Below are 72,089 nucleotides of genomic sequence, written 5' to 3' on the forward strand. Positions count from 1 at the left end.
CATCTCAGAAACATCTCCAGAATCCGACCGTTTCTCACATTTGAAACCTGTAAAATGCTAACTGTTGCTCTGATTCACTCTCGAATAGACTACTGTAACTCTCTACTAACCGGTCTTCCACTCACCAAACTCTCTCCTCTCCAATCGATTCTTAATGCAGCAGCCAGGCTCGTCTTTCAGACTAAACGCTACACGGAGGCCTCCAGTCTGTGCCAATCACTGCACTGGCTGCCAGTCTCCTTTCGAATACAGTTTAAAATAATAACCCTCATCCATAAAGCTCTGTATAATGCTGCACCCCCCTACCTCTCCTCTCTTATCTCAGTCTATCGCCCAACCCGTGCTCTTAGATCCGCCAGTGATCTTAGATCAACCTCTACCCTAGTGCGGACCTCCCACTCGCGTCTCCAAGACTTCTCTAGAGCTGCACCAATTCTATGGAATGCTCTGCCCCGGACTATCAGACTAATGCCTAACCTCCAAAGTTTCAAACGTGCTCTTAAAACCCATTTCTTTAGGCAAGCCTATAACACTCATTAACTGCATGAAGTTTTAACTCTTCTACTAACCCGTCCTGTGTCGTCCTCCCATCTGTTATCCAGCAACCAACAGGCACCAGACTTCTCTGCAGTCCCATTCACCCTGGACCTGGTATATAAGATGACGGCTGAGTGGTTCAAGCGACAGCAATTCCATTTATTATATTTTGTTCTATTCCCTAAGAAGAATGGCTTGACCATTAAATATTCTTTTACCTCGTGTTACCCCATCATCTTCATAAACCGTAAGCTCTGGCGAGCAGGGACCTCACTCCTGTTGTTCCATACAAATGTTGTGCTCTGTCATTGTTCTGTCCTCTGCAGAAATCCAGCTGCTTAGGTTTCCGTCTGCAGTGTAAGGTTGGTAACAGCGCCATCTACTGGTGGTCTAGCACATTTCCTAGTTTGTAGTTTTCAATGCACTATGGGAAATCTTCTAAGCATTATGGGAAATCTCCTGAGGCATTGTGGGATTGCTTATTACTGTAGTGTGTAATAACAGCAGCCATCTTTCCTCATGTCTGTCAGTGTGAGGAGCCACTTCACATAACTTGTTTGTACCTCAAGTTCATTACAAACAGCCTGTTCCAGCATAGTTGGTGAGCACATTCTCCATGTATATGCTGACATGCCTGTAGCTTTAGTATGAGTGATGTATTACCTCATGTTGTTGTGAATGACAGATTTTGTATTCCATGTACCATATCATTTGATGTATTCTGAATATCACTGTTATTCATCCCATAGTTTCACCTTTTCCTGTCTGCTATCAATAAAGAGAAGATTTACAGTTTTTCTACAGTCTTTTCTTAAGAGGACAGGGAGGTTTAGCTACATGTCAGATTACACCCCGTGCTAACGTGTAAGAGGACAGTATAGTCATGTTATATTATATTTGTATTTGTTTCCTATGATTTGTAAAGCGCTACGTAATATGATGGCGCTTTATAAATAAAGATTATTATTATTATGTGAGCCAAAATTCTTCACCATTCCATTCCTTACCATCTAACAGACTGATGACATGCTTAATGTCCCTAAGCAATCCTGGTAGTGCAGTGACCACTGGTTGCAAATGGACATCCACCCACACACCCAAGTGTTCACCAATAGACCCAATACCCGCAACTATTGGTCTAAATGGGGGGGGGGGTTTATTGGAATATCGGGACCACCGGGCACTGCACTACCAGGCAATCAGCAATTCTCTTGTCAATGGCTCCCAAGCCAAGAAGAAAAACACTTGCTAGGATCATTTTTTAGTTTTACATATGTGGTCTCATCTTGTAAAATTTCTATGTTTTGTTTTTTATATAGTCCTGCATTAAGAACCACAGAACCTCCCCGTTTCAATTTCGTTGAATTTGGAAAAGACTCTCCTAGACGGACAAACAGCTCCGTGATCAGTGGCAGAGGATAGCAATTCTTAACGGTGACCTTGTTAAGACCGCGATAGTCTATACAAGGGCGGAGAGAGCCATCCTTCTTGGTGACAAAAAAGAAACCTGCGGCAGCTGGAGAGGGGGATTTGCATATGAAGTCTCCTGGTAGATTCTCCTTGATATACTCAGACATGGCGGCAGTCTCAGGTACCGAGAGCGGGCACACCCGACCCCGTGGAGGAGAAGATCGGGGCAGCAGGTCAATGGGAAAATCGTAGGGACGATGTGGAGGAAGAGTCTCAGCCTGTTTCTTGGAGAACACATCTGCGAAGTCCAAGTATGGGGCGGGAAGCCCCTCCAAAGGCTTGGGAGACAAGGTAGAAGTCCTGACAGGTAGCAGATGAGGGATATCCATACAGTGTGAGGAACAACCCAGGCCCCAACGGAGAATCTCCCCAGAAGACCAGTCCATCACAGGGGCATGATGCTGCAACCAGGGGAGACCCAACAGGAGAGTGAAAGTGCTTTGGGGTAGCACAAACAAAGAAATTCTCTCTTTATGTAAGGCACCAACTTGCAGGAGCAGGGGTTCATCATTCCAGGGAAGTTCAGAGGCCAGGGTGCGGAGCTGAACTGCATACTCTCCCACATATGAGTTGCCTTGGCGCAGGTTCAACAATGCAGTCTCAGCAGAGGAGGCTCGTGCAAGTTCTTCGTACACAGACCGGGTCGTCTCTGTTCAACAGACGGGTGGCCCAGGCCAGGGCTTTCCCGGAGAGGAGACTGACTGATCTCTCCAAGACAAATTGAGAAGGCATTAGTTCTATGTGCAGGGAGCACTGGGTTATAAAGCCCCTGCAAAACTTGGGATCTCCATCATTTTTGGCGGGCATAGACAAATCATTCAGCCGCAGGAAGACAGACCAGGGTGGTAGAAGTCGCAGGAGCAGTCTCAGGAACCTGTTGCTGATACTGGGTGGCTAGCAGCTGTTGCAGTTTGCCGGTGACTTGACCCAGCTTTTCACGTTGAGCGGCAATCTGCCGGGATTGCTGAACCAAGATGGAGGCAAGATTAGGCCGACCAGGAAATGGAACCTCGGCGGGACCCATGGCCGGATCTAAGTGGCACCTGGTCTTCACCAGAGCCTGCCACAAAGCGGGATGGTCTTGCTGCGGCAGGGTACCACCAGGTCATTCCACAGACATGACTAGCCTGCGGTGGCAGCCAAGGTCGAGGTACCTTAGCAGGAGACAGTCTCCTGGTCAGATTCAGGCACAGGGTCAGGGCAGGCGGCAGAGATGCAAGGTCTAGTCCAATCCGGGGTCAGCAACGGGAGGTCCAGGGGGAGGCAGATTTAAATCCTGGGAAATGCCCGGCGCCAATTAATGGTACGCTGGCCCTTTAAATTTTCTGAAGCTGGTGTGCGTCCTAGGCATTGGGGACGCACGTGCACCAACCGCGGATGGGGATCCGGAATGGGGACAGGTGAGTCCAGAGCAGTAGTGGGGGCACACAGAGGGACATGGGTGTGCCCACGATCGGAGACAGGGATTGCGGTAGTACCTGTGACAATTTTTTATGTTGTGTGTACTGTATTTTGAGTGTGTTGTGTGTACATTTGTATGTTGTGTGTACTATATTTTGTGTATGTTGTGTGTACATTTGTATGTTGTGTGTACTGTATTTTGTGTGTGCAGGGCCGGATTAAGGTTGGTGGGGGCCCCTGGGCACAAAATATGGTGGAGGCCCCCACTGAATGTAGCATACATGCACATCCTCCTGCTCAAAAATATTACAGCTCCATACAGCCGCCCCAGCCCCCCAGTAATACATCTGTATACAGCCGCCGCACTCCCACATAATACATCTGTATACAGCCGCCGCACCCCCACGTAATATATCTGTATACAGCTGCCGCACCCCCACGTAATACATCTGTATACAGCTGCCGCACCCCCACGTATTACATCTGTATACAGCTGCCGCACCCCCACGTAATACATCTCCATACAGCCGCCGCACCTCACACGTAATACATCTGTATACAGCTGCTGCACCCCCATGTAATACATCTCCATACAGCCGCCGCACCTCACACGTAATACATCTGTATACAGCTGCCGCACCCCCACGTAATACATCTGTATACAGCTGCCGCACCCCCACGTAATACATCTGTATACAGCTGCCGCACCCCCACGTATTACATCTGTATACAGCTGCCGCACCCCCACGTAATACACCTCCATACAGCCACCGCACCTCACACGTAATACATCTGTATACAGCTGCTGCACCCCCACGTAATACATCTGTATACAGCTGCTGCACCCCCATGTAATACATCTGTATACAGCTGCCGCACCCCCACGTAATACATCTCCATACAGCCACCGCACTAATACATCTGTATACATTCGCCGCACCCCCAGGTAATACATCTGTATACAGCTGCCGCACCCCCACTAATACATCTACATACAGCCAACAAAACCCTTTCAGAAAAACATACAGACAGAGACCCCTAGACTGACAGAGACCCCCCAGCCCAGACAGATCAGACCCCCCCCCCCCCAGCCCAGACAGATTAGACCCCCCAGCCCAGACAGATCAAACCCCCTCTCACAGACTGACCCCACAGCAAAGACAGATCAGACCCCCCTCACAGAGAGAGACCCCACAGCCCACACCGATCAGCCCCCCTCACAGACAGAGACCCCCATGCCAGACAGATCAGACCCCCCTCACAGACAAAGACCCCCAGCCCAGACAGATCAGACCCCCCCTCAAAGACAGAGACCCCCAGCCCAGACAGATCAAACCCCACCTCACAGAGAGAGACCCCACAGCCCACACCGATCAGCCCCCCTCACAGACAGAGACCCCCATGCCAGACAGATCAGACCCCCCTCACAGACAGAGCCCAGACAGATCAGACCCCCCCTCAAAGACAGAGACCCCCAGCCCAGACAGATCAAACCCCACCTCACAGAGACCCCCAACCCAGACAGATCAGCCCACCCCCTCATAGACAGAGACCCCCAGCCCAGACAGATCAGACCCCCCTCACAGACAGAGACCCCCAGCCCAGACAGATCAGCCCCCCCCCTCACAGACAGAGACCCCCAGCCCAGACAGATCTAACCCCACCTCACAGAGACCCCCAGCCCAGACATCTCGACCCCCATCCCAGACAGAGACCCCCAGCCCAGACATATCGACCCCCATCCTAGACAGGCTTCTCATATAAAACAAAGGATACTCTGTGTGCTTCAGGAAACTGCTGATCCATGTCAGCATGACACGTGCAGATAAGCCGGCAGCAGGTCACGTGAGAATTGATCTTACGTATTATCATGACAACAGATGCAACAAGTAACATCCAAACCCCCTGCCATTTGATTGACCATTTCAAGAAATACTACCAGGCTGGTGCTGTATTCCTGAGGACCACTCTCCATGACCACTCCAGGACCAGATTCTGAATCTGCTGTTGTCTGTTTAGGCCCGTTGCCTGCTACCTGTAGGACTGTCCTCCGGTCCCAATACCAAACACCGTGACATCAGCGTGCCCTAGGCCGCAACCGCCAGCCACTCCGGTAGTCTAGGCCCCGGCTGCCTCTAGGTCCCAAGAAAAAGCTAGGCCCCGGTGGGGGAAGTTGCACATGGATGGACAATAGCTATGACTGGGCTGTTACTAAAAAGACTATAATCCTCTATAGTATGTAAATGACCAGAGGAAAAAAAAATATATTACTGGGCGTTTGTTATACAGCTTCAAATATAATGAAGTATTTTTCTTGGGGAACTTCAATTACCCTGATATAAAAATATGTAGGTCCTACAAAGGCAGAAACAAAACCCACTACTGGGCCTTATCTTACCAATAGACCCAACAGGGTATCAAAATTACAGACTGAGGGTCACCTAACTAACAGTGACCATAAGGTCTTTCATTTTGAATACTCTCCTCGCGCTGAATCTACTGTAGTGTCACTGTGGGCTGCATGTCTCTGGCTGAGATGATAAAGCTACTTGCGAAATACGTGTCGGGGTGTACAGCGTGTGCCTGTCTAACTGGTATAGGTAATTATATTTCAGTGCTAACTCCATATGAGGTACTATGTGTTCCCTTATTGGTTGGGATTTCTATGCAAGGCTCTGAGTGTGACTTTGTCCTATATACCGAATCTTACTCCCCCAATTGGCTTTTGATTGTATATGTATTTTGGCGCTCTCTGTTTTTATACTTTTATTGCTACCTTTTTGTTGCCCTGTATTTGTGTATTCAATAAAAATTATTTGTTTGGCATCCATTTGACTTAGTCTTTTTAGAGCATTTAACACTTTGGTTGTAGCATCACTGCAGTGCATCGCTCCAGCCAGAGACTGCTTACAGCTATCTGGGAATCACCCACCAGGCACTGGAGCCGGGAGAAATGGGAGCGGCCGCGGCAGCACGGCTCGCCACTGCGCATCTAGCTGTCACTGCCTGGCTGGGAGTGATGCGCTGCGCATTGCTCCCTGTTCCAGACAGAGTCAGCACAGTACCTGGGAGCGTGGTGCCCAATGGCTAAGAACAGCGCTTAAACAATGTCTGACTGACATTGTCATTTGGTGGAGGCCCACCCAGAAAGCAAGATGGCCGCCTATAATCCAGCCCTGTGTGTGTGTTGTGTGTACATTTGTATGTTGTGTGTAGTGTATGTGAATATACTGTATGAACTGCATAAATGTGCATTAAGTGTATATATTTATAGATCTGTACACATACATATAGTGTGATATTTCATTGTGTTGTTTTTTTCCTTTTTCTGTTTATTGGAATATGTAGAAAAAAACACATCAGGCTGTTTTCACCAGCGGGTGTGTACTGAGAAGCGGGTACTAGTGATTATGGGGGCAATGCACAGGACTGCTGCTGTGGTCCTGCTGGTCACTGTGTATATGTAAATCAGTACATTTAAGTTTTATTTCATGTAAATTAGGGATATCTGTAAAGAGTATATGAAAGATTTAAAGGGGGAGAACATTATATATGTAACTTCATTTTATATATGAAATTGATGTTTCTGATGTGTTTCATGTCACATTTGCGCAAAAGGTTGACTTTATGCACCATTATTTTCAGCAATGAGTGACCCGTTATTCCATTGATGTGGATCATAAATCGTCTTCTGGAGATCTTGTAAGGGATTGTCAGACATCTCATACACTGAACTGTTACTCGTTCGAGTATTAGCGTACGCGAAGCGGCTCGGTGCTCGGACGAGTATTTCGCCCGCTCGAGAACTGCTCGAGTCAATGCGAATTGTCTTCTGATAAGTTGGCAGATGTATGGAAACATCTGCAATGTGTTCTCCAGTGAAGAACACATTGCAGATGTTTCCATACATCTGCTAACTTATCAGAAGACATTATTTCTCAATAAAAGGACACATTGAAAAATGCTCGAGTCTCCCATTGACTTCAATGGGGCTCGTTATTCGAAACGAGCAGTCGAGCATCGGCAAAAGTTCGTCTCGAATAACGAGCACTCGAGCATTTTAGTGCTCGCTCATCTCTACATGTGAGTTATAAGAGGGCTAGAACACTAAGCAAATACCTTTTGAACAAATTTTGGTGCAATGACAGATATGTGTATAGAAGGGGGGCTCCATTCAGGTGTCTACTATGTGGTCCATCCTAGCCCTTGGCCTTGGTAATGATGTAATGTTTGTTGAAGGAACACAGCTGAAATAACAATTCAGATAGAAAATTAGTTGGTGATTTTGGTGATGATTTTCTTCTACTATGGTAAAACCATTTTTGTTGATAATTCTCTCCCCACAGATCAGTTATGGAGCGATGGAGCCTATATTTAACGACAAGCTCCGGTTCCCTTATGTCTATCGCACAGTCCCTGAGGAGTCCGCGCAGAATGAAGCCCTGGTTCTTCTTCTGAAGCATTTTGGCTGGAGCTGGGTGGGGATGGTGATAGCAGATGACGAGAGCAGCCGACGAGCCAGCATGGAGCTCTACAACGTCATCACACGGAGCGGCGTCTGTGTGGCTTTCCGAGATTTCGTGAAAGATTTTGATTCTTATTTTACATCGAATACATTATATCACACGCAGAAGACGGATTGTGATGTGATCATATTTATTGGTAACTCGTACGGCTTACGGTCATTGTTCTTTATGTTGAATGATATTAACAATCCGAGGAAAGTTATTATCGTAATCTCACTCATCTTTCCAGAAGATTTAATGTTTATGATCACAATGCACGGATCTCTGCAGCTCACCCTCCAAAAAGGAAGAATTCCCGCATTTCAAAAATATTTAAACACAGCCGGTCCCCTAAAATACCCGAACATGACGATACTCTATGATGTGTGGGAGGTCTATCTGTCTTGTTGCGTTGGACATTGTAAACGTTCAGTGAAACCATGTGGTAAAAGAGACGTCCTCGGAAGGTTGTATCACTCTCTCTTTGAGGTAGACAATTTCCGTCACACCTTCCGAATTTATTCTGCAGTGTATATTGTGGCTTACGCCCTACATGATCTAATAGATTTATACAAAGAGCAAGAACGACCTGAATTATCTAGAACCCAAATCTCAACGAATGCCTGGAAGGTGAGATCTCCGGATGCTTCACATTTCAAAAATTCACTGAGATTATAGTGTATAATAGTAACTGATGGAGATAAAATGTTGATTGTTGAATTATGTCCCACTCTCCAAAAAATACTACCGTATATACTCGAGTATATGTCGACCCAAGTGTAATCCGAGGCCCCTAATTTTGCCACAAATAACTGGGAAAACTTATTGGGGCTCATTTACTTACCCGGTCCTGTTGCGATCCAGTGGCGCGTTTTCCGACGAGGATTCGGGTCTATCAGCGATTGACTAAGGTCGCGCGCCCGATGTCCACTAGGTGTCGCTGCTGCGCCGGAGTCCACCAGCCTATACCGAGGTTTTTCCGAATCTGTCTGTGTTTTTCGACAGCAACGCCCCACAATTTCCTTTGCATGCATGCCGGCGCCGATGCGACACAATCTGATCACGTGCGTCAAACACCTGGGGCAATTTGGCGCAAACCGGTCATTTTCGGTCACCCGACGAAAATTAGCGATTTGGGCCCTTAGTAAATGTGCCCCATTGACTTGAGGATAAGTCACAGCCTCCCCGAGTAATTAAATTCCTAGCAGCAGAGCCTCTAGTAATGTAATGCCTTGCAGCCAGCCCCCACTTATGATATGCCCTGTAGCAGATCTCCTAGTAATGAAATGCCCTGTAGCAGAGCCCCTAGTAATAAAATTCTCTGCAGCAGAGCCCCTAGTAATGAAATTCCCAGCAGCAGAGCCCCTAGTACTGAAATGCTCTGTAGCAGAGCCCCTCGTAATGAAATCCCCTGCAACAGAGCCCCACACTTATGAAATGCCCTGTAGCAAGCCCCCCACTTATAAAATGCCCTGCAGTGAGCCCCCCATCAATGAAATGCCCTTCAGCGAGCTGCTCCTGTTGATGAATAACCCTGCAGCCACTGCGTGTATAAAAAAAAATACTATACTCACCTTCCAGCGATGCCCGATGCTCCCTGCAGCTCCTCTTCCTTCTGCTCTTCATCAGTAACAAAGCGGACAGCGAGGAGTCCCAGCACTCTACCTGCCGGCGCACAGTATGACGTCAGCAGTGGCGACACCACCACATCACAGTGTGCACTGGGGGCAGAGCACGCGTCTCTCCCAGCTTTGTTACAGATGAAGAGCTGAAGGAAGAGGAGCTGCAGGGACCATCGGGGTGCCGGAAGATGACTATGGAAGATTCTTTTTAAGCTATCTTGTATAACCCGAGGTATTGTTTTTTAGCACATTTTTGCTGAAAATGTTGAAAAACTCTGCTTGTGCACAAGTATATTGGGTAAATCGGAATATTATGTATATCCTGGTTGAGCTAACCCCTTTCAAACCTTTTAGCCCCATAACACTGCAGCAATTTTTGCTTGTACTTTTGTTTTTCCTTAAATTTTTTTCCAGTTTACCCTAAATGTGTTACTTCAATGCATTTACAGAGCTGTTTGAGGCTTTTTATCTGTGGGATGAAATGTATTTCCTTATATTCCATGCAGTGTCTTCTAAGCCAGTCTGTTATCTTTATTTTATCCCATTTTATTTTTAATGTTTTGCTTTTATGTATGTCTGTTTATTTCACCATTTTCTGTAACCTAGAAGCATTGCACTTCTGTATATTAAATTGTCCTATAATAAGCTCTACACATCCCCAGTACTTTTGGAGAGTTGGATTCCCGCTAAGCTGTGAGTGTCTGTGTAGCTATAAGCTGTATGTGTCCAGGTACGGCACATAGAGGAGTCTGTATCTGGGGGTATGTGGGCAGTCCTGGTGCAGACATCTCTTTACCCCATAATTTCAGTTGGTGGCAGCTCTGTGTAGTAGCCTTCCATAGGCAGGTAAGTGGCAGGGGGATACAAAGGGGCACATTTACTTACCCGATCCAGCGAGATCCCCGAAAGTGCAGTGTCCGACAATAATGCACTGTGCGGCGATCGCCCGATATCCTGCATGTGTTGCTTCCCCGCTCAGGTCTGACAGAGTTCACCTTCTTCTTCCTGGTGCATGCAAGTGCTTGATCTTGTGACACAATTTGAAAGTAAATCCTGCATTCAGTCAGAAGCAATCGGATCGTCCGACAGCCCCCCACACCCCCCACTGATATGTGTCGCATGGAAATCCCAGCGCAGACACCTGTTATATACCTGTCCAAGCCGTGTAATCCCCAAAAATGGAGAAACTGCAAACCTTGACCCTTAGTAAATGAGCCCCACAATGTTCATAGTATCATAGTATATAAGGCTAGAAAAAGACGCAAGTCCATCAAGTCCAACCTTTAGGAATTAAATAAATGTTTTATCTCCATAACCCGTGATATTTTTTCTCTCCAGAAAGGCATCCAGGCCTCTCCTGAACATGTACATAGAGTCCGTCATAACAACCTCCTGCGGCAGAGAGTTCCATAGTCTCACTGCTCTTACAGTAAAGAGGATGTCCCCTGTCTATGGTGATGGTAGAACCTCCTCTCCTCTAGGTGTAGAGGATACCCCCTGTCTATGGTGATGATAGAACCTCCTCTCCTCTAGGTGTAGAGGATGCCCCCTGTCTATGGTGATGGTAGACCCTCCTCTCCTCTAGGTGTAGAGGATGCCCCCTGTCTATGGTGATGGTAGTACCTCCTCTCCTCTAGGTGTAGAGGATGCCCCCTGTCTATGGTGATGGAAGAACCTCCTCTCCTCTAGGTGTAGAGGATGCCCCCTGTCTATGGTGATGGTAGAACCTCCTCTCCTCTAGGTCTAGAGGATGCCCCCTGTCTATGATGATGGTAGAACCTCCTCTAGGTGTAGAGGATGTCCCCTGTCTATGGTGATGGTAGAATCATCTCTCCTCTAGGTCTAGAGGATGCCCCCTGTCTATGGTGATGGTAGAACCTCCTCTCCTCTAGGTGTAGAGGATGTCCCCTGTCTATGGTGATGGTAGAACCTCCTCTCCTCTAGGTGTAGAGGATGCCCCCTGTCTATGGTGATGGTAGAACCTCCTCTCCTCTAAGTGTAGAGGATGTCCCCTGTCTATTGCGATAGTAGAACCTTCTCTCCTCTAGGTGTAGAGGATGCTCCCTGTCTATGGTGATGGTAGAACCTTCTTTCCTCTAGGTGTAGAGGATGCCCCCTGTCTGTGGTGATGGTAGAATCATCTCTCCTCTAGATGTAGAGGATACCCCCTGTCTATGGTGATGGTAGAACCTCCTCTCCTCTAGGTGTAGAGGATGTCCCCTATCTATGGTGATGATAGAACCTCCTCTCCTCTAGGTGTAGAGGATACCCCCTGTCTATGGTGATGGTAGAATCGCCTCTCCTCTAGGTGTAGAGGATGCCCCCTGTCTATGGTGATGATAGAACCTCCTCTCCTCTAGGCGTAGAGCATGCCCCCTTGTCCTGGTCACAGGCCTAGGTATGAAAAGATCTTTGGAGAGATCCTTGTACTGTCCGTTCAGGTATTTGTACATTGTAATGAGGTCTCCCCTCAGTCATCTTTTTTCTAAACTAAATAATCCCAAATTTTGTAATCTGTCAGTGTATTCTAGATCCCAGTAGTGTAGATTTGTACCGTGTTAGCCGTGGAGAGCAGAAGAAGAGTGAAGAAATCAGGCGATACCTTTTTGAGGCTAACTGAGTATATTTGATGGAGATGAAGGACAAACTCCAATTATATTACCATAAACTTCAGGATATGATGATCAACAACAAAAAGAAAAAGCTCCAGAGACTGAGACAAAAAGTCTCCATCATCACAGGCGCAAGTGCTCAGCCAGTTCACCAGAGCTGTGTTGTGAATAGAGATGAGCGAGCACTAAAATGCTCGGGTACTCGTTATTCGAGACAAACTTTTCCCGATGCTAGAGTGCTCGTCTCGAATAACGAGCCCCATTGAAGTCAATGGGAGACTCGAGCATTTTTCAAGGGGACCAAGGATCTGCACAGGGAAGCTTGGCCAAGCACCTGGGAACCTCAAAAAAAGATGGAAACACCACGGAAATGGACAGGAAACAGCAGGGGCAGCATGCATGGATGCCTCTGAGGCTGCTTAATCGCACCATTATGCCAAAAGTATGGGCAACAGCATGGCAATGACAGAGTGACCGAATGAGGCTAGATAGCATCTAAAACATCCAATAATTGACCCTGACACTATAGGGGACTATGCAGAGGCAGCGGCAGCAGCGGCAGGCTAGAGAGTGTCTTGGCAACATACCCCAAATGGACTCAGGCTTAAAACCAATGGGTGGCAGAGAGGAACCAAAGGAGGTGAGCAAGAAGCGCTCAAATAATATCGGTACATGATAAAAGTTTGCCAGTATATTTTGTGGATTAAACAGCAGGGTGGCGACAAAGTTAACAAGTTTGATGTGGAAGCCATGAAAACAACCCAAAATTCTGCCTGACACATCTCGTTTGATAAGGGGACCATGTATGGAGGCAGTGAACTAGTAGTAGATTAAAGGTGCTGCAGTTAAAACTATGTTAGTTGGATCTTGGGATGGAGCTGGCGCTCCGCTGCCAGGCGAGCTTTCGCCAATCCAAGCCCCTGTCTCTAGGCTACTCCCCAAACAGCACTTCTAAGAACCTTTTGTATAAGATCAAGTGTAGTAGCGTTCTTATAAGTTTAGGATATTGCGGGTGAGGGGAATGTAAACAGATGCGCAAGAAGCGCTGAAATAATATTGGTAAATGATAAAAGTTTGACAGTATATTTTGTGGATTACACAGCAGGGTGGCGAAAAAGTTAACATGGAAGCCAAGAAAACAATCCAAAATTCTGCCTGACACAGCTCGTTTGATAAGGGGACCATGTATGTAGGCAGCTATATGGACTACTTTTGGAGGCAGCTATGGCGATGACGTGTGGAGGTAGCAACGGAGACAACGTGTGAAGGCAGCTAAAAAGACGACGTGTGGAGGCTGCTATGGAGACAATTTAATTTAGATAGTGCCTGTATGTGGCAGTCCAAAAAAGTTTTCAAACCAGAGGAGCAGGTAGCTGGTCCTCCAGAAAAATTACATAGATTGAGTGCCTGTATGTGGCACTCCCAAAAATGGTTTAAAACAGAGGACAGGGTAGTTGGCCCTCCAGAAAAATTAAATACATAGAGTACTATTGCCAGAGCCAGTTGGCCCTGGCAAAAAAATAGCCAGTTTCCTCTGCTTTAGTGTACAAAGAGGAGGAGAAGGAGGACAATGAGGAGGAGGAGTGCATACATTATTCAGGTTCAGCTTCTTTCACCTGGTGGAGAATGGAAATGCGGAGAAATCCAGGCTTTATTCATCTTGATAAGCGTCAGCCTGTCAGTGCTGTCAGTCGACAGGCGTATACACTTATCGGTGATGATGCCACCAGCTGCACTGAAAACCCGCTCGGACAACACGCTAGCGACAGGGCAGGCAAGAACCTCCAAGGCGTACAGTGCCAGTTCGTGCCACGTGTCCAGCTTTGAAACCCAGTAGTTGTAGGGAGTTGTGTGATCATTTAGGACGATGGTATGGTCAGCTACATACTCCCTCACCATCTTTCTGTAAAGATCAGCCCTACTCTGCCGAGACTTGGGACAGGTGACAGTGTCTTGCTGGGGTGACATAAAACTGGCAAAGGCCTTGTAAAGCGTACCCCTGCCAGTGCTGGACAAGCTGCCTGGTCGCCTACTCTCCCTCGCTACTTGTCCCGCAGAAGTACGCCCTCTGCCGCTAGCGCTGTCTGAAGGGAAATAGTGTTTCAGCTTGTGCACCAGGGCCTGCTGGTATTCATGCATTCTCACACTCCTTTCCTCTCCAGGGATGAGAGTGGAAAGATTTTGCTTGTACCGTGGGTCCAGGAGAGTGAATACCCAGTAATCGGTGCTGGAATAAATTCTTTGAATGCGAGGGTCACGGGATAGGCAGCTTAGCATGAAATCTGCCATATGCGCCAGAGTCCCAACGCGCAAGAATTCACTCCCCTCACTGGCCTGACTGTCCATTTCCTCCTTCTCCAACTCCTCCAACTCCTCTTCTTCTGCCCATACACGCTGAACAGTGAAGGACTGAACAATGGTCCCCTCTTCTGTCTCGCCAACATTCTCCTCCTCTTCCTCCTCATCCTCCTCCACCTCCTCCGATATGCGCTGAGAAACAGACCTAAGGGTGCTTTGGCTATCAACAAGGGAATCTTCTTCCCCCGTCTCTTGTGACGAGCACAAAGCTTCCGACTTCTTGCTGACCAGAGAGTTTTTCAACAGGCCAAGCAGCGGGATGGTGAGGCTGATGATGGCGGCATCACCACTGACCATCTGTGTTGACTCCTCAAAGTTACTAAGCACCTGACAGATATCAAACATCCACGTCCACTCCTCATTGTAGACTTGAGGAAGCTGACTGACCTGACTACCAGTTCTGGTGGAAGTTGACATCTGGCAGTCTACAATCGCTCTGCGCTGCTGGTAAACTCTGGATAACATGGTTAGTGTTGAATTCCACCTCGTGGGCACGTCGCACAACAGTCGGTGAGCGGGCAGTTGGAGGCGGGGCTGCGCTGCCCTGAGAGTGGCAGCATCTGTGCTGGACTTCCTGAAATGCGCACAGATGCGGTGCACCTTCATGAGCAAATCAGACAGATTGGGGTATGTCTTGAGGAAACGCTGAACTATGAGATTTAACACATGGGCCAGGCATGGCACATGTGCCAGTCTGCCGAGTTGCAGAGCCGCCACCAGGTTACGGCCGTTGTCACACACAACCATACCTGGCTTCAGGTTCAGCGGTGCCAGGCACAGATCAGTCTGCGCCGTGAAACCCTGTAATAACTCTTGGGCGGTGTGCCTTTTATCGCCTAGGCTCAGCAGTTTGAGCACCACCTGCTGTCGCTTAGCGATGGCACTGCTGCTGTGCCTAGAGCTACCGACTGATGGCGCCATGCCCACGGATGGAAATTCAGAGGAGGAGGTGGAGGAGGGGTGGGAGGAGGAGGAGGCATAGTAGGCCTTTGAGACCTGGACCGAGGTAGGGCCCGCAATCCTCGGCGTCGGCAGTATATGACCAGCCCCAGCCTCCACCAAGTTAACCCAATGTGCCGTCAGCGATATATAGTGGCCCTGCCCGGCAGCACTCGTCCACGTGTCCGTGGTCAGGTGGACCTTGTCAGAAACGGCGTTGGTCAGGGCACGGAGGATGTTCTCTGACACGTGCTTGTGCAGGGCTGGGACGGCACATCGGGAAAAGTAGTGGCGGCTGGGGACCGAATACCGAGGGGCGGCCGCCGCCATGAGGTTTCGAAAGGCCTCGGTCTCTACCAGCCTATAGGGCAGCATCTCCAGGCTAAGCAACTTGGAGTTGTGGACGTTGAGGGCTTGGGCGTGTGGGTGGGTTGCGCTATACCTCCTTTTGCGCTCCAGCGTCTGGGGTATGGAGAGCTGAACGCTGGTGGATGCTGTGGAGGATCGTGGAGGCGAAGATGGGGTTTTCGCACGTGAGGTGTTTGGGCCGGGGTCCTGGGCAGGGGGCTGACTAGCAGATGACACAGGGGAAGGAGCAGGGGTGTGCCCGGCCGGAGGTCAACGGGTTTGGTGCCATTGAGTGGGGTGTTTAGCATTCATATGCCTGCGCATACTGGTGGTAGTTAAGCTAGTAGTGGTGGAACCCCTGCTGATCCTGGTTTGGCAAAGGTTGCACACCACAGTCCGTCGGTCATCCGATGTTTCTTTAAAGAACCTCCAGACTTCTGAAAATCTAGCCCTCGCCACGGGAGCTTGACTACGGGCAACATTTGGCGCTGATGCACCAGCTCTGGCCCTGCCTCTCCGTCTGGCCCCAACACTGCCTCTTCCAAACTGTTCTGCTATAGGACTCGCCTCCGTCTCAGAAGCACTTTGTTCACCCGGCCTATCAACCCAGCTTGGGTCTGTCACCTAATCATCCTCCGATCCCTCAGTCTGCTCCCCCCTCGGACTTCCTGCCCTGACAACAACTTCACCACTGTCTGACAACCGTGTCTCCTCATCGTCCGACACCTCTTTACACACTTCTTCCACTACGTGAATAATGTCATCATCACCCACAGACTGCGACCGGTGGAAAACCTGGGCATCGGAAAATAGCTCAGCAGCAGCAGGACAAGTGGTTTGTGACTGTGGGAAGGGTCCAGAAAACAGTTCCTCAGAGTATGCCGGTTCAAATGCCAAATTTTGGTGGGAGGGGGCAGACTGGGGGGAAGGAGGCTGAGGTGGAGGAGCTGGAGGAGTGCCGATTTCGGTGACATGGGTGGACTGCGTGGAAGACTGACTGGTGGACAAATGGCTAGAAGCATTGTCCGCAATCCACGACATCACCTCTTCGCACTGTTCTGGCCTCAACAGTGCTCTACCACGAGTCCCAGTAACTTCAGACATGAACCTAGGGAGTGTACCTCTGCGGCGTTCCCCTGCTCCCCCATCAGCAGGTGGTGTCTCACCCCGCCCAGGACCACGGCCTCTGACCCCTGCAGTAGTTGGACGCCCACGCCCTCGTCCTCTACCCCTAGCCCTCGGGTTAAACATTTTCCAAATTAAAGTGTAAACTTGAAAAAAAAAAAATTGTGTTTATTTTTTTTTTTGTTTTTTATTTTTTTTAACAAAACGATGCTATCCAATTGCTATGGCCAGTTTCTAACCTACACTGACAGCACACAACTGGATTTTGTGCTTTGCAAGATGAGTTTGAGCTATAAAATGAAATAAAGGTAAAAAAAAAATAAAATCAGCAGACTCTGCCTAATTCTACTCAAACCCCTAATAAATTGTCCCACTTCGGTGTTTGAGGTGGATATGTGTGTCACTAAGAGCTAAACACAACGGTAGCAAGTCCCCCTGCAAATTCCTCACAATATGGTACTTGCTGCACTACTAATGCCAGCAAGCCCAGCCACAAGCAAACAAAAAAAAAAAAGTATAACGTTATTGTAGCCCTAAGAAGGGCTGTTGGGTTCTTGTAGAATCACTCCTACCTAACACTATTCTAATAGAACACCCTAACGCTTTCCCTGACCAGCAGCAGCTCTCTCCCTAGCGGCATCCAGACACAGAATGATCCGAGCAGCGCAGGCAGGGGCTAGTCTATTCCAGGGTCACCTGATCTGGCCAGCCAACCACTGCTATCGACGTGTAAGGGTACCACGTCATGCTGGGTGGAGTGCAGAGTCTCCTGGCTTGTGATTGGCTCTGTTTCTGGCCGCCAAAAAGCAAAACGGCGGGAGATGCCATTTTCTCGAGCGGGCAAAGTATTCGTCCGAGCAACGAGCAGTTTCGAGTACGCTAATGCTCGAACGAGCATCAAGCTCGGACAAGTATGTTCGCTCAATTCTAAAGGAGACCCCACAGGAGGCCAGAGTGCCCCTAGTAGTCACACAGCCACAGCCACAACTGGAGATCCTACGTCACATTGCCAAGGAACTCCAACCGATTCTACATAAAGACACAAGATTAAAAGAAATATTTCCAGACCCTCCTCTCCAGTCCCTCCGGCAACCACCAAACCTGAAACAACTGGCTGTCCGGAGTGCCCTGAGACCCCCATCAGAAAATGGTGCCTCACCTGCCTGCGAAGCAGGTGTAAAATATGCCAGCACATTCACACAGGTGACCAGGTACCTCAATCACAGCAGGTACATCAGATCATGGGGACCTTTTCCTGCAGGTCCTCTAATGTGGTCTACCTAATTATGTGGGGCACTATTACTAATAATCATCATACTGGGGGAACTATTACTAATAATCATCATACTGGGGGCACTATTACTAATAATCATCATACTGGGGCACTATTACTAATAATCATCATACTGGGGGGGCACTATTACTAATAATCATCATACTGGGGGCACTATTACTAATAATCATCATACTGGGGGAACTATTACTAATAATCATCATACTGGGGGCACAATTACTAATAATCATCATACTGGGGGCACTATTACTAATAATCATCATACTGGGGGACACAATTACTAATAATCATCATACTGGGGTCACTTTTACTAATAATCATCATACTGGGGGCACTATTACTAATATTATCATTCTGGGGGCACTATTACTAATAATCATCATACTGGGGGCACTACTACTAATAATTATCATACAGCGGGAACAATTACTAATAATCAGCATACTGGAGGCACTATTACTAAAAATCATCATACTGGGGGCACTATGACTAATAATCATCATACTGGGGGCACTATTACTAATAATGATCATACTGGGGGCACTATTACTAATAATCATCATACTGGGGGCACCATTACTAATAATCATCATACTGAGGGCACTATTACTAATAATCACCATACTGGGGGCACTATTACTAATAATCATCATACTGGGGGCACTATTGCTAATAATCATCATACTGGGGGGCATTATTACTAATAATCATCATACCGGGGGGCACTATTACTAATAATCATCATACTGGTGGCACTATTACTAATAATCATCATACTGGGGCACTATTAATAATGATCATCATACTGGAAGCACTATTACTAATAATCATCATATGGGGAGGAATATTACTAATAATCATCATACTGGGGGCACTATTACTAATAATCATCATACTGGGGGCACTATTACTAATAATCATCATACTGGGGCACTATTAATAATGATCATCATACTGGAAGCACTATTACTAATAATCATCATATGGGGAGGAATATTACTAATAATCATCATACTGGAGGTACTATTACTAATAATCATCATACCTGGGGCACTATTACTAATAATCATACTGGGGAAACTATTATTAATAATCTCAGATTACAAAAGAAGCCCTTTTAGGACTGCCTAGGCAATGAACTATTCTATTTACAAATCTGTCCTAAGACAGGATAGAGCCTTAAAGGTCAGGCCTAAAACATAACTTTTATTAGATCTCTAAAGGTAAGAAAATGGTAAATTAGTCACACTATATATATTAATTAAAATTCGCAGGTATGAGGCCACTATTGTCCTAATGTCATTGTGCTAAGTATTCACTCAGCCTATATCTGTGTGAACGGGTCTCTGCAGTGACCCTTCACTATGGTGGCCTCAAACAAGTCAAATTAAAAAACCAAACAGAAGCCCCCCCGACATGTTTCGCTGGAACCCAGCGTCATCAGGGGATCGGGGCTAATGGTTTGTAGGAGGAGCCAAGGTGAGGATATGTAACTTTGGGGTGGGACTATCTATCAAGATAGACCAATGAGTTACAAAGCGATCTCAAATTCCTTACTGCTATGTTATTGATCACTACGATGGCCAATGGATGTTCGACAGGGGGGGTCATCCTATTCAAAACACACCCAATGGAGTATCTTACCTCGTCATGATTGGGTACCTCCAACCACTGAGGGCATCAGTGAGTGACGTCCATCCCCGATGACCTCAGCGTCATTGGGATACCGCGAGTTACCGCGATACCGTAGAAGATACGCGCATGCGCTAAATCTTAGAATCAGTCGGGCGTCCCGCCCGAGGATATGCGCATGCGCAAGATCTTAGTGTGAATCTCGCTGTTGATACTGCGCGTGCGCGCAGAGATAGAAACATCGATCCACTATAGCCAAGAGGCTATGCGCATGCGCAAGATCTTAGTGTGAATCTCGCTGTTGATACTGCGCGTGCGCGCAGAGATAGAAACATCGATCCACTATAGCCAAGAGGCTATGCGCATGCGCCCGGACTTAGTCCGCTCAATAGTGCTCAATTGTAGATTACTGCGCTTGCGCAAGCGCAGTAATCTACAATTGAGCACTATTGAGCGGACTAAGTCCGGGCGCATGCGCATAGCCTCTTGGCTATAGTGGATCGATGTTTCTATCTCTGCGCGCACGCGCAGTATCAACAGCGAGATTCACACTAAGATCTTGCGCATGCGCATATCCTCGGGCGGGACGCCCGACTGATTCTAAGATTTAGCGCATGCGCGTATCTTCTACGGTATCGCGGTAACTCGCGGTATCCCAATGACGCTGAGGTCATCGGGGATGGACGTCACTCACTGATGCCCTCAGTGGTTGGAGGTACCCAATCATGACGAGGTAAGATACTCCATTGGGTGTGTTTTGAATAGGATGACCCCCCCTGTCGAACATCCATTGGCCATCGTAGTGATCAATAACATAGCAGTAAGGAATTTGAGATCGCTTTGTAACTCATTGGTCTATCTTGATAGATAGTCCCACCCCAAAGTTACATATCCTCACCTTGGCTCCTCCTACAAACCATTAGCCCCGATCCCCTGATGACGCTGGGTTCCAGCGAAACATGTCGGGGGGGCTTCTGTTTGGTTTTTTAATTTGACTTGTTTGAGGCCACCATAGTGAAGGGTCACTGCAGAGACCCGTTCACACAGATATAGGCTGAGTGAATACTTAGCACAATGACATTAGGACAATAGTGGCCTCATACCTGCGAATTTTAATTAATATATATAGTGTGACTAATTTACCATTTTCTTACCTTTAGAGATCTAATAAAAGTTATGTTTTAGGCCTGACCTTTAAGGCTCTATCCTGTCTTAGGACAGATTTGTAAATAGAATATTATTAATAATCAACATACTGGGGGGGACTATCACTAGTAATTATTATACTGGGGGCACTATTACTAATAATCATTATACCAGGGGCACTATTACTAATAATCATTATACTGAGGGCACTATTACTAATATTCATACTGGGGGGAATATTACTAATAATCAGCAGACGGGGGGTACTATTACTAATAATCTGTATACTGGGGGCAATATTACTAATTATCAGCTTACTGGGGGCACTATTACTAATAATGATCATACTGGGGTCACTATTACTAATAATCATACTAGGGGGCACTATTACTAATAATGATTATACTGGGGCACTATTACTAATAATCATACTGGGAGCACTATTACTAATAATCCTCATACTCGGGGCATTATTACTAATAATCATCATACTGGGGGCACTATTACTAATAATCAGCATAATTGGGGCATTATTTCTAATAATCAGCATATTGGGGGCACTATTACTAATAATCAGCATACTGGGGCACTATTACTAATAATTTGCATACTGGGGGCAAAGTTACTAATAATCGGCATTCTGGGGGCACGATTACTAATAATCATCATACTGGGGGGCACGATTACAATTAATCAGAATACCGGGGGCACTTTTTCTAATAATCATTATACTGGGGGTAGTATTACTAATAATCATCATACTGGGGGCACTATTACTAATAATCATACTAGGGGGCACTATTATTAATGATCATACTGGGGACACTATTACCAATAATCATACTGGGGGCACTATTACTAATAATCATACTGGGGACACTATTACCAATAATCATACTGGGGGCACTATTACTAATAATCATACTGGGGACACTATTACTAATAATCATACTGGGGGCACTATTACTAATAATCATACTGGGGGCATTATTACTAATTTTAGAGATTTTTATCTGGGCCTAACCGCCCTTAGCAGTTGTATGGCGACTTTCAAATTAACCCTTTCATGGTTGTCCTGGTACCAGGAACTTGAAGATAAAACCAAGACACGTCAGTCTCTTAGTGTATGTAAAGATCTTCTCCCGTTTAATCAGCGCTGAATGTATAAAAAGACAGAAAGATCAGCATTGGTGGGCGTGACAAGGAGATAAGGTGCTTGGATGCTGTAGGCTTAGTTTAAATGTACTACAACTAGAGATGAGCGAACATACTCGTCCGAGCTTGATGCTCGTTCGAGCATTAGCGTACTCGAAACTGCTTGTTGCTCGGACGAGTATTTCGCCCGCTCGAGAAAATGGCATCTCCCGCCGTTGTGATTTTTGGTGGCCAGAAACAGAGCCAATCACAAGCCAGGAGACTCTGCACTCCACCCAGCATGACGTGGTACCCTTACACGTCGATAGCAGTGGTTGGCTGGCCTGATCAGGTGACCCTGGAATAGACTAGCCCCTGCCCGCGCTGCTCAGATCATTCTGTGTCTGGATGCCACTAGGGAGAGAGCTGCTGCTGGTCAGGGAAAGCGTTAGGGTGTTCTATTAGAATAGTGTTAGGCAGGAGTGATTCTACAAGAACCCAACAGCCCTTCTTAGGGCTACAATAACATTTTATTTTACTTTTTTTTGGTTTGCTTGTGGCTGGGCTTGCTGGCATTAGTAGTGCAGCTAGTACCATATTGTGAGGAATTAGCAGGGGGACTTGCGACTGTTGTGTTTACCTCTTAGTGACACACATATCCACCTCAAACACCGAAGTGGGACAATTTATTAGGGGTTTGATTTGAATTAGGCAGAGTCTGCTGATTTTTTTTTTTTTACCTTTATTTCTTTTTATAACTCAAAGTCATCAGGCACAGCACAAAATCCAGTTGTGTGCTGTCAGTGTAGGTTAGAAATTAGCCATAGCAATAGGATAGCATCGTTTTGTTTAAAAAAAAAAAAATTAATGTTTACACTTTAATTTGGAAAATGTTTAACCTGAGGGCTAGGGGTAGAGGACGAGGGCATGGACGTAGGCGTCCAACTACTGCAGGGGTCAGAGGCCGTGGTCCTGGGCGGGTGAGACACCACCTGCTGATGAGGGAGCAGGGGAGCGCCGCAGAACTACACTCCCTAGGTTCATCATGTCTCAAGTTACTGGGACTCGTGGTAGAGCACTGTTGAGGCCAGAACAGTGCAAAGAGGTAGATTGCGGAAAATGCTTCTAGCCATTTGTCCACCAGTCAGTCTTTCACACAGTCCACCCATGTCACCGAAATCATCACTCCTCCAGCTCCTCCACCTCAGCCTCCTTCCCCCCAGTCTGCCCCCTCCCAGCAAAATTTGGCATTTGAACCGGCATACTCTGAGGAACTGTTTTCTGGACCCTTCCCACAGTCACAAACCACTTGTCCGGTTGCTGCTGAGCTATTTTCCGTTGCCCAGGTTTTCCACCGGTCGCAGTCTGTGGGTGATGATGACATTTTTGACGTAGTGGAAGAAGTGTGTAAAGAGGTGTCGGACGATGAGGAGACACGGTTGTCAGACAGTGGTGAAGTTGTTGTCAGGGCAGGAAGTCCGAAGGGGGAGCAGACTGAGGGATCGGAGGATGATGAGGTGACAGACCCAAGCTGGGTTGATAGGCTGGGAGAACACAGTGCTTCTGAGACGGAGGCGAGTCCTATAGCAGAACAGGTTGCAAGAGGCAGTGGTGGGGCCACACGGAGAGGCAGGGCCAGAGCTGGTGCATCAGCGCCAAAAGTTTCCCGTAGTCAAGCTCCCGTGGCGAGGGCTAGATTTTCAGAAGTCTGGAGGTTCTTTAAAGAAACACCGGATGACCGACAGACTGTGGTGTGCAACCTGTGCCAAACCAGGATCAGCAGGGGTTCCACCACTACTAGCTTAACTACCACCAGTATGCACAGGCATATGAATGCTAAACACTCCACTCAATGGCACCAAGCCCGTTCACCTCCGGCCGGGCACACCACTGCTCCTTCCCCTGTGTCATCTGCTAGTCAGCCCCCTGCCCAGGACCCCGGCCCAAACACCTCCCTTGCAAAAACCCCATCTTCGCCTCCACGATCCTCCACAGCATCCACCAGCGTTCAGCTCTCCATATCCCAGACGCTGGAGCGCAAAAGGAAGTATAGTGCAACCCACCCACACGCCCAAGCCCTCAACATCCACATCTCCAAACTGCTTAGCCTGGAGATGCTGCCATATAGGCTGGTAGAGACCAAGGCCTTTGGAAACCTCATGGCGGCGGCCGCCCCTCGTTATTCGGTCCCCAGCCGCCACTACTTTTCCCGATGTGCCGTCCCAGCCCTGCACAAGCACGTGTCAGAGAACATCATCCGTGCCCTGACCAACGCCGTTTCTGACAAGGTCCATCTGACCACCGACACGTGGATGAGTGCTGCCGGCCAGAGCCATTATATATCGCTGACGGCACATTGGGTTAACTTGGTGGAGGCTGGGACCGAGTCTCACCCTGGGGCTGCTCATATACTGCCGACGCCGAGGATTGCGGGGCCTACCTCGGTCCAGCTCTCAAAGGCCTACTATGACTCCTCCTCCTCCCACCCCTCCTCCACCTGCTCCTCCAAATTACCATCTGTGGGCATGGCGCCATCAGTCGGTAGCTCTAGGAACAGCAGCAGTGCCATCGCTAAGCGACAGCAGGCGGTGCTCAAACTGCTAAGCCTAGGCGATAAAAGGCACACCGCCCAAGAGCTATTACAGGGCATCACGGCCCAGACTGATCTGTGACTGGCACCGCTGAACCTGAAGCCAGGCATGGATGTGTGTGACAACGGCCGTAACCTGGTGGCGGCTCAGCAACTCGGCAGACTTTTTCCTCAAGACATACCCCAATCTGTCTGATTTGCTCACGAAGGTGCACCGCATCTGTGCTCATTTCAGGAAGTCCAGCACAGATGCTGCCACTCTCAGGGCAGCGCAGCGCCGCCTCCAACTGCCCGCTCACCGACTGTTGTGCGATATGCCAGATGTCATCTTCCACCAGAACTGGTAGTCAGGTCAGTCAGCTTCCTCAAGTCTACAATGAGGAGTGGACGTGGATGTCTGATATCTGTCAGGTGCTGAGTAACTTTGAGGAGTCAACACAGATGCCGCCATCATCAGCCTCACCATCCCGCTGCTTGGCCTGTTGAAGGGAAGAGACGGGGGAAGAAGATTCCCTTGTTGATAGCCAAAGCACCCTCAGTTCTGTTTCTCAGCGCATATCGGAGGAGGTGGAAGAGGATGAGGAGGAAGAGGAGGAGAATGTTGGCGAGACAGAAGAGGGGACCATTGTTCAGTCCTTCACTGTTCAGCGTGTATGGGCAGAAGAAGAGGAGTTGGAGGAGGAGGAAATGGGCAGTCAGGCCAGTGAGGGGAGTGAATTCTTGCGCGTTGGGACTCGATTACTGGGTATTCACTCTCCTGGACCCACAGTACAAGCAAAATCTTTCCACTCTCATCCCTGGAGAGGAAAGGAGTGTGAGAATGCATGAATACCAGCAAGCCCTGGTGCACAAGCTGAAACAGTATTTCCCTTCTGACAGCGCTAGCGGCAGAGGGCGTACTTCTGCGGGACAAGTAGCGAGGGAGAGTAGGCGACCAGGCAGCTTGTCCAGCACTGGCAGGGGTACGCTTTACAATGCCTTTGCCAGTTTTTTGTCACCCCAGCAAGACACTGTCACCTGTCCCCAGTCTCGGCAGAGTAGGGCTGATCTTTACAGAAAGATGGTGAGGGAGTACGTAGCTGACCATACCATCGTCCTAAATGATCACACAGCTCCCTACAACTACTGGGTTTCAAAGCTGGACATGTGACACGAACTGGCGCTGTACGCCTTGGAGGTTCTTGCCTGCCCTGCCGCTAGCGTGTTGTCCGAGCGGGTTTTCAGTGCAGCTGGTGGCATCATCACCGATAAGCGTACACGCCTGTCGACTGACAGCGCTGACAGGCTGACGCTTATCAAGATGAATAAAGCCTGGATTTCTCAGGATTTCCATTCTCCACCAGGTGAAAGAAGCTGAACCTGAATAATGTATGCACTCCTCCTCCTCATTGTCCTCCTTCTCCTCCTCTTTGTACACTAAAGCAGAGGAAACTGGCTATTTTTTGCCAGGGCCAACTGGCTCTAGCTATACACTCACCGGCCACTTTATTAGGTACACCATGCTAGTAATGGGTTGGACCCCCTTTTGCCTTCAGAACTGCCTCAATTCTTCGTGGCATAGATTCAACAAGGTGCTGCAAGCATTCCTCAGAGATTTTGGTCCATATTGACATGATGGCATCACACAGTTGCCGCAGATTTGTCGGCTGCACATCCATGATGCAAATCTCCCGTTCCACCACATCCCAAAGATGCTCTATTGGATTGAGATCTGGTGACTGTGGAGGCCAGTTGAGTACAATGAACTCATTGTCATGTTCAAGAAACCAGTCTGAGATGATTCCAGCTTTATGACATGGCGCATTATCCTGCTGAAAGTAGCCATCAGATGTTGGGTACATTGTGGTCATAACGGGATGGACATGGTCAGCAACAATACTCAGGTAGGCTGTGGCGTTGCAGCGATGCTCAATTGGTACCAAGGGGCCCAAAGAGTGCCAAGAAAATATTCCCCACACCATGACACCACCACCAGCCTGAACCGTTGATACAAGGCAGGATGGATCCATGCTTTCATGTTGTTGACGCAAAATTCTGACGGTACCATCCGAATGTCGCAGCAGAAATCGAGACTCATCAGACCAGGCAACGTTTTTCCAATCTTCTACTGTTAAATTTCGATGAGCTTGTGCAAATTGTAGCCTCAGTTTCCTGTTCTTAGCTGAAAGGAGTGGCACCCGGTGTGGTCTTCTGCTGCTGTAGCCCATCTGCCTTAAAGTTCGACGTACTGTGCGTTCAGAGTAGCCTAGAGACAGGGGCTTGGATTGGCTAAAGCTCGCCTGGCAGCGGAGCGCCAGCTCCATCCCAAGATCCAACTAATATAGTTTTAACTGCAGCACCTTTAATCTACTACTAGTTCACTGCCTCCATACATGGTCCCCTTATCAAACGAGCTGTGTCAGGCAGAATTTTCAGGTGTTTCACCAGATACATAGTGGAACTCGGCCCATCTGTCGCTGCCATGCTGGAGACCTGAAGTTGCAATCATAGCAGCGCAATATGGATGCCCCATACTGTCGCTCTTAATCATGGAACTATTTCTGAAAAAAAAATTAAAAATAGAACCACTATGCTATTCCATTATTCCTAGGTGAAATATTCAAACGACCCAGCCTGCTTTGAAAATTATAATTTTTTCAAAGTAAACGCTTCTGGCCCCCAGGCCCATTTTGGGTAGGGAGGAGCCGAGAGACAGGGGCTTGGACAGACGAAAGCTCGCCTGGCAGCGGACCGCCAGCTCCATCCCAAGATTAGGCAGCCTCAGAGGCATCCATGCATGCTGCCCCTGCTGTTTCCTGTCCATTTTGCCTCCACGATCCTCCACAGCGTCCACCAATGTCTCCATGCGCAACTTTCAACTCTCTATACCCCAGACGCTGGAGCACGAGAGGATATACAGCACATCATCCCCTTATCAAACGAGCTGTGTCAGGCAGAATTTTCACGTGTTTCACCAGATACATAGTGGAACTCGGCCCATCTGTCGCCGTCATGCTGGAGACCTGAAGTTGCAATCATAGAAGTGCAATATGGATGCCCCATACTGTCGCTCTTAATCATGGAAGTCGTCTCCATGGCTGCTTCCACATGTCGTCCCCTTATCAAAAGAGCTGTGTCAGGCTCATTTTTCGGGTGTTTCACCAGATACGTTATGGAACTTGGTCACTATGTCGCCACCATGCTGTGTTATCGACTAAATATACCGTCAACCTTTTGTTCACGTAGGAAATCATTTCAGCGCTTCTTGCTCAACTCCTTTGGTGAAGCCTGAGTCCATTTAGGGTATGTCGCCATGGCATTCTCTAGCCTGCCACTGCTGCCGCTGCCTCTCCATGCCGTCCCCTATAGTGTCAGGGTCAATTATTGCATGTTTTAGATACTATCTAGCCTCATTCGGTCACATTGTCATGGCCATGCTGTTGCCCATAATTTTGGCATAATGGTGCGATTAAGCAGCCACAGAGGCATCCATGCATGCTGCCCCTGCTGTTTCCATCCTTTTCTGAGGTTCCCAGGTGTTTGGCAAAGCTTCCCTGTGCAGAGCCTTGGTCCCCTTGAAAAATGCTCGAGTCTCCCATTGACTTCAATGGGGCTCGTTATTCGAGACGAGCACTCGAGCATCGGGAAAAGTTTGTCTCGAAGAAAGAGTACCAGAGCATTTTATTGTTCGCTCATCTCTAACTACAACCTCTCTCTAATACATTTTACAAAGAGTTAATTAATTGTACTCAGTTCTCAGGGACCTTCTACACAGATAAACAATATTGTTTATACTAATTTCCTGAGAAGAAAGAGATAAACTGGCACCAAAAATCAAAATATTGAACTAATGATGAAGGACAGACTGGATTCTCATTAAATGTCAAAGGGAATTAGCTGACAGGTCTTATAGATTTATATCTGGGGCTCAAACCCCTAATCATTGTAAGGTGACTTTCAAATTAAATGAGTCTGTGTCCAGCGCTGGAATTTGACTAACTTGAATGAAAAGACAAGACCTGTCCTTGCAGGAAGTTAGCAACAAGACTGATAAGTTTATTGAGGGACGGACATTTATAGAAAACCATAAGGCACTTTACATAAGGCGTGTAATTAGGAAAGCAGCAACTATAATTGGGTGTTCTCACCCAGGAAATGTAACACTATTGGATGTAAGCACACAAAGGAGTCTAATACTATTGGCTACATGCAAATACTGAAACTTCACATAAACCAAATGTCCAGATGTCCACCTGGATACCTTCCACTAGGTGGTGCTAGTAAGCACTAACTCTTTGTTTGAAGAGGGAAACACCCAAACTTAGTTATCACTACACAAAGTTATATGAAATAATGCTGAGTCTTTAAAATGTCCGATAATACGTAAGATGGCGTCTGAGTCCAGTGTAATATCTTTAACAATTCCCCCCTTTTGAGCTTTGCATGGCCTGTAACTTTTGTCCAGAGTGACCTCCTCAAACTCCAGGTACATACAGGTAGGCTAAGCCCTTACCTGCTGGACTTGTTAACTCTTCACCAGATCCCCTGGAGGCCAGTCACTCGGGGGTTACAGGCCTGCATACTCAAATTACATAATTGTGTTTCCATAGTTTATGGGTTTATTAACAGGCTGGTTCTTCAACAAGACGGTATCCTCCACACCGGCACTTCTCCTGTCATGGTTCTTACCACCTGGACGGCCATCTGGGACATGGTGGACTTGATGAGGAGGACCACACAACACGCAATAAGTGACGAGAGCAAAATCACAATCCCCAATATCACCCCCACTTAAAGGAAACCCTTCCAATCCCCCAACTACAAAGTGAAGGACAAAGTGTCCACCCCAGAGTTTCTCTTGAGTTCCCTGGACAGTCCTTCAATCTCTTCAAGTGCATGGGTAATGGATCCATAGGGGGCGATGTCATCCTGGATGTACATGCGACAAGCCACTCCCACCATCTTACATACTCCTCCCTTCTCAGCAAGGATCATATCCAAAGCCGTGCGGTTCTGGGAAGCATCTCGGATACAATCACAAATCTCTGTTGATTACAATAAAACCAGTTAACCCAACCAACATCTTTACTCATAGCTCTCTGGGGAATAATGGACTCTAGACCTGCCCATATCTGATTGTGGGCCTTGTACTCATCTGGGACCCCCCTTGGTGCTCCCACTGTATCTATATAAACTTTGTCATCTAGGGGCTTCTCTCTCAGACCTCCAGAATCCTTTGGGATTCTCTACCTTTACTTTATGTGTTCGATCAAACTTATCCCTGGGGATCACGAGGAAGGAATGCACAAATCTTATCACTGTACACTCACCTTCCCAGCCTCTAGGCCTGACCTGACTCTCCTATCCCCACAAATCCAGTACACATCAGACACTGCTAATACAGGGTTACCTGTGCTGTCAATGATATAGAAGGTCATTGTCTTGTTGCACCAACTGTAGGTAAAGTCTCCTACCCTGGGGGCATCCTGGTCAGCCCTATAGATACAGTGATAGTCATGGTTGGGGTGTCCCTGAGCATACAGTCAGTCAGAAGAGACCAGCTAGCAGGAAGAATAAGTAAGCATGGAAGCATGCTGACTTCCCTCTAGCTTCACAGATGTGGCACTGGTCAGCAGGACTTGGAAAGGACCATCTTAGTGAGGCTCCAGACTCTCTCTCTGGTGCGTCTCTTTACCACCACGTAGTCTCCAGGCTTCAGGTTATGCATCCTGAGGTCTCTGTCTGGTTGTGATAAGGAATCGAAAACACTTTTGCGGACCTTTTCCAAGGCCTGTCTCAACTGTGTGCCATGTTCCCCCTTGTTTCCTGCCATCAGCTCTAGGGTCTGTGGGAAGAAGAGGCCTAGTCTGGGTGCACAGCCAAAAAATACTTCAAAGGGGGACAATCCCATCTTTCTGTTAAGGGTGGTCCTTACTGAATAGTGGGCAGCAGGACACCACTCGGGCCATGGTTTCCCTGTTACTTCCATGGCCTCCTGAATCTCTAACTTAAGAGTGCCGTTTAAAGTATCTCAAATGCACCACCAACTTGAGAAAGGTAATGGGTGTGCAGGGCCTGTTCTTTACCCAGGAGGGACAAGGTTTTAGTCTTTAACTGTCCAGTGAAGTGGGTTCTGCGACCGGACTCTATGGTCTCTGCAAGTCCAAACCTGCAGAAAAATCTCACTCACCACCTTCTTGGCTGCGGCTCTGGCAGTAGCCTTGGTCATGGGAGAATCTTCTGGCCACCCTGGAAAGAGATCAATGCACACAAGCACGTATTCCTACGTACCACTTTTTGGTAGCTGGATAAAATCCATCTGCAGTCTTTGGAAGGGATAAAGCAGCTTGGGTGTCACCTTCTGTGGGGTATTTACCACCTTACCCGGGCTGTGGCGGGCACAGACTATAAAGGCTTTCACTAGTCTAGTGACAGGGGTAGTAATGCCCGGGCAAAACACTGATGGTTTATGAGCACTAGCATGGCCATTTTGGATATGTATGTGTGTCCGTGGGCTGCTTTACTTACTGTCGGGTGAAGGGCTCTGGGCAGGCACACCCTCTCTCCCAGCATCCAGGTCCCATCGGCATCTGGGCTCCAGCTTTCCTCCACACTGCCTTCACTTCTGATGACTCTCGGGCCACCAGGGACTGGAACACCTGTGGATCAAACTTTTTAGCTAAGAACTCACCGTTGAGACTTCAGGACAGTCTGTGGGTTCCAACTGTGCAGCTGCCTTCGCCATCCTGTCAGCCACATCCTTGCCCTCAGCTTGTGGAGTTACCAAATTTTGTGTACTTCTACTTTTACTATCCCCACCTCTTGTGGAAGTAAGAGAGCATCCATGAGCTCTTTACCCAGTGTGCCATGCTTAAGGGGGTCCCTGCAGAGGTGAGGAAATCTCTAGCCTTCCATATGCGTTCATAGTCGTGTTTAGACTCCAGAACTATACCTTGAGTATAGATGTTTGCCCTTTTACCTTCCACCAGCTGTAGCACTTCCCTGAGTGCCATCACTTCACCTCCTGCGCTGACCTGTGTGGAGGGAGTGGTCCTGCTTGTACTACCTCATGTGCGCCACTGACCACTGTATATCCAGTAGAACCGTCTGTCTTCTCCTGCAGACCTGGAGCAATCTATGAGAAAAAACTCACTATCTGGGTTAATCACCCTCCCCCCCCCCCTATTTGAATCCTGGAAGACTGGTGATAGAATGAAGGATTCATAGCTGTGCACCTTATGAGTGTGATGGGGCATCAGGAGTGCACACTGGAGTCTGAGCTGTCTGGCCTTTGCTTGGATGCTTGGGCTATACTTGGGTGAGGACACTGTGCAAGGTATGTGGGGTTCGCACTGTAACTGAGTGATCTAGGGCCTAGGATCTATTCACTGGCCTTGCTGAGCTGGCTGCAGCTACTAACACATGAGGGGCTCCCCTCACGACTGAGTCTAACCGGGCCTAATAGTGGGCCACTGGGGAGGCCACCACGTTCCTGGGCTAAGACACCTGTGGCCTAGATACTCAGCGCAAAATAAAATAAAAGGTCTGGTTCAGCGGGATGTGCCTAGGGCCGGGGCAGAAAGGATTTGCCATCTTAAGGCTATGGAATGCATCAATTGCCTCCTGACTAAGGGCAAATGGGGAAGAGGCAATTCAGTCAGAAAGGGGCAGTAAAAGGCTGGAGGCATTAGACCTTATCCCAGGCCTGTAGGAGCTGGCCAGTCCTAGAAACATGTGAAGAGGCTTAGGGCCTCAGGGCAGGGGCACATTCTGGACTGCCAGCTTTCTTTCCTCTGTCAGATAGCTGCCTGTGGCTGAGAAGCAGTGGCCTCGGAAGGCCACCTTCTCCTGGCAATACTGGAGTTTGTCAATAAATGCATCCTGGCAAACAAAAACAGTAGGTCCACCGCATACTGAAAAGGAGAACATCCAGTAAGGGGCTAGTCTGCCAGTCTACTCCCTGTAGGGCCGTGGAGTACTGGCTGTGTGAGTTTTACCCCCTTTGTAGGAATCTGCACCAGGTGTACTGGAATACTGAACTGGTAAAGGCAAATAGGTACTGTCAATCTTCATGTAGGGGCACAAAGAGGAGAACATTTGCCAAATCAATAACAGTGAATAATATGTCACTCTCGGGGACTGCTGCCAGTATGGGCTAGGGACCACTGGGCTTCAGTACACTCATTGGCAGCTTGGAGGTCATGGACCATCCTAAATGTATACGGCTGTTCTTTCTGGGTCTTTTTACTGAATGGGTTAAAATCAGCATCGGGCTAGCAGGGGAGAGTCACACATCAGTTCTTGTGCATGCTGACTTTCTCGTTCGTTACCATCCCCCCTATTAGCATTTGGCCACTCACTACAGTAATGTCTCCTCCCCGCAACGCCCACTTGGTTTGGTCGGGTGAGACTTCCGGAGATGTACACTACACTGTCAGGTTCTTTGTCATAAAGGAATAAAAGTCAGACATAGGCTCTGTAATACAGTTGTGGGGCTCGTTCTTGGGGAACACAGGAGGACATTACATCATACTGTATTCTTGTATCACAACCAAATCCTTCGAGCCTCTTTTTTTAGATTTTCAGGGAGACCTCTAAACGCAGCGATCTGCCCCCCCCCCCCCTTTTGAAAAACAATTTACACTGTTCTATCCTAAGCACAACACAGATCGCTTCAAGGCCAGTTCGCACACACACTGATAAGACAGCTCAGGCAGAGCCCAGCACAGCTGCCCCCACGATCTGACCCTCGTTAACTCCTTAAACTCCGGCAAGCAGGTACCAGAGACATTGCAACACTTTTTATAGTAATTTTTCTCTAATTGTCGGGATCAAATAAGTTTTAATAATACCCAATCAAACAACGTCCCACACTCCAAGACCCTTAGCAGACACCCGAAACGGTGAAATATCACCAGCTGGCGTTTTATTTCAAACGTCTGCCAGGACGCTTCAAGCTTGCTCAGCTACTATCCTACAAGAAAGCCCCACAACCAGCCTTTATGGCTGCCAACAGAATAGAGTCATAGGCAGTTAACTTTCAGGGACTATAACTTAATATAACTTAAGATGGCCGCCACTGAAAAATAAACTGTCTTAAGATGGCCGCCACTGAAGGATGGCAGGGTGTGTCATCTTCTCTAACCACCAGATACAGGGGTGGAGTCTGCATTCTAGATGCCATCTTTCTCTCCCGAGAAAATATAATAAAATCTTTCTAAAATTCTCTCCACATCAAAAACGTTGTAAGGTCCCTTATCGCCTGTCTCTTTCTTCAATGGGCACTCTGAAGGATTCCTGTCGCTCTGGTTTTTTCCTTCCGTCAAAGTCAGAGGATCTAAGTGTCTGTTTGCAAATCTGATCAGGTTTTATCACTTGTACAATCATCAGAACCTCTGACACATCCCAAAACCTTCAAACCTTCAATACTACTTTTCATTTCACCGCAAAGCTACCAGCCCTTATGTCCGATTATGTCACCTAGCACTTTTCCATCAGTCCTACTTAACTCAACAACCTTCTGTCTCTGTGCATCTTTCCCCTTCATGTGAAAAACAAGTCCCTTATCCCTTTGTCTGCAACGCACTTGGCTCAATTCCAATTCACAACTCATCATAAATGCCTGCTACTGCAACACTGCCAAACTTGTTCCCACAGATACAGCGAATGCCAACACCTCGATTTACTGACCCCCAAAGAAAATAGATACCAGACTTCCACAGAAGACTCTACCCCAAGTCAACTCTGACCTGTCACTACTCTTTCACCGACCCTACACCAAGTCAACTCTCTTACTGACTATTGACCAAGACACTTCTAGTTCTTACAGTTTCACGAGGCCGTTCAGACTCCCCAAAAAAAAAGCTGGACACACACCTGATCAGGACAGGTCTCGGCTTCACATGCACAAATTGAGCTGTCTACCTCTATGGGCAACCCTATTGGCACTAGTCAAACAGTACTATAGACACTATGATAATCACAACAGAATATCTCCCACTCTCCCACTCTAGCAGATATCTAAGGGTTACTACTAGAGATGAGCGAACATGCTCGTCCGAGCTTGATGCTCGGTCGAGCATTAGGGTACTCGAAACTGCTCGTTGCTCGGACGAATACTTCGCCCGCTCGAGAAAATGGCAGCTCCCGCCGTTTTGCTTTTTGGCGGCCAGAAACAGAGCCAATCACAAGCCAGGAGACTCTGCACTCCACCCAGCATGACGTGGTACCCTTACACGTCGATAGCAGTGGTTGGCTGGCCAGATCAGGTGACCCTGGGATAGACTAGCCGCTGCCCGCGCTGCTCGGATCATTCTGTGTCTGGATGCCGCTAGGGAGAGAGCTGCTGCTGGTCAGGGAAAGCGTTAGGGTGTTCTATTAGCTTACTGTTAGGCAGGAGTGATTCTCAAAGAACCCAACAGCCCTTCTTAGGGCTACAATAACGTTCGACTTTTTTAATTTTAATTTGCATCTAGTACCATTTTGTGAGGAATTAGCAGGGGGACTTGCTACCGTTGTGTTTAGCTCTTAGTGGCACACATATCCATAGCAAAGACCGAAGTGGGAAAATTTAGTAGGGGTTGGATTTCAATTAGGCACTAACTCAGTGTCATCTCATCTGGCATAGTAGTGTGCTTTGATACTTGGCTAGAAAATAGCCATAGGAGAATACAAAGAGCTTACTTACGCATACAGTAGCGTTCTATATATTTGATTTCTGGTTGATCTGCTGGTGGCTGTACTTTCTGCAGTGCATGTACTAGCCAATTCTGAGCAATTTGTAGTGAGACTTGCGACCGCTGTGTTCTGCGCTTAGTGACGCACATATCCATAGCAAAGACCGAAGTGGGAAAATTTAGTAGGGGTTGGATTTCAATTAGGCACTAACTCAGTGTCATCTCATCTGACAGTAGTGTGCTTTGATACTTGGCTAGAAAATAGCCATAGGAGAATACAAAGAGCTTACTTACGCATACAGTAGCGTTCTATATATTTGATTTCTGGTTGATCTGCTGGTGGCTGTACTTTCTGCAGTGCATGTACTAGCCAATTCTGAGCAATTTGTAGTGAGACTTGCGACCGCTGTGTTCTGCGCTTAGTGACGCACATATCCATAGCAAAGACCGAAGTGGGAAAATTTAGTAGGGGTTGGATTTCAATTAGGCACTAACTCAGTGTCATCTCATCTGGCATAGTAGTGTGCTTTGATACTTGGCTAGAAAATAGCCATAGGAGAATACAAAGAGCTTACTTACGCATACAGTAGCGTTCTATATATTTGATTTCTGGTTGATCTGCTGGTGGCTGTACTTTCTGCAGTGCATGTACTAGCCAATTCTGAGCAATTTGTAGTGAGACTTGCGACCGCTGTGTTCTGCGCTTAGTGACGCACATATCCATAGCAAAGACCGAAGTGGGAAAATTTAGTAGGGGTTGGATTTCAATTAGGCACTAACTCAGTGTCATCTCATCTGGCATAGTAGTGTGCTTTGATACTTGGCTAGAAAATAGCCATAGGAGAATACAAAGAGCTTACTTACGCATACAGTAGCGTTCTATATATTTGATTTCTGGTTGATCTGCTGGTGGCTGTACTTTCTGCAGTGCATGTACTAGCCAATTCTGAGCAATTTGTAGTGAGACTTGCGACCGCTGTGTTCTGCGCTTAGTGACGCACGTATCCATAGCAAAGACCGAAGTGGGAAAATTTAGTAGGGGTTGGATTTCAATTAGGCACTAACTCAGTGTCATCTCATCTGGCATAGTAGTGTGCTTTGATACTTGGCTAGAAAATAGCCATAGGAGAATACAAAGAGCTTACTTACGCATACAGTAGCGTTCTATATATTTGATTTCTGGTTGATCTGCTGGTGGCTGTACTTTCTGCAGTGCATGTACTAGCCAATTCTGAGCAATTTGTAGTGAGACTTGCGACCGCTGTGTTCTGCGCTTAGTGACGCACATATCCATAGCAAAGACCGAAGTGGGAAAATTTAGTAGGGGTTGGATTTCAATTAGGCACTAACTCAGTGTCATCTCATCTGGCATAGTAGTGTGCTTTGATACTTGGCTAGAAAATAGCCATAGGAGAATACAAAGAGCTTACTTACGCATACAGTAGCGTTCTATATATTTGATTTCTGGTTGATCTGCTGGTGGCTGTACTTTCTGCAGTGCATGTACTAGCCAATTCTGAGCAATTTGTAGTGAGACTTGCGACCGCTGTGTTCTGCGCTTAGTGACGCACATATCCATAGCAAAGACCGAAGTGGGAAAATTTAGTAGGGGTTGGATTTCAATTAGGCACTAACTCAGTGTCATCTCATCTGGCATAGTAGTGTGCTTTGATACTTGGCTAGAAAATAGCCATAGGAGAATACAAAGAGCTTACTTACGCATACAGTAGCGTTCTATATATTTGATTTCTGGTTGATCTGCTGGTGGCTGTACTTTCTGCAGTGCATGTACTAGCCAATTCTGAGCAATTTGTAGTGAGACTTGCGACCGCTGTGTTCTGCGCTTAGTGACGCACATATCCATAGCAAAGACCGAAGTGGGAAAATTTAGTAGGGGTTGGATTTCAATTAGGCACTAACTCAGTGTCATCTCATCTGGCATAGTAGTGTGCTTTGATACTTGGCTAGAAAATAGCCATAGGAGAATACAAAGAGCTTACTTACGCATACAGTAGCGTTCTATATATTTGATTTCTGGTTGATCTGCTGGTGGCTGTACTTTCTGCAGTGCATGTACTAGCCAATTCTGAGCAATTTGTAGTGAGACTTGCGACCGCTGTGTTCTGCGCTTAGTGACGCACATATCCATAGCAAAGACCGAAGTGGGAAAATTTAGTAGGGGTTGGATTTCAATTAGGCACTAACTCAGTGTCATCTCATCTGGCATAGTAGTGTGCTTTGATACTTGGCTAGAAAATAGCCATAGCAATAGGATAGCATTGTTTGGTTTTAAAAACTCAAAAAAAAACAAAAAACACAAAAAAAAAAAAAAACACAAAAAAAAACAAAAAAAAGTAAAAAAAAAAATAAAGTTATAACTCTCATTTTAAAAATGTTTAACCCGAGGGCTAGGGGTAGAGGACGAGGGCGGGGACGTGGGCGTCCAACTACTGCAGGGGTCAGAGGCCGTGGTCCTGGGCGGGGTGAGACACCACCTGCTGATGAGGGAGCAGGGGAACGCCGCAGAGCTACACTCCCTAGGTTCATGTCTGAAGTTACTGGGACTCGTGGTAGAGCACTGTTGAGGCCAGAACAGTGCGAACAGGTGATGTCGTGGATTGCTGACAATGCTTCGAGCAATTTGTCCACCACCAGTCAGTCTTCCACGCAGTCCACCCATGTCACCGAAATCGCCACTCCTCCAGCTCCTGCACCTCAGCCTCCTCCCCCCCAGTCTGCCCCCTCCCAGGAAAATTTGGCATTTGAACCGGCATACTCTGAGGAACTGTTTTCTGGACCCTTCCCACAGTCACAAACCACTTGTCCGGTTGCTGCTGAGCAATTTTCCGATGCCCAGGTTTTCCAACAGTCACAGTCTGTGGGTGATGATGACCTTCTTGACGTAGTGGAAGTGTGTAAAGAGGTGTCCGACGATGAGGAGACACGGTTGTCAGACAGTGGGGAAGTTGTTGTCAGGGCAGGAAGTCCGAGGGGGGAGCAGACTGAGGGATCGGAGGATGATGAGGTGACAGACCCAAGCTGGGTTGAGAGGCCGGGTGAACACAGTGCTTCTGAGACGGAGGAGAGTCCTCGACCAGAACAGGTTGGAAGAGGCAGTGGTGGGGCCAGACGGAGAGGCAGGGCCAGAGCTGGTGCATCAGCGCCAAATGTGTCAACTAGTGAAGCTCCCGTGGCGAGGGCTCCTGCGGCGAGGGCTAGATCTTCAGAAGTCTGGAGGTTCTTTAAGGAAACACCGGATGACCGACGGACTGTGGTGTGCAACATTTGCCAAACCAGGCTCAGCAGGGGTTCCACCACTACTAGCTTAACTACCACCAGTATGCGCAGGCATATGAATGCTAAACACCCCACTCAGTGGCAACAAGCCCGTTCACCTCCGGCCGTGCACACCACTGCTCCTTCCCCTGTGTCAGCTGCTAGTCAGCCCCCTGCCCAGGACCCTGCCACAAAAACCCCATCGTCGCCTCCACGATCCTCCACAGCATCCACCAGCGTTCAGCTCTCCATACCCCAGACGCTGGAGCGGAAACGGAAATATAGTGCAACCCACCCGCACGCCCAAGCCCTTAATGTGCACATCTCCAGATTGCTTAGCCTGGAGATGCTGCCCTATAGGCTAGTAGAGACCGAGGCCTTTCGCAACCTCATGGCGGCGGCCGCCCCTCGGTATTCGGTCCCCAGCCGCCACTACTTTTCCCGATGTGCCGTCCCAGCCCTGCACCAGCACGTGTCAGACAACATCATCCGTGCCCTGACCAACGCCGTTTCTGACAAGGTCCACCTGACCACGGACACGTGGACGAGTGCTGCCGGGCAGGGCCACTATATATCGCTGACGGCACATTGGGTTAACTTGGTGGAGGCTGGGACCGAGTCTGACACTGGGGCTGCTCATATACTGCCGACGCCGAGGATTGCGGGGCCTACCTCGGTCCAGGTGTTTCAGGCCTACTATGCCTCCTCCTCCTCCCACCCCTCCTCCACCTCCTCCTCCGAACTACCATCCGTGGGCACGGCGCCATCAGTCGGTAGCTCTAGGCACTGCTCAAACTGCTGAGCCTAGGCGACAAAAGGCACACCGCCCAAGAGCTATTACAGGGCATCACGGCGCAGACTGATCTGTGGCTGGCACCGCTGAACCTCAAGCCGGGAATGGTTGTGTGTGACAACGGCCGTAACCTGGTGGCGGCTCTGCAACTCGGCAGACTGACACATGTGCCATGCCTGGCCCATGTGTTAAATCTGATAGTTCAGCGTTTCCTCAAGACATACCCCAATCTGTCTGATTTGCTCACGAAGGTGCGCCGCATCTGTGCGCATTTCAGGAAGTCCAGCCCAGATGCTGCCACTCTCAGGGCAGCGCAGCGCCGCCTCCAACTGCCCGCTCACCGACTGTTGTGCGACGTGCCCACGAGGTGGAATTCAACACTGACCATGTTATCCAGAGTTTACCAGCAGCGCAGAGCGATTGTAGACTGCCAGATGTCAACTTCCACCAGAACTGGTAGTCAGGTCAGTCAGCTTCCTCAAGTCTACAATGAGGAGTGGACGTGGATGTCTGATATCTGTCAGGTGCTGAGTAACTTTGAGGAGTCAACACAGATGGTCAGTGGCGATGCCGCCATCATCAGCCTCACCATCCCGCTGCTTGGCCTGTTGAAAAACTCTCTGGTCAGCATGAAGTCGGAAGCTTTGCGCTCGTCACAAGAGACAGGGGAAGAATATTCCCTTGTTGATAGCCAAAGCACCCTCAGGTCTGTTTCTCAGCGCATATCGGAGGAGGTGGAGGTGGAGGAGGATGAGGAGGAAGAGGAGGAGAATGTTGGTGAGACACAAGAGGGGACCATTGTTGAGTCCTTTACTGTTCAGCGTGTATGGGCAGAAGAAGAGGAGTTGGAGGAGTTGGAGGAGGAGGAAATGGACAGTCAGGCCAGTGAGGGGAGTGAATTCTTACGCGTTGGTACTCTGGCGCATATGGCAGATTTCATGCTAGGCTGCCTATCCCGTGACCCTCGCGTTCAAAGAATTTATTCCAGCACCGATTACTGGGTGTTCACTCTCCTGGACCCACGGTACAAGCAAAATCTTTCCACTCTCATCCCTGCAGAGGAAAGGAGTGTGAGAATGCATGAATACCAGCAGGCCCTGGTGCACAAGCTGAAACAGTATTTCCCTTCTGACAGCGCTAGCGGCAGAGTGCGTAGTTCTGCGGGACAAGTAGCGAGGGAGAGTAGGCGAGCAGGCAGCTTGTCCAGCACTGGCAAGGGTACGCTTTACAAGGCTTTTGCCAGCTTTATGTCACCCCAGCAAGACACTGTCACCTGTCCCCAGTCTCGGCAGAGTAGGGCTGATCTTTACAGAAAGATGGTGAGGGAGTACGTAGCTGACCATACCATCGTCCTAAATGATCACACAGCTCCCTACAACTACTGGGTTTCAAAGCTGGACATGTGGCACGAACTGGCGCTGTACGCCTTGGAGGTTCTTGCCTGCCCTGCCGCTAGCGTGTTGTCCGAGCGGGTTTTCAGTGCAGCTGGTGGCATCATCACCGATAAGCGTACACGCCTGTCGACTGACAGCGCTGACAGGCTGACGCTTATTAAAATGAATAAAGGCTGGATTTCTCAGAATTTCCAATCTCCACCAGGTGAAGGAAGCTCAACCTGAATAATTGATCCACTCCTCCTCCTCCTCCTCATTTTCCTCCTTCTCCTCCTCTTTGTACAGTAAAGCAGAGGAAAATGGCTATTTTTTGACAGGGCCCACTGGCTCTTGCTATAGTACTTCATGCATTTAATTTTTCTGGAGGGCCACCTACCCGGTCCTCTGTTTGAAACAATTTTTGTGAGTGCCACATACAGGCACTCAATCTATTCCATTTTACTGCAGGGCCACCTACCTGCTCCTCTGGTTTGAAACATTTTTGGGACTGCCACATACAGGCACTCAATCTATTCCATTTTACTGGAGGGCCACCTACCTGCTCCTCTGGTTTGAAAATTTTTTGGGACTGCCACATACAGGCACTCAATCTATTCCATTTTACTGCAGGGCCACCTACCTGCTCCTCTGGTTTGAAAAATTTTTGGGACTGCCACATACAGGCACTCAATCTATTCCATTTTACTGCAGGGCCACCTACCTGCTCCTCTGGTTTGAAACATTTTTGGGACTGCCACATACAGGCACTCAATCTATTCCATTTTACTGGAGGGCCACCTACCTGCTCCTCTGGTTTGAAAAATTTTTGGGACTGCCACATACAGGCACTCAATCTATTCCATTTTACTGCAGGGCCACCTACCTGCTCCTCTGGTTTGAAACATTTTTGGGACTGCCACATACAGGCACTCAATCTATTCCATTTTACTGGAGGGCCACCTACCTGCTCCTCTGGTTTGAAAAATTTTTGGGACTGCCACATACAGGCACTCAATCTATTCCATTTTACTGCAGGGCCACCTACCTGCTCCTCTGGTTTGAAAAATTTTTGGGACTGCCACATACAGGCACTCAATCTATTCCATTTTACTGCAGGGCCACCTACCTGCTCCTCTGGTTTGAAACATTTTTGGGACTGCCACATACAGGCACTCAATCTATTCCATTTTACTGGAGGGCCACCTACCTGCTCCTCTGGTTTGAAAATTTTTTGGGACTGCCACATACAGGCACTCAATCTATTCCATTTTACTGCAGGGCCACCTACCTGCTCCTCTGGTTTGAAACATTTTTGGGACTGCCACATACAGGCACTCAATCTATTCCATTTTACTGGAGGGCCACCTACCTGCTCCTCTGGTTTGAAAAATGTTTGGGACTGCCACATACAGGCACTATCCAAATTAAATTGTCTCCATAGCAGCCTCCACACGTTGTCTCCATTGCTACCTCCAAAAGTCGTCCATATAGCTGCCTCCATACATCGTCCCTTTATCAAACGAGGTGTGTCAGGCAGAAATTTGGGTTGTTTTCATGGATTCCACATCAAAGTTGTTAACTTTGTCGCCACCCTGCTGTGTTATCCACAAAATATACTGGCAAACTTTTACCATTTAGGGATATTATTTCAGCGCTTCTTGCGCATCTGTTTACATTCCCCTCACCCGGCATATCCTAAACTTATAAGAACGCTACTACACTTGATCTTATACAAAAGGTTCTTAGAAGTGCTGTTTGGGGAGTAGCCTAGAGACAGGGGCTTGAATTGGCGAAAGCTCGCCTGGCAGCGGAGCGCCAGCTCCATGCGCATCATGCGCTTCTTGCGCATCTGTTTACATTCCCCTCACCCGCCATATCCCAAACTTATAAGAACGCTACTACACTTAACTTTGTGCAGGCTGGGACCGAGTCTGACCCTGGGGCTGGTCATATACTGCCGACGCAGAGAATTGCGGGGCCTACCTCGGTCCAGGTCTCAAAGGCCTACTATACCTCCTCCCACCCCTCCTCCACCTCCTCCTCCTCCGAATTACCATCCGTGGGCATGGCGCCATCAGTCGGTAGCTCTAGGCACAGCAGCAGTGCCGTCGCTAAGCGACAGCAGGCGGTGCTGAAACTGCTGAGCCTAGGCGATAAAAGGCACACCGCCCAAGAGCTATTACAGGGCATTCCACATCAAAGTTGTTAACTTTGTCGCCACCCTGCTGTGTAATCCACAAAATATACTTGCAAACTTTTACCATTTAGGGATATTATTTCAGCGCTTCTTGCGCATCTGTTTACATTCCCCTCACCCGCCATATCCTAAACTTATAAGAACGCTACTACACTTGATCTTATACAAAAGGTTCTTAGAAGTGCTGTTTGGGGAGTAGCCTAGAGACAGGGGCTTGGATTGGCAAAAGCTCGCCTGGCTGCAGAGCGCCAGCTCCATCCCAAGATCCAACTAACATAGTTGCAGCACCTTTAATCTACTACTAGTTCACTGCCTCCATAATAATAATAATAATGATCTTTATTTATATAGCGCCATCATATTCCGTAGCGCTTTACAAATCATAGGAAACAAATACAAATGTATTGTAACAGAGCACAACATTTGTATGGAACAACAGGAGTGAGGTCCCTGCTCGCCAGAGCTTACGGTTTATGAAGATGATGGGGTAACACGAGGTAAAAGAATATTTAACGGTCAAGCCATTCTTCTTAGGGAATAGAACAAAATATAATAAATGGAATTGCTGTCGCTTGAACCACTCAGCCGTCATCTTATATACCAGGTCCAGGGTGAATGGGACTGCAGAGAAGTCTGGTGCCTGTTGGTTGCTGGATAACAGATGGGAGGACGACACAGGACGGGTTAGTAGAAGAGTTAAAACTTCATGCAGTTAATGAGTGTTATAGGCTTGCCTAAAGAAATGGGTTTTAAGAGCACGTTTGAAACTTTGGAGGTTAGGTATTAGTCTGATAGTCCAGGGCAGAGCATTCCATAGAATTGGTGCAGCTCTAGAGAAGTCTTGGAGACGCGAGTGGGAGGTCCGCACTAGGGTAGAGGTTAATCTAAGATCACTGGCGGATCTAAGAGCACGGGTTGGGCGATAGACTGAGATAAGAGAGGAGAGGTAGGGGGGTGCAGCATTATACAGAGCTTTATGGATGAGGGTTATTATTATTTTAAACTGTATTCGAAAGGAGACTGGCAGCCAGTGCAGCGACTGGCATGAACTGTAAGCATACATGGTCCCCTTATCAAACGAGCTGTGTCAGGCAGAATTTTGGGTTGTTTTCATGGCTTCCATGTTAACTTTGTCGCCACCCTGCTGTGTAATCCACAAAATATACTGGCAAACTTTTATCATGTACCGATATTATTTGAGCGCTTCTTGCTCACCTCCTTTGGTTCCTCTCTGACACCCATTGGTTTGAAGCCTGAGTCCATTTAGGGTATGTCGCCATGCCACTCTCTAGCCTGCTGCCGCTGCCTCTGCATGCCGTCCCCTATAGTGTCAGGGTCAATTATTGGATGTTTTAGATGCTATCTAGCCTCATTCTGTCACTCTGTCATGGCCATGCTGTTGCCCATAATTTCGGCATAATGGTGCGATTAAGCAGCCTCAGAGGCATCCATGCATGCTGCCCCTGCTGTTTCCTGTCCATTTCCGTGGTGTTTCCATCCTTTTCTGAGGTTCCCAGGTGTTTGGCCAAGCTTCCCTGTGCAGAGCCTTGGTCCCCTTGAAAAATGCTCGAGTCTCCCATTGACTTCAATGGGGTTCGTTATTCGAGACGAGCACTCGAGCATCGGGAAAAGTTCGTCTCGAATAACGAGTACCCGAGCATTTTAGTGTTCGCTCATCTCTAGTTACTACTTCCCATCTCACAGCTTCAGCTAACATCACAGACTGTCTGACCACCCGTCACTGTCCAGTCTCTGTCAGTCACCGTAAAAGTGATCCTTTGCCACAATTTAGTGAACATACTGTTATATATGGGCATTTAAGGCAAAAAACTTAATTTCACACAAGGAGATGACCTTACCCAGTCCTTTTCAGCTAGTGAGATGGGAGAGACATTCAGGGCAGACAAAAAAAAAAATACACTTACCCAAGCGCTCATTGTCAGTTCTGGTCACTGGCCGCCTGGACTCCTGCGGAGGTCATCTCGATGGTCAGATGTCCATAAAAATATGCCCAATGAGAGAGGTCAATTAATGTTAGAGATTTTTATCTGGGCCTAACCGCCCTTAGCAGTTGTACAGGTGACTTTCAAATTAACCCTTTCATGGTTGTCCTGGTACCAGGAACTTGAACATAAAACCAAGACATGTCAGTCTCTTAGTGTATGTAAAGATCTTCTCCCATTTAATCAGCGCTGAATGTATAAAAAGACTGAAAGATCAGCATTGGTGGGCGTGACAAGGAGATAAGGTGCTTGGATGCTATAGGCTTAGTCTAAATGTACTACAACCTCTCTCTAATACATTTTACAAAGAGTTAATTAATTGTGCTCAGTTCTCAGGGACCTTCTACACAGATAAACAATATTGTTTATACTAATTTCCTGAGAAGAAAGAGATAAACTGGCACCAAAAATCTAAATATTGAACTAATGATGAAGGACAGACTGGCTTCTCATTAAATGTCAAAGGGAATTAGCTGACAAGTAAGCAAACACGTTACATAAAATGAAGTTTGAATCATGACATTAACTGGACAGTGCTTGACCCCTGGCATGACCCTTGGCTAATACTTAAAATGGCCGACGTTCCCTTATTCTGGGATTTCTTAAGTCAAGATGGCGTCCGAAACCAGTGCGATCTCCTTAACACTAATAATCATCATACTGGGGGCACTATTACTAATAATCATACTGGGGGCACTATTACTAATAATCATCATATTGGGGGCACTATTAGCACGTCTAGGGGGCACTGGTAGATTTTGGATGATTACTATAGAGTGAATGTAATATTTTTTGCCAAACTCCCAGTAATTTTTGCTTTTTTCCAGCGATTGCTGTTCTAGTTACTGATATCACCTGGTTAACCCTTTATCTTCTCCTCGACCACTTCTACATATAATATGCTTAGACCCGTGGATCTCCGTCAGTATTTTCTATATTTTGCAGCTTTTACTAATTTGTTTGCTTTCCCTTTTAGCTCAATAAATATATAAGAAGAGTTCATTTTACAACTACTGGAGGAGAATCCATTTACTTTGATGCTAAAGGAAACTTTCCCTCTGGATTTGACCTGGTAAATTATTACATATACGCAAACGATTCAGTGAGGGAGCGCACGGTCGGACATTTCTATGAACACAACGGCCGCCACCAGTTTTCTATAAATGAACGTTCAATTATCTGGAATTGGAACTATCAGTATTTGCAGGTGAATAAGGTTTATTACACTCTGCAGTCTATAGGATTCTTCATGTCGACGCGTCTTCTAGTCTTCATTATTATTATTTCTTATGTAATAAGAAGGGGATAACATAATGTGGAGTCCTGGCCGCAGCTTCCGCTGGGTGAGAAATACTCTGCAGGTTTACAACTTGTCAATCTTAATGCTAAAAAGTCATCAAAAAGGAACGAAAATGTCTCCAATGTTACAAACATAAGAACTTCACTGTTGAACTATTTAGGACTTTGTACATATAATGGATGTGGACACTAAGTGTCAATTTAAACAATAACATTTTAATATTAAAACATTCAAAAAATAAAAATCATTAGATGACATACAATAAATATTATGCACTTATATCCTATTGTACAATATTATTCTAGATGATTTCTGAGATAATGTCCGATAGTGTTTCTTCTTAGTCTGAAGTTAAATAGTGCAGCATTAGTCCTTTTATCAGAAAGATATACAGTTCATACGTATGACAAAATATGTAAAAAAAGCTGAAAAAATTGAGAAAAAAAAATTGTATTTGTATATGAGGTTTTCATTAGATGTACGTGTATTAAAAAATGCCGGCTATTCAACTTTATCGCATAGATATCTTTATAAATACCAATTACTTATATCATGTAGCTTTTTGATGGAATTAGTATCCAGGAGGCTTGTGCTCACAGATTATAGGGCCCTGTATCCGTGGCACTAATACGGACAGGACAGTGTTAATCTGAATGTAGTTTCCAGCATCGGTTTAAGTGAAAGTTATTGTGATATAAATCTTTACGTGTTTACAGGTCTTTAAGTAGGATTAAACACTCCCGGTTAGTTGATCTCTTGAGAATTACGGGGTTAGGACTCTGTTTTCCTCAGAGTTGGGATCTTTGGCTTGAGCTCGTTTCCCCGGCCTGTTGTGCTCTAGTAGACTTCATGTGTCAGGTTCTTTGGGGCTTTTGTGTAAACTATGGGTGGTCTGTCTGGTAGTATCTCATGGAAGGTCTTATCTAGAGATGAGTGAGTATACTCGTCCAAGCTTGATGCTCATTCGAGTATTAGAGTATCTTAGAGATGGAGCATTTAATTAAGAAAAGACAGTGAAGAACAGTGAAGAATACAATTAAAACAGTGAACACGGTGAACACAGCATCATTTAAGTGAAGAACACAGTGAAGAACACAGTGAAGAACAGATTGCAGATGTTCCGAACATCTGCTCACTTAGCCGAAGACACGAGCGCCGATGCTGGATCAGGCATGCAGGAGCGGAGGCTGAAGTGGAGCGGAGTGGGGGCTGGAGTGTGCATGGAGGAGCAGAGCAGGACTGGAGCGGGCGTGGAGGATCGTAGAGGGCATGGAGGAGCGGGTATCACGGAGCGGAGCGGGGCTGGAGCGGCGGGGAGGATCAGAGAGGGGCTGGAGTGGGCATGGAGGAGCGGGCATCACGGAGCGGGGGCTGGAGCGGGCATGGAGGAGCGGAGCGGGGCTGGAGCGGGCATGGAGGATCGGAGCCGGGGCTGAAGTGGAGGTTGGAGCGGAACGGGCTAGAGCAGGACCAACAGCACAGAAAGAACACAGTGAAGAACAGATTGCAGATGGAAACATCTGCAATGTGTCCTTCACACATATTGTTCTTCATATACTATTGTGAAGAAGATCGTTCTGCACGCGTGTCTTCCGATACGTTAGCAGATGTACGGAACATCTGCAATGTGTTCTTCTTTAGTGTTCTTTCAATGAAAAATGCTTGAGTCTCCCATTGCCTTCAATGGGGCTCGTTATTCGAGACGAGCACTCGAGCATCGGGAAAAGTTTGTCTCGAATAACGAGTACCCGAGCATTTTAGTGCTCGCTCATCTCTAGTCTTATCGTTTGTTAGAATATCCCATTGTTTGGTTATAATTTTTTGTAATTTCCTGTATTGTGTGCTGTAAGGTAGTACTAGTTTACTATAATTTTTTATTGAATTTCTTCCTTTTTGTGATGCAGTTTGTGAAGATCTTTCCTATTGAGATGTCTCACTTTTGTTAGAGCTGATTCTAGTTTGAGATTCTAGTTTTGGAATTCGTGTGTTAATCCTCCTGCTTCTTCCTCAAATTTTTCTGTTTTAGTGCAGTTCCTTCTCAATCGCCTATACTGACCGGACGGGATATTATCCAGCCACTTGAGAAGGGGCAACTTTGTCTCGATATATAGCTGTTCCTCCATGTTGGTTTCCTGTACGTGCTGCATTCTACGTGGCCCTCTCTTCTATCTATTTGTAGGTCCAGAAATTCATCTTTCACCTGACTTATATTGGGTGTAAATTGAAGATTGAAATTATTATCATTCAATGTTGAAATGAAATTTGTTAGTTCCAATTCACTTTTATTCCAAACTAAAATGATGTCATCGATATAACGACGCCAGAGCACCAGGCCGCCACCAAGCCTGCTATCTATGGTTAGATGTTCCCAATATGCCATAAATAGATTAGTCCAATATAACAATACCTCCCCCCTTGTCTGCTGGGCGGATAGCAATGTTATTATTTTTCTGTAAATTCCTTATTGCTTGTTGTTCCCATTTTGTCAGGTTTTTGATGTCTATTATTTAGTTTTAGTTTTTTTATTTCTTTTTCACCGGCCAATTTGAAGAAGAGGATTTCTTTGCTCATCTCTCGTCGGGGAAAAAAAATTTTGATTTTGGCTTTAAATCTGTGTGTTTGTATGTTCCTATCACTGTGTCATTACTATCTGTGATGGGGTTTTTTATGAGGGATTTTAAAAAAAAATACTTCTTTAAGCATAGGTTTCGCATATATTTTTCTATACCCACATAAACTTCAAATTTGTCTAATCTATGGCTCGGTGCAAATTTTAATCCTTTATTAAGCAGGCAAGATATGATTTTTTGACAGCGATGTTTTACTTAAATTGAATATTCCTGATGCTTCTCTGTTATATGTTGCCCATATTATTCTCTTTGTGTTGTGCTTGTTTCTGTGTCCTCTTCTAACTCTGTGTCCCTTAGAAAAAAACATCACAGATAGTAATGACATAGTGATAGGAACATACAAACACACAGATTTAAAACCAAAATCAAGATTTTTTTCCCCGACAAGAGATGAGCATAGAAATGACCTCTTTCAAATTGGCCGGTGAAAAAGAAATAAAAAAAACTAAAACTAAATAATAGACATCAAAAACCTGACAAAATGGGAACAACAAGCAATAAGGAATTTACAGAAAAATAATAACATTACTGTCCGCCCAGCAGACACGAGGGGAGGTATTGTTATATTGCATACTCAAGAGTATAACAAGGAATACCTAAGACAACTCCAAGACATGAACACCTACCGTACACTACCAAGTGATGCCTCCAATTCATACACAACACAACTAATTTGTCTCTTACAAGAAGCGTATAACACAAATCATTACAAAAAAAGAGTACTACCACATATTACACAGAAATTACAGGATACCAATATTTTATCGTTTACCAAAAATTCACAAAGATAAAAATAATCCCCCCCCCCCCGGCAGACCAATAGTCTCCTGTATAGGATCGTTAACAGCAAATCTGTCTCAATATATAGACAATTTTTTACAAGATAATGGGAAAAATACAAAAAAGTTATTTAAGAGACACCACTAATTATTGCCATTTTGGAAAATTTACAGTGGGATGAGAGCTGGTTATTGGCCACACTGGATGTAAGTTCCCTATATACATCTATAAAACACAATCTAGGCATCCGAGCTATAGAATACCTGACAAACACCGGAAGCTTAAACCATGAACAAATCACCTTTATTCTGCAGTGTATTCAATTCACACTAGAATATGCTAATCTATTTATGGCATATTGGGAACATCTAACCATAGATAGCAGGCTTGGTGGCGGCCTGGTGCTCTGGCGTCGTTATATCGATGACATCATTTTAGTTTGGAATAAAAGTGAATTGGAACTAACAAATTTCATTTCAACATTGAATGATAATAATTTCGATCTTCAATTTACACCCAATACAAGTGAAAGTTGAATTTCTGGACCTACAAATAGATAGAAGAGAGGGCCACGTAGAATGCAGCACATACAGGAAACCAACATCGAGGAACAGCTATATATCGAGACAAAGTTGCCCCAATCCCAAGTGGCTGGATAATATACCTTCCGGCGATTGAGAAGGAACTGCACTCAAAAATTTGAGGAAGAAGCAGGTGGATTAACACACAAATTCCAAAACTAGAATCTAAAACTAGAATCAGCTCTAACAAAAGTGAGACATCTCAATAGAAAAGATCTCCTAAAAGAAAAAACAATATCTTCACAAACTAAATCACAAAAAGGAAGAAATTCAATAAAAAATAATAGTAAACTAGTTCTACCTTACAGCACACAATACAGGAAATTACAAAAAATTATAACTGAACAATGGGATATTCTAACAAACGGTAAGACCTTCCATGAGATACCACCAGACAGACCCCCCATAGTTTACACAAAAGCCCCAAAGAACCTGACACATGAAGTCTACTAGAGCACAACAGGCCGGGGAAACGAGCTCAAGCCAAAGATCCCAACTCTGAGGAAAACAGAGTCCTAACCCCGTAATTCTCAAGAGATCAACTAACCGGGAGTGTTTAATCCTACTTAAAGACCTGTAAACACGTAAAGATTTATATCACAATAACTTTCACTTAAACCGATGCTGGAAACTACATTCAGATTAACACTGTCCTGTCCGTATTAGTGCCACGGATACAGGGCCCTATAATCTGTGAGCACAAGCCTCCTGGATACTAATTCCATCAAAAAGCTACATGATATAAGTAATTGGTATTTATAAAGATATCTATGCGATAAAGTTGTATAGCCGGCATTTTTTAATACACGTACATCTAATGAAAACCTCATATACAAATACAATTTTTTTTTCTCTATTTTTTCAGCTTTTTTTTACATATTTTGTCATACATATAAACTGTATATCTGTTCTGATAAAAGGACTAATGCTGCACTATTTAACTTCAGACTAAGAAGAAACACTATCGGACATTATCTCAGAAATCATCTAGAATAATATTGTACAATAGGATATAAGTGCATAATATTTATTGTATGTCATCTAATGATTTTTATTTTTTGAATGTTTTAATATTAAAATTTCATTGTTTAAATTGCCACAAAGTCTGAGACAGTTCGCACTTGGTAGCACGTGGCACTGATAGGTAAAGGTTGGTAAGTGCCACTCTCAAATACTTTTTCTGCTTTGAATATGTTTAGGACTTTGTACCTGGTGCCAGGTTTTACCAAATTCTATCCACACGCATCGAGGTTGCGCCGTAGTCAGATCTACCGCTATGTTATTTCATGTACATTGAAATGGTTTAGTTAGAAGAAGACATCAGTCCATTAAGTCCAACCTACATCTTATTTTGTGTTGATCCAGGAGAAGGTAAAAACCCTGAAAGGCTGAAGCCAATTTGCCCAAAGCTCGGAATTTATTTCCAACCCCAATATGGCAGCCAGAATAACTCCCTGGATCAACAGAATAGGATACACTTAGACTGTAAGCTCATGTGACCAGGTCCTTAATTCTAATTAATTAAGTTTACAGGCAGTCACCGGGTTATGTACTTAGGTTTGTTCTTAAGTTGAATTTGTATGTAAGTCGAAACTGTATATTTTTATAAATATTTGCTGTTATAGGACCAAGGATTATCAATAAAGTCTCATTACAGACACCTTACAGCTGATCATTGCAGTCTGGGACTATAGTAACATCCAGAGAGGTCACCAGAGGTCACAGTGGGCAGAGGGATCCGTCTTTAACCTGGGTTTGTAAATCGGGAATCCGTAAGTAGGGGACTGTCGTTATGTTATTTTTACTAGTGGTAAATATCAATAAATTGAACAGATCAAAAAAAATCTTTGTCAAATGGCTGATAGTTAACAGATAAGGTGATAAGGTTTTGGTGGTTTGCAGCAAGAGTTTTAGAGGAATAAATTAGGCATTCAAAAAGGTGCAGGATAGGTCATGGGAGGCTGGGAAAAGGAGCAGGATAGGTCATGGGAGGCTGGGGAAAGGTGCAGGATAGGTCATGGGAGGCTGGGAAAAGGAGCAGGATAGGTCATGGGAGGCTGGGGAAAGGTGCAGGATAGGTCATGGGAGGCTGGGGAAAGGTGCAGTATAGGTCATGGGAGGCTGGGAAAAAGGTTCAGGATAGGTCATGGGAGGCTGGGGAAAGGTGCAGGATAGGTCATGGGAGGCTGGAAAAAAGGTGCAGGATAGGTCATGGGAGGCTGGAAAAAAGGTGCAGGATAGGTCATAGGAGGCTGGGGAAAAGGTGCAGGATAAGGTCATGGGAGGCTGGGGAAAAGGTGCAGGATAGGTCATAGGAGGCTGGGGAAAAGGTGCAGGATAAGGTCATGGGAGGCTGGGAAAAAAGGTGCAGGATAGGTCATAGGAGGCTGGGGAAAAGGTGCAGGATAAGGTCATGGGAGGCTGGGGAAAGGAGCAATTCATGGGACAGCAAGGGAAGTGTTCAGTTCTGTATCTCAAATCAGCTTATAGAAGCCATCGGACCATTCAGAGAAAAAATTAGGAGCCAGGCTAAAAAAATAAAAGTGACCTCCTCAGTCGCTATAGATGTCACGGTCCGTCGGATCCACACCCCCTTTTGTATACAGGGGCACGGAAGTGTGTGGAAGCACAATAATCTTGCAAGGAAGTATAAGCAAGGCTGGATTTAAATAGGAATTCCAATCAAGGAAGGGGTGGAGCAAATCCATGGAAACAGGAACTAGGAACTGGAAGATCAAGAACTAGGCCAAGGATCAGCACGCGAGCTGTCCATAGCTCGCAGAGTCTGCTGGTTCAAGTCCTGACACCCAGGGATTTCCTGTATTCAGATGGAACCTCACTTCTCCCTACTATGTTCTGTGAATCAGTCTCTTTGCTGCTTCCAGGCCTTTGATTACTGGTAATTCAGCAGACTCCCTGGCTAGGAGGCTGCAAATCAGGGAAGAGGTCCAAAAGATGTTGCTTTCTGGCTCAAAGGACCAAGTTGTCAGAAGAATTTTCTTTTCTGCCATGAAGATAAGTAATAGGAGGCTCTTTATTCTTGTGTAGATTATCGATAACCAAGAAAGAAAATAGTCTCGATGGACAAGAAATAGACTGAGCAAAATCTCTCTGTCTCTGCTTGGGATTTTGTAGCATGAAATTGGATTGTGGCACACCAGCGCTGGGTTTTCACGAGACAGAAATCGGGGGGCGTGGCCGTTGGAAAACCCGGCGGATTCATAAAAACCACGGAATTTTTTTAAAAAATTGTGTCGCAAAAATAGCACTCACGTACACCGAGTCGGAGGAGGTGAATTCCGGCGGACTTCAGTGCAGCAGCGACACCAAGTTGACATTGGAAGCATGACCTTAGTGAATCCCGGCAAAACCCAAATCAGCGTTGGAGAACGCGCCTCTGGATCACGAATGGACCGGGTAAGTAAATCTGCCCCATAATTTGTTATAACTACAAAAAATAATCTGAATGAAGTTGTGATGAGAGTAGTACCCTACCAAAATCTACGGGCCTCCTGATTCACAGTCTGCCATGGCAGTACCTGTCCCTCCTCACCAACTGATAGTCCAAGTGACCGGCAGCAGCTTTTTGGTGAGTGCTCTTTATATGTTACTACTGCAGATTTTTGGATATTCCTTGTCCACCCTGGTGCCTCTTCCTCTCCTTCCTCTCATATCATTACTGATAAGCTTTCCTTCTCACCTTCCCCTTTCTGTAAAGATCTCAGTTTGTCGCTTCCTTGTATTTTTGGTGTCCCTGTATATGTAATTGATATTAGGACCCGGGTGAGGCCACTCTTCAGTTTATTGCTCTGGATTATGCTGGTTCTTATTTGCTATTGAAAATGTCAATGAAAATTAATTTGAAAGAAAGAAAAAACTCTGGAAGGTTCCTGTTAACCCCAGGAGAGATGACCTCCCTGCCCAGAGTTTGCATTACATTATGACACATCACACTGATGCCGGACTGTATCTGACTATGTATTCCAGACCCCGCGCTCCGTCTGTAGTGAGAGTTGTCTCCCCGGATACAAGAAAGTCCCAGAGGAAGGGAAACAGAAATGCTGCTACAAGTGCGCCCCCTGTGCAGAAGGCGAGATCTCCAACCAGACCGGTGAGTGCCGGACATTTACCGAATTGTCTAAACCATCTTTGTTTATCTGTTAAATGAAAATAGTTTTGGTGGAACTCACTGATTTGAGATCTTTTATCTGTCATCCACTTTTACTTCTCTACGATTGACATCATAATGGGCACAAGACGCATTGGAGCTCATTTACTTACCCTTCCTGTGCGATCCCCGAAAGTGCATTGTCCGACCGAAATGCACTTCTGCCGCGATTCACTAAGATCGTGCGCCCGATATCCTGCATGTGTCACTTCCCTGCTCAGGTCCCGGAGTTCACCTTCTTCTTCCTGGTGCATGTAAGTGCATTGTCTGTGTATAATTCGCTGTGCGAGGAGTCACTAAGATCGTGTGCTCGATATCCTGCATGTGTCACTTCCCTGCTCAGGTCCCCGGAGTTCACCTTCTTCTTTCCGATACATGTAAGTGCATTGGATGCGACACAATTTGAGAGTTAATTCCCACGATCTTAGTGAATCGCGGCAGAGTGCATTCTGTTGGACAATGCACTTCGGGTGAACTCTGTCAGCCGGGTAAGTAAATGTGCCCCATAGTGTTTTCTGCCACCCATCAGCATCCACCAACACACATTGCTATGTTTAGCTGTAGCTAATATTGTAATGTGCTTGCAAAGTAGTCAATATTGTACTGGTGTCCCCACAGAAGCCCATATAATAATGGTACCTCAATTTGTAGCTAAAACAGTAGTAGCCACTCTTGTTAGCCTATATAGAAACAGGACCGCCACGTGTTAAAGGTGCACCAAAACAAAACTTAGTGCGCTCTGTTGGAGCTGTGCAGTAGGCGCCAGATTCATGAAGAATGGATTCAAGATTTCTGGAGCCCCCTGCACACTGCACAGGACACTGCACATAGTACACATGGCACTGCTCTTGGTAAACGTTGGCCAGCATATAGTGAGTATATCAGGAAAATCTTTACAACACTCCCCCCACAAAAAATATAAAATTTGGTAAAATTACAGTTATTGTTAATGAGCGTGATAGACGCCTGCTTCCCCGCAAAAATGGAAATTCATGAGATTTCTTTGTGTAGAGCTGCTTAGTCTAAGAGCTCATGAAAGAGATAAACAGGCGCGTGTCATACGTTTTTTGAAGACACAGCTGCACCTAATGCGATACTTTCAGATCAATGCACGTGTTCATTATTTTGACCTAGTATTCCTTCATTTTGTAGCGCATGGAGCAACTAGAGCATTTGACTATTTCTTTGATGAGATTTTTTTACACTTCATTTTTACACTTTTTGCATTCTGTCTTTCACTAGTCTCAGCAATGCCCTATTTCACTCCTGTCTGTCTTACGTTAATTCCACCACATTCGTCTGTTTCCTGCTTATTTTGTTTTGGGTGGCAGACGGTTATGCTAGTTGTGATGGATAGATGCTTTCTCTTTCCACATTCCTTCCCAGATACATGTGTTTACTGTTTGGGTTAAAAATCAGAGCGCCTGGTCCAACCATGCATGGACTTCCCTTAAGAAGATCATTTGACCTCACCACCCTCCTTTTTGGGTTCTATACTCACCACCTTACCTCCATTACCTTCCATTATCTGTTTTGGATTTTCTTTTTCACACATTTTGTACAATCTTTCTCCTATGTTTTGTTTTGTTCTGTTGTTGTCTCTGTGTTTTCACTTTGGTGCAGGAAGGGAATGTCACTCAGTTTTCACCTACTGTCTAGGGTAGGGTCGGCAAGTAAGTATGGACATTACTGCTCACTGTCTGCCTCTTCCCTTACAGTTTCCTTTTATTTTCTTGTCCTATGTAACCCTTAAACTAGAGTTTATGAGCATCCATGAAATACCGATATGATACAGATAGAAATTATTAGCATCTTGTTTGTGTACCCCAAGAGTATTACTCTTCTGCGCCAAAATGAGTGGGTTCTTAGTATCCAATAATCATCTGTCAACCAGAGGCAGATACCTGACACTTTATAATAAATTGTGAATTAAAACAGGATTTAAAAAGCTCCAATTACTGACCAGGTGTAACAGGTGATGTGTTAAGAACGGTCAATAACAAGGAAAAAAAGAAATTGCTATTTCTTATTGAATGTCTCCAAAAAATAGAATTGAGAGTGATGAAAGTCATGTTACCAAAAAAATTGCAAGTAGTTTCCAAAAAAAGGAAATGTCCTCACACAAATTCATTTAAGAAAGAATAAAAAAACTCTAGAATGAGATTCCAAAAATAGAATAAGAGAAATTAGGCAAGAATTACAAATCTGAGTATAAATACTAAGGAAAGAAAACAATAGGAAAGTAACAAGACACTAGAGGGCCCTGCTCACAGTAGCGATAAATGAGCCTAGGGTAGGAGGTTGATGTACCCCAAGGAGTGTAAAATGGACATATTAAAAATGGAGCTGACCCAAAATATTTCCAAAATGGTGTCTCTTTATTTGGAAGATAAAAATGGTGCACAGTAAAGACGACGCGTTTTGCACCATTTTGGAAATATTTTGGATCAGCGCCGTTTCTAATACGTCCATTTTACTCTCCTTGAGGTACTTTAACAACCTCCCCTAGGCTCATTTATCGCTACTACACACCCTGAGGCCACCTACACCGCAGGGGAAAGGACGAGGCTGCGATCACACAGTTGTGCCTGTTACTAAGCACCACCCGAGAAGGTTATTATACCTTTATTCCTAACTCCCTCAATGTATGGAAAGTATTTGTGTGCTAGGTAATGATATTTTATTTTTATTTTTGAGCAAACTCCTGAAGAGCCTACCGTCCATGAGGAAGGTGACTTGTATGATGGTCCAGCCAAATAAATAGATAAATAATGTTGAATAAACCAGTCACCAGCGGCTATTGATACAGGAGCCAGGGTGCATCAGTCTTCAGAGAGACCTGTTCAAAGTTATCAAGTGATCAATCAGTGAAAATCAAGAGAAAAAAAAGTGAAAGTTACATGCAACTAAGCAATGTTATAGGCCTCCCTGATAAGATGGGCTTTTAGGGCACATAAAAGTTCGATAGTTGGGTTATAGCCTGATAGATCGAGGTAGTGCATTCCAGAGAATAGGTGCAGCTCGGGTAAAGTCCTGAAGACGTGAATTGGAGTTCACTGGAAGATCGAAGAGCACAGACTGGGCTACGGACTGAGATGAGGATAGAAATGTAGTTAGGTACAGCACTGTGCAGAGCTTTGTGGATGAGGGTGATTATTTGAATTCAATATAAAAGATGATGGGCAGCCAGTGAAGTGTCACAGACTGGAGGTATCCATGTAGTGCTGGGAATGATAAACCATTCTGCCGGCTGCATTAAGAATAAATTCTAGAGGAGAGAGTTTAGTGGAAGACTGATGAGTAGGGAATTAGAGTAGTGAAGACGAGAGTGAAATGATAAAATAGAAACTGATTTTCTTTCCTGTAGACATGGAGAGATGTGTGGAGTGTCCTGAAGACCACTGGTCTAATGATAGAAGAGACGCCTGTGTCCCGCGACCACTTGAGTTCCTGTCCTATGAAGATACTTTGGGATTGTCTCTCATTATCGTCAATCTCTTCTTCTGTTTTGTGACTCTCGTTGTGTTGGGGATATTTATAAAACACAAGAACACGGCAATTGTCAAAGCCAATAACCAGAACCTGAGCTTCATCCTTCTCCTCTCTCTACTCCTGTCATTCCTATGTCCTCTGTTATTCATAGGACGTCCCACCAGGATATCATGTCTGCTCCGACAGGTGACATTTGAAGTCATTTTTAGTCTTGCAGTTTCTACAATTTTAGCTAAAACAGTCACCGTAGTCTTGGCCTTTCACACCATCCAACCAGGCAGAACAATGCGGCAGTGGATGGGGAGACATATGTCCACATCTTTACTTGTTATCGGTATAATAGGAGAGGTTCTGATCTGTGTCTCCTGGTTGATCTGTTCCCCTCCATTCCCTGATTATAACACTGAGATAGAGGTTGGGAAGATAATCTTACAATGTGATGAGGGATCTGCCGTAGCTTTCTTCCTGTCCATTGGCTACATTGGATTCCTGGCTGTCCTGAGCTTTATTGTAGCATTTTTTGCCAGGAAACTTCCAGACACCTTCAACGAGGCTCAGTACATCACCTTCAGCATGCTGGTCTTCTGCAGTGTGTGGATCTCCTTCATCCCGGCCTATCTCAGCACCAAGGGGAAGTACATGGTGGCCGTGGAGGTTTTCGCCATCTCGGCCTCCAGTGCAGGACTTCTGGGCTGCATCTTCATCCCCAAATGTTACATAATTTTACTGAGACCAGAACTGAACAGAAAGTCAAAGTTGATTAAAATTAATTATGATGAATAACTGTATCTATAACCATTTTTAAAGTCTCACTTATCATTATCCATCGACTGTGGTCTGAGTTTTATTTCTATTTTGTTTCTAATCTTTCTTAATTTTGGACGTCCAAGCGATTGTGTGTGAGTTTTTTTTTCTAACTGAAGAATTAGTTTATTATTGTTAAAAACCCATAGAACATCTACAACACGAGCCAGAACCGTGGCCCACACGAGGAGAGAGTGGAAGTGGAAATTTGCACTAAATTTCTTTTTTTTTGTTTCTTTCTTTTTATTGTTTTGTTGAATAAAACAAACAAATATTGCAGTGCATGTATTACAATGGATGTAAATGTCAGCTTATGATATCAGGTTTTGAGGTACAGGTATATATCAAGCAATACATGTCATAGCATAACAATTAACACATGTAAAATAAAACATAAACATTAAACAATGTCCATCTAAGTTCCTCCAATTATTATTATGGTTTAAAGATTGTCGTCGCTAGTTTTGGTGATCCACATAATCATAATGGGTGGGCAGAACGAAAGTCATTCCAAGCTGCCCATTGTTTCTCGCAAATGCTCAGTTGGCCTTTAGTTTTTGCGATAAGTGATTCCATTTTATAATTATTATCTACTGTATGTAAAATTTCTTGCATTGAGGGGAGGGAGGATGATTTCCAATTTTTTGCTATTAGGTTTCTAGTTGCGTTCAAGCAATGGGAGATAATCATTGCATGAGTGAATGGGAGATTGTCCATACCCAGAGACAGCAAGGCAATGCCTGGATCCCATGGGATTGGATATGGAATGATGGCTCTTAATTTTGAGTGGATAGAGTTCCACAGTTCCTGAACACTTTTACAATGCCAGAAGATATGTAGTAGAGAGCCGGTTTCTTTTTTACATCTCCAGCATGTATTAGATGAATTTGGATACATTTTTGCCAGTCCGTATGGGGTTAAGTACCAACTATACATTAATTTTCTTGCTGTCTCTTGGTGATTGACGCACTTGGATGCTTTCGCAGAAAGTGAAAAAGCATAATCCCATGAAGAGGGATCATATACTTTTTTCAGTTCTTGCTCCCATTTTATCTGGAAGGGCAATTTCCCTTCATTGTCTAATAAAAGTATTCCCTTATATCCTTTACTGATACCTTTTTTTGTGATTTCTTTGTTGTGGAAGAACGCATTGTATAGTGGCTCATTGCATTTAGGATATGAATCAAATTTTTGTAAAATTTCCCTTAATCTAAGGGATTTATAAAAATCGTTTTTAGGGAGATGGTATTCTTCACTAATAGTTTGGAAAGGTTTAAGTGATTTATGGGAATAGATATTGCTAATGTTGGTAATTCCCAAACTGATCCAATTTGAATAATCTATCTTGGGTAAAATTCTCTGAATAATGTCCATTGACATCTCTGAAATGTCAAGCGAGATTAAATTCTTTGTAGGGAAATCTTTGTTCCATAAGAGTAATCCTGCCTTGATAGTGGGTGAGATACACTTCTGAATTCTCCTTGTGATAGCTATCTGCCACAATAAAGATTGCATATTTGTTTGATTTGACATATTTGATTCAATGTTGACCCATTGCCTAGAGACATCGTTAATCCACCATGCTTTAATTTGATCCAGTAATGTAGCATAATAATATGCTTTGATGAAAGGGCTATTTAGTCCACCTTTCTCCATTGGTAAATGTAATATTTTAGCAGCTACCTTGGCTTTTTGGGATTTCCAAATAAATTTTTGTATTACCTGTTGGATAAGTGATATGGTGATATTTGGGACTGTAACAGGGGGTAATAGTATCATTTTAGTAGCAGCTATTCTTCCCAGCCATGAAATTGGATAATTGGAAAAGGATTGAACATCTGCGAAGAATAATTGGTTGATATTATGTTTTTTATTGGGTAAGTGAGGTATATGCCTAGGTATGGTAGTTTTTCTTTAACCCATATATAGGGGTATATAACTTCCAATGATTCTTGCGGAATGCCCATGTTCAAGATGAATGATTTAGATTCATTAACCTTATAGTAGCTCACCAAGCTAAATTCTTCAATAATTTTGGATACATGGTGTAAAGAGTTTCCGGGGATGTTAAGCAGATGATAACATCGTCTGCAAAGAGACCAATTTTGTTATTTATTGAGCCTATCTGAATGCCTGATATACGTGGGGAGTTTCTAATTTGTTGGGCAAACGGTTCCATCATGAGAGCAAATATTAATGGAGATAGTGGTATAAGATGTATAAGTTCTTGCTTTAGGGTTATTATATAAAGCTGTTGCTAAATCCTGTTGCTAAATCCTGGGAGCTGCGAAAATATGTGTGAAATTTTTATTTTTATATAATTTTTATATCATTTTCTTGTAAATGAGTCTCTTGGAGACACGTAATGTCAGCTTTATGATTTTTAGCTTCTTTCCATACTAAAGACCTTTTGAAAGGTGAATTTAGGCCTTTGACATTTATGGATAGTACCTTATATACTCGAGTATAAGCCTAGTTTTTTAGCACAAAAAAATGTGCTGAAAACCCAAACTTGCCTTATACTCAAGTAAAAAATATATAGGTTTTACAAGGTTTTTGTGGTAAAATTAGGGGCCTCGGCTTATACTTGGGTTGGCTTATACTCGAGTATATACGGTATATTTATTACCATTTTTAATTAGTACTGTATATGCGATGTCTTCCTATTCCATAGATGGATATGAGATGAATGTTTTAATGAATGTTAATAATGTAGCGTAGGTGCATGTGGGAGGAGCCCGGACAACTAAACAAATAAACAAAAAACAAAGCAACGTGTCGGTCAATGCATTGACCAAAAGTAATAAACTATATATATTCATAAGTGTCACGTACTGGGGACTATATGAGTCCTAGAAAATAGAGCGTACGTGTTTTGTGGCTAAGGCCTAGGCTAGATTACTGAAGTTGTATAAAACCCCTGTCGCCAGATCCTTAATCATAACTAGAGATGAGCGAACATACTCGTCCGAGCTTGATGCTTGTTCGAGCATTAGCGTACTCGAAACTGCTCGTTGCTCGGACGAATACTTCGCCCGCTCGAGAAAATGGCAGCTCCCGCCGTTTTGCTTTTTGGCGGCCAGAAACAGAGCCAATCACAAGCCAGGAGACTCTGCACTCCACCCAGCATGACGTGGTACCCTTACACGTCGATAGCAGTGGTTGGCTGGCCAGATCAGGTGACCCTGGGATAGACTAGCCGCTGCCCGCGCTGCTCGGATCATTGTCTGTCTGGATCCCGCTAGGGAGAGAGCTGCTGCTGGTCAGGGAAAGCGTTAGGGTGTTCTATTAGAATAGTGTTAGGCAGGAGTGATTCTACAAGAACCCAACAGCCCTTCTTAGGGCTACAATAACGTTATACTTTTTTTTTTTTTTATTTGCAGCTAGTACCATATTGTGAGGAATTTGCAGGGGGACTTGCTACCGTTGTGTTTAGCTCTTAGTGACACACATATCCACCTCAAACACCAAAGTGGGAAAATGTATTAGGGGTTTGATTTCAATTAGGCACAGTCTGCCATTTCCTTTTTATTTTACGTTTATTTTTTCATAACTCAGCGTCATCTCATCTGGCATAGTAGTGTGCTTTCATACTTGGCTAGAAAATAGCCATAGGAGAATCCAAACGGCTTACTTACGCCTACAGTAGCGTTATATATATTTGATTTCTGGTTGATCTGCTGGTGGCTGTCCTTGCTGCAGTGCATCTACTAGCCAATTGTGAGGAATTTGGAGTGAGACTTGCGACCGCTGTGTTTAGCGCTTAGTGACGCACATATCCATCGCAAAGACCGAAGTGGGAAAATTTATTAGGGGTTGGATTTCAATTAGGCACAGTCTGCCATTTACTTTTTATTTTACGTTTATTTTTTCATAACTCAGCGTCATCTCATCTGGCATAGCAGTGTGCTTTCATACTTGGCTAGAAAATAGCCATAGCAATAGGATAGCATCGTTTGGTTTTAAAAACTAAAAAATGCAAAAAAAAAACAAAAACACAAAAAAACACAAAAAAAAGTTAAAAAAAAATTAAAGTTATAACTTTCATTTTCAAAATGTTTAACCCGAGGGCTAGGGGTAGAGGACGAGGGCGGGGACGTGGGCGTCCAACTACTGCAGGGGTCAGAGGCCGTGGTCCTGGGCGGGGTGACAAACCACCTGCTGATGAGGGAGCAGGGGAACGCCGCAGAGCTACACTCCCTAGGTTCATGTCTGAAGTTACTGGGACTCGTGGAAGAGCACTGTTGAGGCCAGAACAGTGCGAACAGGTGATGTCGTGGATTGCCGACAATGCTTCGAGCAATTTGTCCACCAGTCAGTCTTCCACGCAGTCCACCCATGTCACCGAAATCAGCACTCCTCCAGCTCCTGCACCTCAGCCTCCTCCCCCCCAGTCTGCCCCCTCCCAGGAAAATTTGGCATTTGAACCGGCATACTCTGAGGAACTGTTTTCTGGACCCTTCCCACAGTCACAAACCACTTGTCCGGTTGCTGCTGAGCAATTTTCCGATGCCCAGGTTTTCCACCAGTCGCAGTCTGTGGGTGATGATGACCTTCTTGACGTAGTGGAAGAAGTGTGTAAAGAGGTGTCCGACGATGAGGAGACACGGTTGTCAGACAGTGGTGAAGTTGTTGTCAGGGCAGGAAGTCCGAGGGGGGAGCAGACTGAGGGATCGGAGGATGATGAGGTGACAGATCTAAGCTGGGTTGAGAGGCCGGGTGAACACAGTGCTTCTGAGACGGAGGAGAGTCCTCGACCAGAACAGGTTGGAAGAGGCAGTGGTGGGGCCAGACGGAGAGGCAGGGCCAGAGCAGGTGCATCAGCGCCAAATGTGTCACGTAGTGAAGCTCCCGTGGCGAGGGCTCCCGCGGCGAGGGCTAGATTTTCAGAAGTCTGGAGGTTCTTCAAGGAAACACCGGATGACCGACGGACTGTGGTGTGCAACCTTTCCCAAACCAGGATCAGCAGGGGTTCCACCACTACTAGCTTAACTACCACCAGTATGCGCAGGCATATGAATGCTAAACACCCCACTCAGTGGCACCAAGCCCGTTCATCTCCGGCCGTGCACACCACTGCTCCTTCCCCTATTTCAGCTGATAGTCAGCCCCCTGCCCAGGACCCTGGCACAAAAACCCCATCGTCGCCTCCACGATCCTACACAGCATCCACCAGCGTTCAGCTCTCCATACCCCAGACGCTGGAGCGGAAACGGAAATATAGTGCAACCCACCCGCACGCCCAAGCCCTTAATGTCCACATCTCCAGATTGCTTAGCCTGGAGATGCTGCCCTATAGGCTAGTAGAGACCGAGGCCTTTCACAACCTCATGGCGGCGGCCGCCCCTCGGTATTCGGTCCCCAGCCGCCACTACTTTTCCCGATGTGCCGTCCCAGCCCTGCACCAGCACGTGTCAGACAACATCATCCGTGCCCTGAACAACACCGTTTCTGACAAGGTCCACCTGACCACGGACACGTGGACGAGTGCTGCCGGGCAGGGCCACTATATATCGCTGACGGCACATTGGGTTAACTTGGTGGAGGCTGGGACCGAGTCTGACCTCCTCCTCCGAACTACCATCCGTGGGCATGGCGCCATCAGTCGCTAGCTCTAGGCACAGCAGCAGTGCCGTCGCTAAGCGACAGCAGGCGGTGCTCAAACTGCTGAGCCTAGGCGATAAAAGGCACACCGCCCAAGAACTATTACAGGGCATCACGGCGCAGACTGATCTGTGGCTGGCACCGCTGAACCTGAAGCCAGGCATGGTTGTGTGTGACAACGGCCGTAACCTGGTGGCGGCTCTGCAACTCGGCAGACTGACACATGTGCCATGCCTGGTCCATGTGTTAAATCTGATAGTTCAGCGTTTCCTCAAGACATACCCCAATCTGTCTGATTTGCTCACGAAGGTGCGCCGCATCTGTGCGCATTTCAGGAAGTCCAGCACAGATGCTGCCACTCTCAGGGCAGCGCAGCGCCGCCTCCAACTGCCCGCTCACCGACTGTTGTGCGACGTGCCCACGAGGTGGAATTCAACATTAACCATGTTATCCAGAGTTTACCAGCAGCGCAGAGCGATTGTAGACTGCCAGATGTCAACTTCCACCAGAACTGGTAGTCAGGTCAGTCAGCTTCCTCAAGTCTACAATGAGGAGTGGACGTGGATGTCTGATATCTGTCAGGTGCTGAGTAACTTTGAGGAGTCAACACAGATGCCGCCATCATCAGCCTCACCATCCCGCTGCTTGGCCTGTTGAAAAACTCTCTGGTCAGCATGAAGTCGGAAGTTTTGCACTCGTCACAAGAGACGGGGGAAGAAGATTCCCTTGTTGATAGCCAAAGCACCCTTAGGTCTGTTTCTCAGCGCATATCGGAGGAGGTGGAGGTGGAGGAGGATGAGGAGGAAGAGGAGGAGAATGTTGGCGAGACACAAGAGGGGACCATTGTTGAGTCCTTCACTGTTCAGCGTGTATGGGCAGAAGAACAGGAGTTGGAGGAGTTGGAGGAGGAGGAAATGGACAGTCAGGCCAGTGAGGGGAGTGAATTCTTACGTGTTGGTACTCTGGCGCATATGGCAGATTTCATGCTAAGCTGCCTATCCCGTGACCCTCGCGTTCAAAGAATTTATTCCAGCACCGATTACTGGGTATTCACTCTCCTGGACCCACGGTACAAGCAAAATCTTTCCACTCTCATCCCTGGAGAGGAAAGGAGTGTGAGAATGCATGAATACCAGCAGGCCCTGGTGCACAAGCTGAAACAGTATTTCCCTTCTGACAGTGCTAGCGGCAGAGGGCGTACTTCTGCGGGACAAGTAGCGAGGGAGAGTAGGCGAGCAGGCAGCTTGTCCATCACTGGCAAGGGTACGCTTTACAAGGCTTTTGCCAGCTTTATGTCACCCCAGCAAGACACTGTCACCTGTCCCCAGTCTCGGCAGAGTAGGGCTGATCTTTACAGAAAGATGGTGAGGGAGTACGTAGCTGACCATACCATCGTCCTAAATGATCACACAGCTCCCTACAACTACTGGGTTTCAAAGCTGGACATGTGGCACGAACTGGCGCTGTACGCCTTGGAGGTTCTTGCCTGCCCTGCCGCTAGCGTGTTGTCCGAGCGGGTTTTCAGTGCAGCTGGTGGCATCATCACCGATAAGCGTACACGCCTGTCGACTGACAGCGCTGACAGGCTGACGCTTATTAAGATGAATAAAGCCTGGATTTCTCATAATTTCCAATCTCCACCAGGTGAAGGAAGCTCAACCTGAATAATTTATGCACTCCTCCTCCTCATTTTCCTCCTTCTCCTCCTCTTTGTACACTAAAGCAGAGGAAACTGGCTATTTTTTGACAGGGCCCACTGGCTCTAGCTATAGTACTTTATGCATTTAATTTTTCTGGAGGGCCACCTACCCGGTCCTCTGTTTTAAACAATTTTTGGGAGTGCCACATACAGGCACTCAATCTATTTCATTTTTCTGGAGGGCCACCTACCTGCTCCTCTGGTTTGAAAACTTTTTTGGACTGCCACATACAGGCACTCAATCTATTTCATTTTTCTGGAGGGCCACCTGCCTGCTCCTCTGGTTTGAAAACTTTTTTGGACTGCCACATACAGGCACTCAATCTATTTCATTTTTCTGGAGGGCCACCTACCTGCTCCTCTGGTTTGAAAACTTTTTTGGACTGCCACATACAGGCACTATCCAAATTATATTGTCTCCATAGCAGCCTCCACACGTTGTCTCCATTGCTACCTCCAAAAGTCGTCCATATAGCTGCCTCCATACATCGTCCCCTTATCAAACGAGGTGTGTCAGGCAGAAATTTGGGTTGTTTTCATGGATTCCACATCAAAGTTGTTAACTTTGTCGCCACCCTGCTGTGTTATTCACAAAATAAACTGCCAAACTTTTATCATTTACCAATATCATTTCAGCGCTTCTTGCGCATCTGTTTACATTTCCCTCACCCGCCATATCCTAAACTTATAAGAACGCTACTACACTTGATCTTATACAAAAGGTTCTTAGAAGTGCTGTTTGGGGAGTAGCCTAGAGACAGGGGCTTGGATTGGCGAAAGCTCGCCTGGCAGCGGAGCGCCAGCTCCATGCCAAGATCCAACTAGCATAGTTTTAACTGCAGCACCTTTAATCTACTACTAGTTCACTGCCTCCATACATGGTCCCCTTATCAAACGAGCTGTGTCAGGCAGAATTTTGGGTTGTTTTCATGGCTTCCATGTTAACTTTGTCGCCACCCTGCTGTGTAATCCACAAAATATACTGGCAAACTTTTATCATGTACCGATATTATTTGAGCGCTTCTTGCTCACCTCCTTTGGTTCCTCTCTGCCACCCATTGGTTTGAAGCCTGAGTCCATTTAGGGTATGTCGCCATGCCACTCTCTAGCCTGCCGCTGCTGCCGCTGCCTCTGCATGCCGTCCCCTATAGTGTCAGGGTCAATTATTGGATGTTTTAGATGCTATCTAGCTTCATTCTGTCACTCTGTCATGGCCATGCTGTTGCCCATAATTTTGGCATAATGGTGCGATTAAGCAGCCTCAGAGGCATCCATGCATGCTGCCCCTGCTGTTTCCTGTCCATTTCCGTGGTGTTTCCATCCTTTTCTGAGGTTTCCAGGTGTTTGGCCAAGCTTCCCTGTGCAGAGCCTTGGTCCCCTTGAAAAATGCTCGAGTCTCCCATTGACTTCAATGGGGCTCGTTATTCGAGACGAGCACTCGAGCATCGGGAAAAGTTCGTCTCGAATAACGAGTACCCGAGCATTTTAGTGCTCGCTCATCTCTAATCATAACATATTGGTATATAACTTTTGCTTAATAAACATGTAATTCACATAAGGAGAGAGGGAAAACAAAAAAAAAGGATCAAAGGAAATACAAAATTCTTGTTCTAGAAGAAAATGTATAACAAGATTGGGAAGTAGTGTCCCTTTAGTGGTTAAGAAGAGTAAAAGAAAATTCTGATCCCCTCACCATATTCACATAGTCTTTCTTTTACGGTGTGAGACTGTGATCCACTCTTCTGGCAGATGCGGAGACGTTGCTCCGTTGATTGTAGTAGAAGTATCTTCTTCCGGGGTAAGGTCCCATTCTTTACACATTCTAATGGCTTCTTCAGGTGTGTTAGCTATGTGCTTGGATCCATTTTTCGTAATTATTAGCTTTACAGGAAAACCCCATTTATACGCTACGTTATTGTTGCGTAGAATTTTTGTACTCTGAGTGGATTCCCTTCTCCTTGCAAGGGTTGCAGCAGAAAGATCAGTGAAATAGGTAACAATCTCTCCGGCAGCTGTGCCTTTTCACGTGATTTCTCCATCAATTTTTCTTTCATGTGGAAGAAGTGAATTCTCGCTATTACATCCCTTGGTACAGACTGGGGTAAAGCTTTAGGTTTGGGTAAACGGTGCACTCTGTCAATTGTTAAGTTGCATTCTGGCGCATTAGGTAACACAGTGATTTTCAACCAGTGTGCCGCGACACATGGTCAGGTGTGCCGCGGGGAAATTTCCCCAAACTATGGTGCCCCCTGTGTTTTGTTTCCCGGCAATGCGCAGCGATGCGCAGTCACGGCTTTTTACAATGTAGGAGACGTGTACAATAACATATGTACAAGCTTTGAACCTCGTGCGACAAAATGACGTCACGGAGGCCGGCGCATCATCCTGAGAGCGGAGAGACATTTGCCCGCCGCCAAGGTAATGCCCGCCAATAATGCTGACTATATGAGCTTTTGCCTGAGTATATGAACTGTTGGCAGAATACTCAGCATATGAGCTGGTACTTGTAGTACTCCAGCAGTATACTGCATATAACAATGAGAAATACTATAGTCATGAGGCTGAAGTACTACAAGTACCAGCACATATGCTGAGTATATGAGCCTCATGGCCATAGCACTTCTCATTGTACCCCTTTATTTTGCAGTATATGAGCCACATAATAATCAGCACCATATACTAAAAACAGGGAGAAACTGAGAACTGTTGAGGAAGAGCTTTGTGTGTGTCTTTCCACCATTCCTGCCAGGATATCCCTTTTGTGTTTATCCAAACAGGCCCAGGGTTCACACTGAGTGAGTAAAATAAATTTAGAATCTATATTATTAACTATATGTATAATATGACTGTTTAGTGTCATTTTGTGCTATTTTGGTTGGTGGTGTGCCCCAGGATTATCTAAGTATAAAAAGTGTGCCGCGGCTCAAAAAAGGTTGAAAATCACTGAGGTAACATACAGGTGAACATATCTTTTCTGGAATCCCTCTAAATCTGATGTTGTTCCTTCTGGAACGATCTTCCATATCAGCAATTTTGTATTTGAGAGCATTTATCTCTTCTTCTACAGAGTTGGTGACATCAACTATTTCATTATGTGCAGATGTTATCTCCGCCATTTTGTTTTCTATGTGAGAGGTTCTATTACCCAGTCCTATAAGCTCTCGATGTAAACTGGAGAAGACTGACTGTAAGTCGGCATGTATAGATACTTTTAAGTCAGCAATTAGAGCCCTCATTAGATTTTCAGAGATAGGAGCATTTTATCTTGTGACATAAATGATATAGACATATGATCGTTCTCACCTCTTGTTTTCCCCTTTTTGCTGGGGGTTTTCAATATGCTGCTTGAGGGGGAGGGAGCTTGGGCTGCAGCAACAGATTTAGAAGAGAAACAGCTCGCCGGTGAAGAGTTGGAGGGAGTCAGCGCTGTGCTCAGACTTGCTGGAGACGATCCTCCACTCTGTATCAGGAGATCTTCCTGAAGCTCCACGCTGGCGCCGGCGCCATTTTGTGGAGACCGGAGTGCCAGTTCAAATGACTGGAGCTTTGCCGGGCTCTTTTTGGCCCGTTTTTTCGCCGCTCGCGATGCTGGGGACATACTCCTCTCTTTCCCCTCCACTGCAGGTACGGGTCTGGCGGGGGAAAACGCTATATGCCGCTTTAAACTAGCCTCGGCCTTGGAGCTGCTCGCTCACACGTCCAGCTCCATGCGCCGCTAGGCCACGCCCCCCATTTGCACTAAATTTCTAAAGAGTTAACAGGGGTTGTACAAGCCCAGAATATGAGGAGTCTTATATCGATACTGTATGGGGCGACATTGGACAAACGGCTGGGTGATGAACACAACAAAGAGGAAATGGGACCTCCAGGTCGGGGAATTGCCGGATGATGAATGGGAGGAGATTTTAGAATCTCTGCACTAAATATCCTTGAATGTAGCACAGAGGCGGTCCCAACTATTTCTTTTACACAGGGCATATAGAACCCCGGTAGTGTTGTATAAGATGGGGTTGAGGGTGGATTCAAAATGCCCACGATGCCTAGCTGAGGGGGCGGACATACTACATATGTTCTGGACATGCCCGGAGTTAAGGGGGTTGTGGAACAAGACCCAGCGGTTAATACAAAAGGTTTATGGCGTTCAGATCCAGCAAGATCCTAAAGTGTGTGTATTGGGATTTGTGGGCGAGGTAGATGTCACTAGGGCAGAACAGACGGCAGTGGCTAAGGTGTTATATCACCTAGAAATTGTGTCCATAGTGGGGTTCAAGTTTCTTTTATACTTTATGTTTAGGTCATTGGGTCCTTAATGTCCAGAGCTGTGTATAGGTGTATAGTTTTCTGTGTAACAAATTGCACTTTCTAGTGACCGTATTTATTATTCCTTTCCGTGTACTGGAAAACTGGAGAAAACTTCCAAATGCGGTGAAATTGCGCCATTTTCTTTTGGGCCCTGTTCTTACAGCTTTCACTTTGCACTCCAAATGACACCTCCCCTTTATTTTTTTTGTGTTGATACAATCACAGAGATACCAAATGTATATAGGTTTTATTATGTTTTAGTAGATTTTTAAAAATTCTTTATTTTGCCATATTTTGAGACTGAAAACTTTTTCATACTTCAGGATGAGGCATCATTTTCTTGCAAAATGAGATAATCTTTTCATTGCTACCATGACGATGAGGCGGGTAAGTAATAAATAGCGATATTGCATAATGCAGAACTTCGCGTCAGATCGCCGGTTGGCCTTCGGATGGAAAACAGTCTTTGGAGGGACTAAAGAAGAAGAAGGGAGAGATAAAAGAATATAAAATTGTGAACTATGTACAGTAACTATAAAAACAGGTCTAAATCAACAAAACCGGAGCATTCAATATTACATATATGGGGCTCATTTACTAAGGGTCCAAACTCTGCACTTTTGTTGGGTTTCCTGAACATTTCCGTTTTGCGCCGAATTGCCCCGGGATTTTGGCTCACACGATCAGATTGTGGCTTTCACGCAACAGAAATCGGGTGCCGTGGCCGTCGTACAACTCGACGGATTCGGAAAAACCGTGGAATTTAAAAAACGATTTGTGTTGCAAGATCACGCACTCACATGCACCTGGAAGAAGCAGGTGAACTCCGGCGGACACCTGCTGGATATCGGGCGCACGACCTTAGTGAATCCCGGCAGACCCTAATCCACGCCGGACAACACACCGTGGGATCGCAACTGGACCGGGTATGTAAATCTGCCCCATTGTATCACAATAAGTATAGTTCATCCTATAGTTCATCCCTTGTGGAAACATTGTCTGTAGACTGAATTGTCAAAAGGCTTCCCTGTTTCTCATGGCAATATTACCCCTCCTTTTAGGGAGTCGGACTTTCTCAAAGGCGTAAGCCGTCATCGAGTTAGCTTTACCTTCATGTACATTCACAAAGTGCTTAGAAACACCCAAAAGGTTTTTACCCTCCTGGTGTTCCAAAAACCTGATTTTAAATTTTCTGCTCGTCTGTCCAATGTATTGAAGATCGCATATATGACATTGGTCGTATTGCAATTGATAAAAATGCGTATTGGATACTTTTTACTGCCATTGTTATTACTGAACATCTTTTCGTTTTTGACATAATTACATGTTTTGCAGGGGGTCCCTCCGCATTCATAGAAACCCACACAATTGAGCCATGTTGTCCTCCCTGTATTTGATGATATAGTCAGCGGTGATAGTAAGTTGCCCAAAGTTTTGTTTCTTCTAGCTACTACATTACACTCATTTCCCAAGATTTTTTCCAATATGGGATTTTCCCTAAGTAGGGGCAAGTGTGTGAGGATAATATTCTTAATATCCTGAAATTGAGGGCAATAACGTAACACCACCGTTGGTTTGTCTAAGTCTTTCTTTCTCTCCTCCTTGGTGGTATTTTGGGGACTCCGTTCCTCAACATTCCTAGGGGCAACAACGGCAACATTTTTTGTTATGGGTGTTTTTGGCTCTCTCAAGCATCCAAGCCGGGTACCCCCGATTTTT

The 72,089-nt window shown here is 45.9% G+C and overlaps 1 protein-coding gene across 1 annotated transcript; it reads left to right on the forward strand.

The window, feature by feature from the left end:
* Window positions 1-7,769: 7,769 nt before the first annotated feature.
* LOC140122985 (vomeronasal type-2 receptor 26-like) lies at window positions 7,770-58,792 on the forward strand. Its single transcript, XM_072144235.1, has 4 exons — window positions 7,770-8,543; window positions 45,987-46,082; window positions 54,289-54,412; window positions 57,837-58,792. The coding sequence occupies exons 1-4, from the start codon at window positions 7,770-7,772 to the stop codon at window positions 58,742-58,744; spliced, it is 1,902 nt and encodes a 633-aa protein (XP_072000336.1). The 3' UTR covers window positions 58,745-58,792.
* The last annotated feature ends 13,297 nt before the right edge of the window (window positions 58,793-72,089 follow it).

Source organism: Engystomops pustulosus, chromosome 3 (genome assembly GCF_040894005.1).
Source record: "Engystomops pustulosus chromosome 3, aEngPut4.maternal, whole genome shotgun sequence".
Classification (NCBI taxonomy): domain Eukaryota; kingdom Metazoa; phylum Chordata; class Amphibia; order Anura; family Leptodactylidae; genus Engystomops; species Engystomops pustulosus.

Excerpts from the sequence above, each read along its gene's own strand:
- LOC140122985 (XM_072144235.1), top strand. The coding sequence starts at position 7,770 with ATGGAGCCTATATTTAACGACAAGCTCCGGTTCCCTTATGTCTATCGC. Across the intron at positions 46,083-54,288 it reads TTCCCTCTGGATTTGACCTG|ACCCCGCGCTCCGTCTGTAG; the intron begins GTAAATTATTAC and ends TATGTATTCCAG. Across the intron at positions 54,413-57,836 it reads CGAGATCTCCAACCAGACCG|ACATGGAGAGATGTGTGGAG; the intron begins GTGAGTGCCGGA and ends TCTTTCCTGTAG.